Genomic DNA, 72,089 nt, shown 5'->3' on the forward strand with positions numbered 1-72,089 from the left:
GAAGGTACTTGTTGGGTTGGCGTATTTCGAGATTAGGATTTGTCACTCCGATTGTCGGAGAGGTATCTCTGGGCCCACTCGGTAATGCACATCACTTAAGCCTTGCAAGCATTGCAACTAATGAGTTAGTTGCGGGATGATGTATTACGGAACGAGTAAAGAGACTTGCCGGTAACGAGATTGAACTAGGTAATGAGATACCGATGATCGAATCTCGGGCAAGTAACATACCGATGACAAAGGGAACAACGTATGTTGTTATGCGGTCTGACCGATAAAGATCTTCGTAGAATATGTGGGAGCCAATATGAGCATCCAGGTTCCGCTATTGGTTATTGACCGGAGACGTGTCTCGGTCATGTCTACATAGTTCTCGAACCCGTAGGGTCCGCACGCTTAAAGTTTCGATGACAGTTATATTATGAGTTTATATGTTTTGATGTACCGAAGGTTGTTCGGAGTCCCAGATGTGATCACGGACATGACGAGGAGTCTCGAAATGGTCGAGACATGAAGATTGATATATTGGAAGCCTATGTTTGGATATCGGAAGTGTTCCGGGTGAAATCGGAATTTTACCGGAGTACCGGGAGGTTACCGGAACCCCCCGGGGGTTTAATGGGCCATAGTGGGCCTTAGTGGAAGAGAGGAGAGGCGGCCAGGGCAGGGCCGCGCGCCCCTCCCCCCTAGTCCGAATAGGACAAGGAGAGGGGGGCGGCGCCCCCCCCCCCCTTCCTTCCTCTCTCCCTCCTCTTTCCCCCTCCACTCCTAGTCCAACAAGGAAAAGGGAGGGAGTCCTACTCCCGGTGGGAGTAGGACTCCTCCTGGCGCGCCCCTTCTGGCCGGCCGCACCTCTCCCCCTTGCTCCTTTATATACGGGGGCAGGGGGCACCCTAGAGACACAACAATTGATTTGATCTTTTAGCTGTGTGTGGTGCCCCCCTCCACCATAGTCCACCTCGATAATACTGTAGCGGTTCTTAGGCGAAGCCCTGCGTCGGTAGAACATCATCATCGTCACCACGTCGTCATGCTGACAAAACTCTCCCTCAACACTCGGCTGGATCGGAGTTCGAGGGACGTCATCGGGCTGAACGTGTGCTGAACTCGGAGGTGCCGTGCGTTCGGTACTTGATCGGTCGGATCGTGAAGACGTACGACTACATCAACCGCGTTGTGCTAACGCTTCCGCTTTCGGTCTACGAGGGTACGTGGACAACACTCTCCCCTCTCGTTGCTATGCATCACCATGATCCTGTGTGTGCGTAGGAAATTTTTTGAATTACTACGTTCCCCAACAAGGTGTTCTAACATAGCTTTTGTTAACCACAGTTGAAACTTTAGCATGTTCCTTTATCCTAACAGGAAAAGTGGTTTCTCAATATAAGCAGAAGGGACAACTGGATCAACATTATACAGTATAGTTTCTTCTTTACCCGGTACCGGTTCTTTGATTTCATCTTTAATAGGTGGGTGATATTTAAACCACTTCTCTCTAGGGAGTTCAACATGAGTAGCAAATGATTCACAAAAGGAGGCTACTATCTCAGAGTCAAGTCCATATTTAGTGCTAAACTTATGAAAAGCATCGGTATCCATAAAAGATTTAACACAATCATATTTAAGCTTAATACCTGACTCTTTACCTTCATCGAGTTCCCAATCTTCAGAGTTGCGTTTAATTCTTTCCAAAAGATCCCACCGGAATTCAATAGTTTTCTTCATAAAAGAACCAGCACAAGAAGTATCCAGCATAGTTTGATCATTACGAGAAAGCCGAGCATAAAAGTTCTGAATAATAATTTCTTTTGAGAGCTCATGATTGGAGTATGAATATAACATTGACTTAAGCCTCCCCCAAGCTAGATCGATACTTTCTCCTTCACGAGGCCAAAAATTATATATATAATTCCGATCACGATGAACTAGATGCATAGGATAATTTTTTTGGTGGAACTCCAATTTTAAACGATTCCAATTCCATGATCCAATATCATCGCATAGCCTATACCATGCCAATGCTTTTCCCTTCAAAGATAAAGGGAAAACCTTCTTCATCACCTCATCTCCGGGTAAACCTGCAAGCTTGAACAATCCACAAATTTGTTCACATATATCAAGTGCATATCAGGATGTTCTGTTCCATCTCCTGCATAAGGATTAGCTAGCCGTTGTTCTGTCATACCCGAGAATTTCATATTCAATGTTTTCAGTAGGTGCAGTAGGTTGAGGGGCAATTAATTGTAGTTCTAGACGAGGTGAAGATACCCCGAACAAACCCCTCAAAGGATTGTTTTCCATGGTAGCAAGTAACAATAAATTTCAGCACACTATATAAATGTTTCCTTACCAAATTCCACTTACCAAAGGCGCTTCACTCCCCGGCAACAGCGCCAGAAAATAGCCTTGATGACCCACAAGTATAGGGGATCAATGTTAGCTCTTTTCGATAAGTAAGAGTGTCGAACCCAATGAGGAGCAGAAGGAAATGACGGGTAGTTTTCAGTAAGGTAATGTCAGCAAGTGCTGAAAATGTAAGTAGCGAGTAGTTTGATAGCAAGATAATTTGTAACGAGCAAATAACGATAGTAGCAATAAGTATGCAGCAAGGTAGCCCAATCCTTTTGAGGCAAAGGACAGGCCAAAACGGTCTCTTATGATAAGCAAAGCGTTCTTGAGGGTACACGGGAATTTCATCTAGTCACTTTCATCATGTTGGTTTAATTCGTGTTCGCTACTTTGATAATTTGATATGTGGGTGGACCAGTGCTTAGGTGCTATTCTTACTTGAACAAACCTCCTACTTATGATTAACCCTCCCGCAAGCATCCGCAACTATGAGAAAAGTATTAAGAATAAATTCTAACCATAGCATTAAACTCTTGGGTCCAATCGGTCCCTTACGGAATAGCGCATAAACTGGGGTTTAAGCTTCTGTCACTCTCATAACCCACCATCTATTTACTACTCCACAATGCATTCCCTTAGGCCCAAATATGGTGAAGTGCCATGTAGTCGACGTTCACATGACACCACTAAGGGAATCACAACATACATACCATCAAAATATCGAACACATATCAAATTCACATGATTACTTGCAACATGATTTATCCCGTGACCTCAAGAATGAAAGTAACTACTCACAAATAATAAACATGCTCATGATCAGAGGAGTATTAAATAGCATCATGGATCTGAACATATAATCTTCCACCAAATAAACCATATAGTAATCAACTACAAGATGTAATCAACACTACTAGTCACCCCCTAGCACCAATCTAGTTCCGGTAACAAGATTGAATACAAGAGATGAACTAGGATTTGAGATGAGATGGTGCTGGTGAAGATGTTGATGGAGATTGCCCTCCCCAAGATGGGAGAGTTGTTGCTGATGATGATGACGATGATTTCCACCTCCGGAAGGGAAGTTCCCCGGCAGAATCGCTCCGCCAGAGGGCAAAAGTGCTCCTACCCAAGTTCCGCCTCGAGACGGCGGCTCTCCGCCCCGAAAGTCTTCCCCTTATTTTTTTTAGGTAAAAATGAGTTATATACCAGAAGATGGGCACCGGAGGTGGGCCGAGGGGGCTACTACCCACCATGGCGCACCTGGGCTACCTGGCGCGCCCAGGTAGGTTGTGCCCACCTGACCCCCCTCTGGTACTTATTGGCTCCAATAATTCTTATATACTCCATAAAAAATCTCTGTAAAGTTTCAACTTGTTTGGAGTTGTGCAGAATAGGTGGCCTGACGTAGCTTTTTCAGGTCCAGATTTTCAGCTGCCGAAATTCTCCCTCTTGGTGTGTACCTTGCAAATTATGAGATAAAAGGCATTATAATTACTCCAAAAAGCATTATTATGAATAAAAACATTATAAATAACAGTAAGAAAACATGATGCAAAATGGACGTATCACTGCTTCGGAAGCAGCAAATGAAGGAGTCTGGATGAAGGAGTTCATATCCGATCTAGATGTAATACCTAGTGAATCGGTTCCAATGAAAATCTTTTGTGACAACTAATATAAACGTGCCCGTGCGTTGCAACGGGAAGAACACACGGTCATAATCCAATAATCATGACTTATAACCCCTTACTCCCACGCACACATATGTTATCTAGGACCTCCTTCTCAGTATGACAGCCCACCGGTTCTGACGCTTATCCTCTTTTCCTTGAATTCAGTATTCGATTAATTTTTGATAAATCGAATTCAATATTCTCAAGATATGCAGAAGTTTTTCAAAAATTATGAAAATAAAAAACAAATTGATTGCTTGCAAATTATAGTTTGCTCCAAAAATAGAATAACCAACTAAGTATGATTAATTAATCATGTTAAACTAACAATAGAATTAGGTAAACATTGTCGTGGGTATCTACCTAAGCAATACAAAATAAGCATTAACATACTCTAAATATTCAAAAGGTAAATGTTTGAAACACACAATCTTTTACATTGATTTTGCTGAAAATTTATGTATTTTTTGGATATGGAAGGAGAAATTATAAGACCTAAAAAACTATGGAGAGGCAAATCACTTACATGAGTTTAGATGCAAAGACTCAAGTCGAATCAAGAATAGCAATCCATTTTTCACCGTGATCAATAATGCGACCATACCGGTATTGGTAGTAGTTAAAATCATTTAAAAATTTGAGATGGTACATTCCAAATCCTATATGTGATCCACATACCAATATTATGATACACTTGCTCATATAGCTTTTCTGTGAGCTCCACGTGCATAGTACGCCTATTCAATGAGTGTCCTAGTATACTCCTTAGAGAACAGAATGAATACAAATTTGCATTTTTTTTACTAAAATAGCAACCATGGGATAAAAACATATATCACCCATTGCATCGAGAAAGAAGTATTGATGATCACCAAAAAAAGATATTGAAGTGGCCATGAGCCCAGATATAGAATTGTAAGATGCTAATAATGTATGCAGATTTATATTCCTCTATATATTTTCATTATCCCTCTCATCGGAATATAAGATGCTATACAATTTAGCATGTATAATATGTGCAAAGTTAGCAAGTAGCCAGCTATAAATATTGGTCTAAAATAAGGATAGGGTAATAAAACGCAAGACATGCTACACCTCTTAATCTTCGTTTCTTTAAGCCCTTTAGCCTAGCAATAAGCCACATCGAGTGTAGTGAGGAAGATTAGATGAACAATGCTACATCTTATAAAAATATTTTCCTCACACAAGACCGTCTGCCTGTAATGTGTTTATCCTGATTCGCAAAAAAAGTTTTATCCTGAATTTCGTCCATAAACAGCGAGCATAAACAATTATAAATCTATGGAAATTAGTATTGTAAATCTGTAATCTTATCATCTTAGTGATGCACAACCAAATATAAAGCTAGCTGAGGGTGGCCGTTCTGATGTTGCTTGGCTAGCTTTCTATATAACAAAGGTTCAGTATAGAATTTTGATATACCTCAATTAGCCCAGCATAATGGTCCCGTGAGGAATGAAATAGGCAACCGGGAGGCTGATATGCTTACACACCATCAACATAAGATAGTTTCTCATAAACTACATCTGTGTATGACCATGGGTAACATCCGAATTCCTCAAATCAGTAGGTATTCTGCAGACTTGATTCTCCATAAAAATATGACAAACATGCACACCTCTAGAGTTCTTTCTTCTCTGAAAAATCTGAAAATGTACCAAGATCTGATTATAGAATATAAAAAATTGATCCGTTGAATAAGAAATTCGTACGAATATGCATGACAAAAGCTGAGATCTCAATTGTTCATTTCTAACGAAATTTGAGTCACACCTCAAATCTTCAGGCAGAGGTAGTTTGTTGTAGGCACAATCATAAATTTGCTAGAACCCTGTCGTGCAAATTACCAACAGAAAATTTGACTTCCTTTATCTATTGGAGGCTTACTGGATTCAATATCCATCTAACATCCTCAAAAGATGAGGTTGTTGGGGAGTTCTCTATGAATCGGAGCCTGCTCCAAAGCCTGTTGTGCAGTGATCCTACGATCAAACAGAAAGGTACATTCTGTAATATGTATTATTAAAGAACTGATGGACCATTCAGTTTTCTCTAATGCGATGAATTTTTCAACCATTACCAATGCACAGACCTTTGATGATTCAACTCACATTAACCATGTAAATATTCAGAGCAGTGGGGTACCTTGTTGTCGACCATTAGAGAAACTTCTAGTTATGCCTCACCGGCCAGTCTCCACACGACACCACTGCCCTCTCCTTGTCCTTCTTCTTTGCTCTCTCCCTTTTTGAACTCTTCTCTCTCGCTGGGAAGCAACTCCCATGACGCTTTTTGCAGGCAAGTAGCTTAACAACACTAATGAGACTGAATGTGCAAACTACAGGAGCACCAAGATACAGGGATATTACTGTCGGACGCGACCGTCAACAAATTCAACTCTAGTGTTAATAATTGTTGCCCGTAGGAAATAAACCATCCTCTTTAATAGTTCGTTGCCTCATTTGTAGAAGTCAAAGTCTGTCTAAGGCTTCTTGACGTTGGTTCGGTAACCCTTCTCGAAGTCCTTGGGCAGGATAACATTACCGATTTTTGCGGATAATAGGCGTGCCAGCTTCCTGTCAAATAGCAGCAGACCGAAAACGAATGTCACAGCGAATAACATACAGGAGGAGGCAGAAAAGGTGTGCCTAATTTACACAAGCAATTACATAACATCTCATAATCAGGCGTTGCTACTGCTATTATAGGTGTCAATATATATGAAACAAATGTATGGTTAGCAGGAGGCCACCCGTCGAAAGAATTAACATGACAAAAGGGCCATCAGCTTTCCCCCAAAAATGACAGATCCGCTGCTTACTGCTCACGAAAACATCTGACCTTATGGTCAAGTCGTCCGCCTATATTTCTGATCTCATTCGTTTTCCGCATTTACTGATAAGCTTTTAAGAGTAAATGATTTAGAAATCATTATCATTTTCTAATTAAGCTGAGGCAATGAAATTTCCTATGCTGAAGTTGTACAAGTGAGAAAGGATGTTCACGATAATGAAAAGGCACTCACATCATCAGCATTGATTTTATCCTGTCTGGAGACAATCTTCCAAATCAACTCACATTAGCAGCACTGATTTTATCCTGTCTGGAGACATGATCTTCCAAATCAACCTCGTCACTCAAGTTCATCCTAGCATACAAACAAATCAACCTCGTCACTCAAGTTTATCTTAGCATACAAACCTGAAAGAAAGGAGGTCATCCTAATTATCAGATGCAAACAAAACATGATCTCAGAAAGGATCAAGAAACTAATATATTCAATAGTTAAATTGAGCAGACCGCAACCATTGCGATGCTCCTGCTTGCTGAAGTTGTGGAGGTCGGATTGAAGGCGTGGTGGTGGTGGACCATGACCAGCACGGATCGGTGGACTCCGTCCTAGGGGCAGCGCACACCCCGACCTCAACGCTCGAGCTCCTCCCGAGGAGAGACGCCGCCGCCGTGAGCCATGTCTCCTGCCCGAGCCATTCGCCTGCATCCGCGAGTGCGCGCGCCGGAGAAGATTAGGAGAGGATGGGGAGGGGAAGAAGAACAGGGCGACGGAGGGGGAGAAGACCGGGGGAGGGCGGAGAGGGCCGGCAGCGGCGGAGGCTAGAGAGGAACGGCGGCGGAGTTGGCGGATCCGCAGCGGCGAGCGGTGGTGGGGCGACGATGGGGCGAGGGCAGCGGCGGATCCACTCGTGAGAAGGAGAGGCGCTCGGGCTATTGGGGACTCCGGGTTGATTCTTAAAGAGGTCAGCGACTTTTTTGCAACAACGAAGCGTTTTTCCCAGTTCCACTTAAAAAAGGAGTGCGGGTTCAATTATCAAAAGGCACAGGGACTTTATTGCAAAAACGGCACGACGGTGAACCCAACGGACTCAACCCGTGCTTTATTATTGGCCACTGCTAGGCGTAAGCCGACTCATCCTGGGAAAGGATCAGCCGCCTCGCCAGCCATAGATTCGCCCTGATTAGGACGGTTTGATCTCCCGTGGAGTTGACCACGTCCTTGCTCCAACCCCACCTGTTCATTCTTTCCGCAACAGCTCCGGCTCCCAGCGCATGCTCGCGCGTAGCTCCGGCCAGGGCACCAGCTTGCCGTCCCGTAGCACCCGCACCGGCAAAGCTTGAATGACAGCCCAGCGAAGCGACATTGCAGCCCCGACGACCCGGCGACGCTTCAACACAGCAGCGGTGACGCCCAGTGAAGCTCCAGCTGTGCAGCTCCGGCCTCGGCGGCGCTCCATTGCAGCCCCGGCAACCCCGACGGCGCTTCAACGCAGCACCGGCGACCCTCCGTGAGGCTTCATTGCAGCCCGGCGACTCCGGCAGCGCTCCATTGCAGCTCCGGCGGCGCTCCATTGCATGGACGGCGAAGTTTAAACGACCCCGGCGACCCGTCATTGCAGCCCCGGCGACCTCGGCGGTGCTTCAATACAGCACAGGCGATGCTCCAATGCAACATCAACGGCCTGTCGATGCTCCATAGCAACTCCGGCGCCCCCCGGCGATGCTCCATAGCAACACCGGTGTGTTGCGTTGCAGCTCTGGTGCCGGCCACTATGCCCCCATTGCACTGCAGCTCTGTCACTCACCGGCGTGTTGCACTGTAGCTCCGCCGACGGCACACAACACCATGGTCGTTGCCCTGCGTCTCCGTCGCCGACGCGCAACACCATGGCCGTTGCGCTGCAGCTCCTCCGCTCACCACCCGCGTTGCAGCTCCTCCGCTCACCACCCACATTGCAGCTCCGCCGTCGCCGCGTAGCGGCACGCCCATTGGGTTGTAGCTCCACCGCCCACCGAAGGAGCAGCCCGCGCTCCCGCCTCACAGCGCCGAGCCCGCCTTGCAGAACTGCTACGGCTTATGCTGCGCCGCAACATCGACTTTGCAGCGCCGGTGGCCGGGATGGGAAGAAGTCGTGCTTCGTCCTCCTTGCATCGTCGGTGGCCGATGCGGTCTCGATGTTTCGTCACCGGGGGAGAAAGTGGGGATACAAAAGAGAGAGCGGCTGTTGGGGAGATAAGGTGGAGAGAGCTCCGAACGATGCCGACCTCTTTGTGGTGGCCGGCCTTATGGGAGAGAGAGCCGAGAGGAAGAGGTTGGGGATAACAGAGGCGACAGAGGTAGGAGACGGAGGAGACGAAAGGAAAAACGAGTGGCTGTTGGGGAGATAAGGTTGCGCGAGCGATGGGTGGGTCTGATAGAGACACGTGGAGGGCGCAGCACGCGGCTTATTTTCTGAGAAATCAGTCGGATGAAAAAAATACTTTTCCTTTATTATCAGGGAAAGATACTGGAGCAATTGCCTTGGCGAAGGAATCCAGATTTCACAAAAGAACCAAACACATCAAGAGACGCTTCAACTCCATCCGTGATCAAGTCAAGGAGGGAGACATAGAGATTTGAAAAATACATATGGATCTGAATGTGGCAGACCCGTTGACTAAGCCTCTTCCACGAGAAAAACATGATCAGCACCAAGACTTCTTGGGTGTGTTAGAATCATTACATTGTAATCTAGATTATTGACTCTAGTGCAAGTGGGGGACTGAAGGAAATATGACCTAGAGGCAATAATAAAGTTGTTATTTTATATTTCCTTATATCATGATAAATGTTTATTATTCATGCTAGAATTGTATTAACCGAAAACTTGATACATGTGTGGATACATAGACAAAACACGGTGTCCCTAGTAAGCCTCCACTAGACTAGCTCGTTAATCAAAGATGGTTAAGTTTCCTAACCATAGACATGTGTTATTATTTGATGAACGGGGTCACATCATTAGGAGAATGATGTGATGTACAAAACCCATCCGTTAGCTTAGCATAATGATCGCTAAGTTTTGTTGCTATTGCTTTCTTCATGACTTATACATATTCCTTGGACTATGAGATTATGCAACTCCCGGATACCGGAGGAATACCTTGTGTGCTATCAAACGTCACAACGTAAATGGGTGATTATAAAGATGCTCTACCGGTATCTCCGAAGGTGTTTGTTGGGTTGGCATAGATCGAGATTAGGATTTGTCACTCCGAGTATCGGAGAGGTATCTCTAGGCCCTCTTGGTAATGCACATCATGATAAGCCTTGCAAGCAATGTGACTAATGAGTTAGTTGCGGGATGATGCATTACGGAATGAGTAAAGAGACTTGCCGGTAACGAGATTGAACTAGGTATGAAGATACCGACGATCGAATCTCAAGCAAGTAACATACCGATGACAAAGGGAATAACGTATGTTGTCATTGCGGTTCGACCGATAAAGATCCTCGTAGAATACGTGGGAGCCAATATGAGCATCCAGGTTCCGCTATTGGTTATTGACCAGAGAAGTGTCTCGGTCATGTCTACATAGTTCTCGAACCCGTAGGGTCCGCACGCTTAACGTTCGATGACGATTTGTATTGTATGAGTTATGTGATTTGGTGACCGAATATTGTTCGGAGTCCCGGATGAGATCACAGACATGACGAGGAGTCTCGAAATGGTTGAGAGGTAAAGATTGATATATTGGATGATAGTATTCGGACACCAGAAATGTTCCGGAGTGTCTCGGGTTCATATCGGAGTACCGGGGGGTTACCGGAACCCCCGGGGGGAAGATATGGGCCATATGGGCCATAGGAGGGAGGCACACCAGCCCACAAAGGGGTGGCGCGCCCCCCACAGGGAAGGGGACCGAATTGGACTGGGGGAGGGGGAGGCGCCCCCCTTTCCTTCTCCCCCCCTCTCTCTCTCTTTCCCCCTTTCCCTCTCGGGTAAAAGGAAAGGGGGGGGGGGCGAATCCAACTAGGAGCCCAAGTAGGATTCCTCTTAGTTGGGCGCGCCTAGGGCCGGCCTCCTCCCCCTCCCTCCTTTATATACATGGGGGGCGCCTACAACACACATCAATTGTTTCAAGCCGTGTGTGGCGCCCCCCTTCACGGTTTACACCTCCGGTCATATTCACGAAGTGCTTAGGCGAAGCCCTGCGCGGATCATTTCACCATCACCGTCACCACGCCGTCGTGCTGACGGAACTCTCCCTCGACACTTTGCTAGATCAAGAGTTCGAGGGACGTCATCGAGCTGAACGTGTACAGAACTCGGAGGTGCCGTACGTTCATTGCTTGATCGGTCGGGTTGAGAAGAAATTCGACTACATCAACCGCGTTGTCAAATGCTTCCGCTTTCGGTGTACGAGGGTACGTGGACACACTCTCCCCCTCTCGTTGCTATGCATCTCATAGATAGATCTTGCGTGAGCGTGAGAATTTTTTTGAAATTGCATGCTACGTTCCCCTACAGTTTGACTATGTTATCTGGACAGTCATAATAATTACGCTACGACGTTCGCGGCAAAAAAAAAGGGTCTAACAGAATTGTCATACGCGCATATACTCGCCCCGGCCTCTATAATTTTTGAAGGCCGCTCCAAATAATGGGACGCAACCTCCAAATTTTGAGAATGAGGCCGCTCATATGGAGTGAGCTGCAAACCCAATCGCACGCTGGTTGGAAATTTCAGCCCGTTCTTCCTCTTTCTCTCCCTTTCTTCTGAGTCCGTACCAATCACGCGGTCGTGTTTCTTACTGAAAAACGTGTCCCTTAGTGGCCAGCAGGGAGACTAGTGACCTTTTTGTATTCGTTACTAACGCTTTTGCGTCGTATTGTAACCTCAACTATCTTTTCCCCCTTAATTAATGGGTGAGGCAAAACTTATGCCTCCATTTTGAACAAAGAAATTACACTCTGGACATGTATTCCTCGTAGCATGGTAAATAGAAGAGCGGGCTACGGAAAATACACTTTGGTTCCTGATTGTATATGCATCCTATATGGGGATTTTTTTAATATTTTAATAAAAAGTCAAAATAGGTAAGAACTATTTTGAAAAAACACTTGACTTACTTTTGCACTGATATATAAATCTCGCCAAAAAAACAAAAGTTGACCTCATAGCAAAAAAGACAAAATTTATTTGCTATTATAGGTCACTATTCACATTATTTTAGTCAAAATTTTGTCTTTTTTGAAAAGAAGTCAAAAGGATATTTTTTGTGGATTTTATTTCCCACGAGTACAATAGAAGGTCAAGTTTATTTGAAAAATATTTTCAGGAATTTTTGACTTTTTGTTGAATTACTAATTTTTTTCCCATATAGGGTGCATATGTTCCATAGACCAAAAGTTCCCCTCCAGCGGGCTACTGGCTATATACTGATGATGCCATGTCAACTTTGAGCCGTGATTATCCCCCACAATGTTCCAGACCAGTACGACTTGTAACACGTACAGCTCATATACTGGAGAGAAAGCTTTACCAGCCTCTCCGCTTGTGTCAGTATAGGCGAAAGTTTTCAATCCTTAAGAGAAAGAAAACATAAATAGGATGGAGCATCAGTTAGCGATTTTATTACGGGATGTAATCGATCTCACGGCAACGACCACATCGATCTCGGCTTGTACAAAGCAGAAACTAATCAACCTGTCTGGTCTGGCACACACCCACACACAGCTACTATCAACATGAACCGCCGCTTCGCTAGCTGCAACTGCATGCCACTACCAGTTTATTTCACGCCGGCCGCCGGCGCCATCTAGCACTTCCTGCCCAGGCGCGGGTTGTTGGCAAAGCTGCACCAGATCAACAATGGAGATGCATGCATGCATGGTCAGCGCTCACGAGCAGTGGTGGAAGCAATACATGTATAGCATCAACTTGAGTATGAGAACAAATTGTCGTATACTGTAGGCGGATGTGCTAGTAGTGTACGTACCTACTCCGAGGTATGCGCTGAAACGCTCCAGTCGTCGGAATCGGGCCGCAGAGGTTGTTGTTTGAAAAATCCCTGCAAACGAAACGTAGGGTGGACATGAAAACGGAGAACAAAGGAGTGATAGACGTGTGTGACTGAAACATAGTGCGCGCAGAAGAATTGGAATGCGGAGAATACATGAAGCTGATGAGCTCTCCACTTACGCATGTTTCAGGTTGGACAGCCCAGCCAGCTCCCTTGGGATTGGCCCTGTCAAACGGTTGTGATCGATTTCCCTGTTGATCAGTTGCCAAAAGAGCCGGTCAACACCTTTCCGAAAGCGTGCGTTAACAGAATCATTAGTAACTTGTCACAGGCAGGATAAAGTGGGTTAGAGAGGCTCACAAATATTGTAGCCGGTCCAGTTTGCCAAGCTCCGGCGCCAGAGGTCCGGACAGGTTCATTTTGTTAAGATCTCTGTTAAAGCAAAGAAATGTATATACCCTAGTAATTAGATGAGTACCGGAGGCACACACAGGGACTAAATCAGAGTCGCGCGTATGGGAATGGAGGTATCCAAGTGCACTTACATGCGGGTGACGCGGTTCTTATTGCGGTCGCAGGTGATGTGGGACCAGGTGCAGGCGTCCACCAGGTTCGGGTCTTAGTTCTTCAACTCGCCATTGGGGTCCTGTAGGCCTCTCCTCAGGGCCGAGAGCGCGTCCACGTCCTGGTTCGCCGCCACTGGCGTCAGCAGAAGGGTCGACGCGAAGGTCGCAAGGACGATCGCCACCAGGGGCAAACGTGATTCGGCCGCCGTGGGTGCCATAGGTGCAAGGCAGGGCAAGTGTTGATGTGATGTGAGGGGAGCAGGCCAGCACGGTGGCAGATTGTCTGTGATGTTTTGCTTCGATGAACGGGAGTCGGTTTGTGTGAGGGGTTTTAAAGAGGAAGTGGAGCAGCGGGAGTGGTGATGGTGTGTGTGGGAACGACGAGTAGGTGCCACCAGCCACAGTTTTTCTTGGAAATCAGTGGCACCGCCCGCCCTAAGGCTACTACAGATACACCGTATCTTAAGATTTCATCTTAAGCACTAAATATATATATAATAACTCTATCAATGCACTATATCTTAGTGTTACATGTACACTAGGCTTCATTTAATATAGATTATACTAGCATCTTAACATTGTAGTATATTTGAGATAAAGTTCTTTTTAACAATATTTGAGATATATATAGTTCATCGGTGTAGTTGTATCTAGTATAAGGTATGATGCATGCATTGGTAGAGTTATATCTACACACTCATCTAATGCGGAAGATATAATATTGGTATGATGCATGCATTGGTAGAGCTATATGAATACGCTCATTTAATACGCTTAAGATATAATCTTAAGATATGATGCACGCATTGGTAGAGTTATACATATACACTAATTTTTTGCTAAAGATATCATTTCAAGATATGATGCGTTGGGGGTGCAATAAAATAAACATCGCCAACATTTTTTCAGTCACTCACGACCAGTATTTTCTTATGTTAAAAATATTGCCCTCACTAATTTTTTTACGGAAATGCTTCCGTTCAACCGAATGATTTTCTAGCGTCGTCCACCACCTCAGCAACTGTTAGATCTGCCTTTTATCGGGCAACCCGTAGCAACTCACCATAGGATAGCTTTGCAACGTGGCCCTTGTGGCAATCTCTTCGAGCGCAACAAGAGGTCACTTGCAGACCAACGAGGGGAGAGTAGGGCGGTTGCCGGCGTGCAGCGGCGCCATGGCTAGGCACGACAACGAGCAAGCTCGGGCAGTTTCCAAGATCTGCAGAGGAGAGAGGAGGGTGATAGACTAGGAGGGAGAGGAGGGGAGGAAGGAGAAGGGCGCGGCAACATGCTGCTCCAGCGAGCTCACCGGCCGACGCAGCAGGCGGCAGAAGTTGCGGAGCTCAGGGTGGACGAGCTTGTGGTTGGCAGCGACGCAGGTCCCTCGACGGCAGCCTCCTAGTCTCAGGTCCACGAGCGCAGATGCTTTTTACAACAAATGCCTTGTTGAAATTGCAACAAGGGTCCTACTGCAATTGCAAGAAGGGTCTTGTTGCAATGACGACAGATATGGCCACGAGATGAACATGCTTTTGCAACAAGGGTCTGGTTGCAATTACAACAAGGCTCTTGATGCAATGGCGATGTTGATGACCATGAGTCGGAGATGATTCAGCAACATGGGCCATGTTGTATTTGCAAGAAGGCTCTTATTGCAATGAGGGAAACGGCGAATAGAAACGCACAATACGATCGCATAATGAGCATCACAGACCGGACGGCTCGCGACATGGCCAACCTATTCAATAGATCAGCCGACCAACACATAGCACGCCCCAATTATTTTATGCAACTTCATACATGTCAAACATTGATGTTTCATGCTCGTAGTTGTGGGTTAAAGCTATACGTGAAATCGCCACGCAGAGTAGGTCATCCTTTCTCTTTGATATTCTCGTGCCTACAATTCCGACAATTTCTCGTGCCTACGTGAAATGGCGATCTTACACATATTCTCATGTAGATAACTATTTCAGCCTACAAGTCCTCTTAAAATCTCACATAGTACTCCCTCCTATCCGGTTTATAGGGCTCAATTCAAAAATCTCACCAACCAAGGTAGATGGTGAGTGGTGGAATACTTTTTGTAGTTTGCAAAAGCATCCAATTAGTGCTCTTGTTTTCCTCAAAAATATATGTTTACCGATGCATTAATTACAATGCATGCATGCATAAAGTACATGCATTGGTCAATATTCTCTTAATACTTGCATGCGATGATTTAATGCACCTTAGAATGTGAACTTGTGATGGGGAACAACCAAATTGAGCCTTATAAAATGAAAAAAGTAAAATTTTGAGATAAGCCCTATAAACCGAAAAAGAGGGAGTAGCTCGCTAGCACTAAATGTCGTAGAATTATGTGCACGATTTGTTTCTATAAAAACCCAGTGGTTTTTACTTAGCAAAAATGTTCCATGCACAAGAAAAGCCGATGCATATTTTTTCCGTACTCACTGATGGTTGGCCACCCACTTTTGGACACTCTTTATGTTTTGTAACTGTTGGCCTAATATAGCATGGTTATCGATTGGGTGAGCTGTTTGTTATAGATATATATTCATGTCATATGCAGGTGGTTTTCTTCCTATGGGATCAAAAATTGGGGGCCATGGGTTAAAATTGTACATGTAGTTAAGCATGATAATACATATAGACCGAATTTGTTTGATGTTTGAAGTAGAATATACGATCAACCTTTTCCTCACAAAAGATATGAGAACGAAAGAAAGTATTTGAGCATGTTTCAACAAATGAAAGTGTTCACTCGCAAAAAAAAAAACAAATGAAAGTGTTGTGCACATATTTGTTTTACATAATAAAACTCCCTCAACCATCCCCCTACTAAAATCTCACGTTAGTATTGGACCATGCTGTATGTAAGATGGGTTTGGACTTTGTAAATGGAACAGTGTAATATTTTGAGGTTGGTAGGCGATGGGGCATGAATTTTTCACCATTCGCCCATAACCTCAAACCCGCCATAGAGATATGAATTTTCCATAGACCACCATTCATTTTCTTTTCTCTACTTTTTTTTGCAAGGTTATACCGCCGTTACTAAAGTCACCTCATTCCCTGTCCCACATATCAAAGAAACATGGCTTTGAGCTGCAATCACCATATCCCTCAATCCAAACATTGCCTTAAAAATTATGTCCAAAATAGTTGCCTAGAAGAGAATGTTCTGGCAAATGCTTTGATGCTAACAGTTTCTGTTCTTCCAGAAACGCATAGCTGTGAGTTATTACCTGGCATGAACGGCAAAATGCATGTACCAAAGCATCCACCTCCACGAAATGTTAAAAAAAATAGCTCGAGTAAACAAAAGGAGTACCCATTAATTCATAGCTATCTGATCTTTTACTAGCTATGGTCCTTTTTTTCTCAACCAAAGGCTTTCTCAACCAAAGTGGTATGTGATTCTGAGCACCACTAGCATTGAAAGCCTTTGCTCTGCCGAACTTGTGAATCTTCTCAAAGTAACAAAATATACTACCGTATGTATTATTACTCCTTGAAAGGAACATTGCTCAGTGCTCTATTCATAGCACAGGACTATCCCCCAATATGGCAAACAGTACAACCAACCTCGTAAATGCAGAGTCATCCAGTAGTCAGGTTGATTTGTCAATAAAAATGTTGCTGCCAACATCCCAGATCTATGGCAGAGGAGTCAATATAAGATAAGCAGATTCAATGACTGAACTGAACAGAAATGTACAACTACCAGATAGCTTCATGTAGCTTTAGGGCCTTGGTATTGCGTGTAAGCATGCTCTGTTTCTTGCTACATGTTTCAGCTGAGGATTATCCTTCGAAAGAAGGGGATTGCTAACTGGGGACTTTAGAAACACCCTCATAATTACAAAGATCTGTATAGCGAAATACGACAACGACAACAACACTTAGTCGTGACTGAAGGGGTTGGGGCAGATCCGAAGGTCCAAACAGTGCTCAATCTGTTGTTAAGACGATATATATTCACATGCGATCGGCCATCCATGGAGGTTAATAACTCACAAGTGTTCCCTTTGTAAGGAAGGCTTTGCTTTATGACTTGCTCAAACCAGGGTTTGCCTTAAACTCATCCACTTGGAATGCGGGATCGCATATGTTGGTCTTTGGACAGAGTTCTTGATCCCATGGGCCGACAAGATGGGATTCAAACCCTGGCTGTGCAACACCCCGGACCGCGTCTGTTGACAGATCATCCAACCGTGGTTTCTTCGGAGAAGGCTGTATGCTGTCAGGGTAGTCATCTAAGGTAGGTGGTGAATGTGAAAGCTTCCTCTCCTCAGAACCTTCAAGTGAGCCACCAAGCTTTTGCTGCTCCTCTATGATCATCTGCAAGTACTTCCCTTGTGCTTCGATTCTCAGCTGCAACTGCTTTTGAACCTGACAAGGTAACATGTGATGATTTAGTCTAGTCTTGAAGGCTTGGAACGAAAATTTAGGTTGGCTCCCAAGAATACATCTCAGAGATGGCAGATTTAAAAATAAATAGTGCAAGCAAAATAAAAGAACCATTAATAAGACGCAATCAAGGACAAAGTCATTTACAAGGAACCCACCCAAGTATAACTTTGGTAAATAATGGTTTAGTAGAATGGGGCAAGAAATCAGATTGTTGGAGTAAATCGCCAGCTAACAGCTCGAAAAAAGTACAGCATGGATATGGCAAAATCCATTATATAGGAAAAAACAAATAATATGATTCAAAGAAGTTCACATGTTTTCATCACAAACCTCGAGTTGTTCATGGAGCCGCTTCTGAACTTCCATTTGCATCTTCAATGCTTCATTGATTTGTGAACCCCTGAAAGATAAATGAAGAATATCTCTGTAACTATGTGATGTATTTTAGCATGATATCAACCAGCTTAAAAAGCCTATGTTAGCAGAGGATACAATCATGTGCACAGACAATTGAGTAAAGATCACTTACGGTGCAGAATCTGCATTAGAGAATGAATCACTAGAATCCTTCTTTTCGTCCTTGGAACCTACACAAGCTGCCAATTTTAAAAACCAAAGCTTTCTCGGTATGAAGGAAGGCAAGAAGGGGAGTGTGCTAGGAAGGCAATGAAGCATAGAAGGGCATTTTACCTTCAGCAGGCGATTCTGGTATGTACTTTGCAAGGCGATACTTCTACACAAGCAACAAGAGAAACAGAGTATTAGTGACCAGGCGAATATTTATTAGCTGTCTCCTCAAAAGAGACACTCTTTACCTGCAAATGGCTCTTCACGTGATAAATTGTAATCCCCGGTACACCCATTACAGTCAGTACTCCTTTAGGTGTTGCTCCTGAAGATGTGATGATACCAATACATTAACAAATGCCAGATGCATTATACCTTGTGTACTTCAAATAAATAAACAACTATTATAGAAGGTTGTTTAGGGTTATCGATACATCAACAGTTTCCAATGCGATTGGGTAAGGTAACATGGCAGACACAGTTCCAAAGGATCATATTAACAACTTCTAGCAGACTAGCATGAATCATTGAAACATGAGGAACTTGAGTTTTGTGGGGAAGAGAAACTTGTGTGTTAACAGTTCATGACCTGAGATATGCAGCAATCTCATGGTAAAAAAATGCATAAATCTGCTTCATAAACATTTGGAATATCAAAATTAGTTTAAACTTGAGTTAATATGCATGATACACAATGGATTCGACATACAACCACCAAAGTGCAGGTTCTAGATACGCATTGTCCCACACCATCTAAAAATGTTTTCACTCAGAAATTGTGCTGCTGACAAGGTTCATGAGAAACCAAGCACAATGAACCAACAAAATAAACGAAATTTATACATCATATCAAGTAACAAGCAGAATGAACCAACAAAAAAAAAAACGAAACTTATACATCATATCAAGTAAAACCACGAAAATTAATACTTAAGAGAGAATACCCACTATCTGGTCCACCAAGTTGGGCGATTGCATCCACAAAACGACTATGAAGATCAGAGGTCCATCTTAGACGTTGTTTCCCACTCCCTACAGGATTGGCAGGGTTGCTTATGTTGGATCCACCGAAAGCTCCAATATTACTCACATGCTCACTATTCTGAGCCCTCTGTGGTGCAAAGGGCACAGAAAACTTCTTAGCATGGTACATCATGAGAGTACTGCAACAATTGCAAGAACTTGTCATACACATGAGCAAGACTAAGAAATGTTATAATTTAGGATGAAACAGGCCTACATTTCTGATGCCATCCTGTATATCTAAACAAAACATATCAAGTTGACGGCAAAAGGTAAATACAGCACACTGAGCATTTTCTGCTACGATGAAATTTCATCATTTCTGAGACAGTTCATGAAATCCCGATCAGCATATTTATCTTGAGATGTCGAGAAGTTGGTAAGTCTCCTGGTTTATACTTAAAAGGACTTGTGCTACAAGTAAAAAAGCAAAGAGGGCGAAATTGAACATGAAAGACAATATTGACACAACAGAGCACCATAACCAAAAAATAAATAAAAAATCTTTTATACCTAGTGGTAGTATTAAAATATCCAAATAACCAACACCTAATTTTTTTAAGGTTACAGATGTATAGATGAATTTAAACCTCTCCAAATCAAATGAAGAAGACAAATTCACCCCAGGCTGCTAACTGAACAACACACATGGTAGGACGACAAAAAAAAATTTGCAAGCAACAGAGGAAGACCAGTTGAGCTAGCTTCCTCCATTGTCCTGCATCTTGCCATAGAACTGCAGCCCTAGAGGAGTCATCCTCGAATGCCAATCGAAGTCACTAGACGACCATGGCAAATGATCCACAACAAATGAATCTGGATGAGCAAAATTCACGCTACAGGTCGAATCGATCGAGATCACAGGCCATGTCCAAATACCAGGGCCAGCACAAGATTCCAACCGGGCCTTTCCGGCCTCAGAATCGCACAAGTCAGCACAGCTCATAACCGAAACAGGTTTATGAGCAAGGAAATCCCCCAAAACGTCAGAAGCGCCGCCGCCACCCAAACGTGATCTCCCTGCCTATCAATACCGTTCTTCTCACATCCATCCACAGGCGACAGACAATGGAATCTCAGGAGAAGCTCCAGAAAATCCACTCCGAGGTCGGTAAAATTCACACTAACTAGGCTCACCGCTGGCAAGGCAAGAGAGGAGCGCCACTCACTCACTCACCGGCCTCTGACACGCAATTCCACCGCAATACGCCTCACAGAGCCGCGATCTCGACCTGACGGACGACAAAACCTCTGGGCAAAACACCCGCCCATTCCTCCCACAATAACAGACACGCTCAGCCGCCAAAGGCGAGTCCAAGAAATTCAGTAAAGAGGCCGGCAGGGGGGGCGCAAGAGCTGGGAGCTGAGCCGGCGCTTACTTACCGGCACGGAAGAGCGCCGCCGCGAGCGGGACCCGGCGTCGTCTCCTCGCAGGTGCGCCGCGCTCGTCGGGGAGAGAGGGAGGGAATCAAATGCTGCGTGCGTGCAAGCGTGCGAGGCTGCGAGCTGGTGGCCGGGGCCAATCAGGCGGAGGCGGATGGATGGCCCAATCGGGGCGGGGTCCGGGCGGGGCGAGGATGGGAGCGGTGGTGGTGGGAATGGGAGGGGAAAGCGGCAGGTGGTGGTGTCCGGCGAAAGCGACGCCGCGAGAGCGGAGCGCTTGGGAATCGAGACACGCACAGATCTTTTACACTCGTCGTCGGAGGGACGAGCGCACCGTGGGCCTGGCCCTGGGGGCTGGGCCTGGGGCAAAGAAAACCGCCGGGTCCCTTGGGCCCTGTCAGCGAGGTACCGCCACCAGTGATGTGGCAGTGGAGTGGCGCTGTACCAGATCTTTGTTTGTTTGTCAGACTCAGAGCGTCGGAGCGGCGAGCACGGCTTTCTCTTCCCTTCGCTCGCCGGGGACACTACACTGTTCAACGGCGGGACCGTGGTTTGTTTTGTCCGTTAACACCGGAGAATCTTCGGGGCCGCGTCGCATTGATGGCAGATTCCCTCCGCCTGCGCTGCCATTCCGTCCCATCCCGTCTAATCCATCCGTGGCCCATCACGTGGCGCACAGTGGCATGCCCTTGCCATGATCGGACCGGGTGCACGTGCATTCGTTTCCGCTCTTTGCGTCAATGTACGTAAGTTATTACCGCGGACAAAAATGCCAGTTACTGGATACTAGAAATGACCAAGGAGCACGACGGATAAAAAAGAGGAGGAATAAAGCCGTGCCCGCAAAATACAGCTGCAAAGCGATGGGAGGATCCTAGGAACAAGTGTGGGCGACGCAAGCGATCCCGTTACAATCATGGCCCGGGAAGGATTCAAGGGGAAGAAAGGAGGAGGAGCCATGATGCCCCTATCTAACGGCAAAGGAGGGCTAGGGAGGGAGGGAGGAAGGAGGAGGACGGAAAATCAACGAGGGTTTGGACAGAACGAAACGCGGCATGGATGCGAGCGCGCAGACTCGACGGGGAAAAGTACCTCAAAAGCAACGAGGGTTTGGACAGAACGAAACGCGGCATGGATGCGCAGCGCAGCAGAGGACAGGTGAGCCCACCAGCTGCGGTGCGCCCGTAAACAACTCACGAGGAAGCAGAAAGCTCCGGCCGGCGACAGGTCATCTCGTGTCATCTCAACCTCCGTCGCTGCATGCGCATGCGCGCGCGCGCGAATTGTTAAAGGAAGCCGTGGACTTCCGTTTTACGGTTTCCTTCTTGTTCAACTTCAACGCAGCGCTCTCGGGTCCGGTCGGTCGGTCGGTCGGTCACCCGCTCTGCCCAGCCCGTTTCCTTCAGATGTTGGATACTACTCCTCTCCTTGGACTGTGGTAGGGGCCGGCCAGGGAGGAGGGCCCGGGCAGCGGCTAGGAGCGGATCGATTCGACCGGACGGCGACGCCATCGGCTGCAAAAGCGTCGTCGAGAAAAGCGTCGGAAGGATTCGGGGTCAAGGCAGCGGATTCTCCTCGCTCAGCGTTGCCACCTCCCCCGCTTGCATTTTCTCTCCTTGCGCCGGCTGCCACTTGAGAGACGACTAAAATTAGGTTCGTGTGCGGATCGAATTCTTCTTTCTTTCTTTTTTTGCGGGAATGTAGCAGATCGAATTCGTGTCTACTACGTAATTCATATTGCATCCAAAAACAAAAACTTCATTCTTTCGCGGGTGCGCAAAGCTTGCGTAGCTTTTAATTGATAGAAAAGGTTGAAGTGAGAATAAAGGGGTGCATCGCATGGCACAACTACAATTTGGCGTAAACATGACGTTCGAACAGAAAGACTTGGGATGCTCAATCCAAACAGAGCGCCAAACTACCCTGGTCAAGAGAAACAACTCAAACCACCTCCTTGCCCTTGTTGCCCGTGTCGATCTGCATTGCGAAGAGAGCGCATTATGAAGAGCACAACAAAGTTCCAAGGTTGATCGCAATTAAAACCTATCGTCCATAACCGCTTTATTACCCATCCTCACGGTCACTACTTACCGACCATATCACTCAGTCATCTATCCGTGTCTCACTATTCCTCCTATCTACAGCCATGAACTCCAACAGCAACTCCAAGCCCATTCCCAGCCCCTTGCCTTAGGGCATTGGATGAAGGGCTTTCTTCCTCGGGTGCTCGCTTAGTGAGCGCACCAAGTTCGAGAACACCATGAAAGTCTACTCCAACTTCACTAGCATGGCACACATGTAAAAAGAGTCGGACGCGGTGGTGAAGAAGGCGACACCGAAGGAGCTGAAGACGCTGATTGGGCACTATGTCAGTCGACATCCTTCGCTGGGCCATGAATCAGGCCGACTATGGCGACGCTCGACAGGGGTCAAGGTGGGCCAAGTATAGAGAGTACAAGCGTCTGACCATCGTGACGCAGCGTACTTCACAACAAGGACTATGGTGGCGGTGGAGGAGGAACAAGAAGCGGTGCCCATGGAGGTGGAAGAAGAAGTTGTGGTAGCGATGGTTGTAAGGGCGCCGGAGCGAGGACATCAAAGCATGTCAAATCGATCTAGACTCTGACGAGGAAGAAGAGACGGTGGTGCAGCTCGAGGAGAAAAACAAGGGCAAGAGCAGATGCCGCTCCAAGCGCCTCGAGGGTCGCCGAGACTAAGATCTATGAACTGTGTCAGATTTACCCCCAATACTGCCTCACCCTTGTACTCAATCCCGATCGGTAACCTCAAATCTATCGGTACTACGAACTCATGACGATGTTTATGATTACTCCTATGGTAATTTACACCGATTCCCCATTCCCCCAACGCGGATCAAATCTAAACGCGGATCGAATGCGAATGAGTATGTGAGGAGGTGAAAACAGTGCTTACCGCCATTGTCGTGCCGGAGGTGATGATGCAGATGTCGGTGTAGGGGCCGGATGTCGCCTTGCTGTTCTCTGATCTGCTTCACGCCGCCGTCGCCGTCGGTTAGAGTGTGGATAGGTGAGAGGGGAGAGGGAGTGGTAAGGGTAATAATTGTCGGCGCTTCGGGAAGTAACACGGCTTCAGGAGCGTGGCTCATGAAGGAAATATGCCCTAAAGGCAATAATAAAGTTGTTATTTATATTTCCTTATATCATGATAAATGTTTATTATTCATGCTAGAATTGTATTAACCGGAAACTTAGTACATGTGTGAATGTATAGACAAACAGAGCGTCACTAGTATGCCTCTACTTGAGTAGCTCGTTGAATCAAAGATGGTTAAGTTTCCTGGCCATAGACATGAGTTGTCATTTGATTAACGGGATCACATCATTAGAGAATGATGTGATTGACTTGACCCATTCCGTTAGCTTAGCATATGATCGTTTAGTATATTGCTATTGCTTTCTTCATGACTTATACATGTTCCTATGACTATGAGGTTATGCAACTCCCGAATAACGTAACTGGGTGATTATAAAGGTGCTCTACAGGTGTCTCCAATGGTACTTGTTGAGTTGGCATAGATCGAGATTAGGATTTGTCACTCCGATTGTCGGAGAGGTATCTCTGGGCCCTCTCGGTAATGCACATCACTATAAGCCTTGCAAGCAATGCATCTAATGAGTTAGTTGCGGGATGATGTATTACGGAACGAGTAAAGAGACTTGCCGGTAACGAGATTGAACTAGGTATTGAGATACCGACGATCGAATCTCGGGCAAGTAACATACCGATGACAAAGGGAACAACGTATGTTGTTATGCGGTTTGATCGATAAAGATCTTCGTAGAATATGTAGGAACCAATATGAGTATCCAGGTTCCGCTATTGGTTATTGACCGGAGACGTGTCTCGGTCATGTCTACATAGATCTCGAACCCGTAGGGTCCTCACGCTTAACGTTTGGTGACGATCGGTATTATGAGTTTATGAGATTTGATGTACCGAAGGTTGTTCGGAGTCCCAGATGAGATCACAGACATAACGAGGAGTCTCGAAATGGTCGAGACGTAAAGATCAATATATTGGAAGGCTATATTCGGACATCAGAAAGGTTTTGAGTGGTTCGGGCATTTTTCCGGAGTACCGGGAGGTTACCGGAACCCCCCGGGAGAAGTTATGGGCCTTATGGGCCATAAGAAGGAAGCACACCAGCCCACAAGGGGCTGGTGCGCCCCCCTTGGGCAGGAGACCGAATTGGAATAGGTTTAGGGGGCGGCGGCCCCCCTTTCCTTCTCTCCTACGCCTCCTTCCCTTCCTCTCCTACTCCAACTAGAGAAGGGGGGGGGGAATCCTACTCCCGGTGGGAGTAGGACTCCCCTAGGGCGTGCCATAGAGAGGGCCGGCCCCTCCCCTCCTCCACTCCTTTATATACGGGGGAGGGAGGCACCCCATAGATACACAAGTTGATCAGTTGATCTTTTAGCCGTGTGCGGTGCCCCCTCCACCATAATCCACCTCGGTCATATCGTAGCGGTGCTTAGGCGAAGCCCTGCGTCGGTAGCATCATCATCATCGTCATCACGCCGTCGTGCTAACGGAACTCTCCCTCGAAGCTCTGCTGGATCGGAGTTCGTGGGACGTCACCGAGCTGAACGTGTGCTGAACTCGGAGGCGCCGTGCGTTCGGTACTTGGATCGGTCGGATCATGAAGACGTACAACTACGTCAACCGCGTTCACATAACGCTTCCGCTTATGGTCTACGAGGGTACGTGGACGATACTCTCCCCTCTCGTTGCTATGCATCACCATGATCTTGTCTGTGCGTAGGAATTTTTTTGAAATTACTACGTTCCCCAACAGTGGCATCCGAGCTAGGTTTATGCGTAGATGTTATATGCACGAGTAGAACACAAGTGAGTTGTGGGCGATACAAGTCATACTGCTTACCAGCATGTCACACTTTGATTCGGCGGTATTGTTGGATGAAGCGGTCCGGACCGACATTACGCGTACGCTTACGCGAGACTGGTTCTACCGACATGCTTAGCACACAGGTGGCTGGCGGGTGTCAGTTTCTCCAACTTTAGTTGAATCGAGTGTGGCTACGCCCGGTCCTTGTGAAGGTTAAAACATCACATAGTTGATGAAATATCGTTGTGGTTTTGATGCGTAGGTAAGGACGGTTCTTGCTCAGCCCATAGCAGCCACGTAAAACTTGCAACAACAAAGTAGAGGATGTCTAACTTGTTTTTGCAGGGCATGCTGTGATGTGATATGGTCAAGACATGATGCTAAATTTTATTGTATGAGATGATCATGTTTTGTGATAACCCACAAGTATAGGGGATCAACTGTAGCCTCTTTCGATGAGTAAGAGTGTCGAACCCAACGAGGAGCTAAAGGTAGAACAAATATTCCCTCAAGTTCTATCGACCACCGATACAACTCTACGCGCACTTGACGTTCGCTTTACCGGAAACAAGTATGAAACTAGAAGTACTTTGTAGGTGTTTTTGGATAGGTTTGCAAGAATATAAAGAGCACGTAAATAAAAGCTAGGGGCTGTTTAGATGAAGACACAACTAAATTAGTTTTAGTAGAGAGCTTTTTGTCACGAGAAAGTTATTTGTCCCTAGGCAATCGATAACTGGACCGGTAATCATTATTGCAATTTTATTTGAGGGAGAGGCATAAGCTAACATACTTTCTCTACTTGGATCATATGCACTTATGATTGGAACTCTAGCAAGCATCCGCAACTACTAAAGATCATTAAGGTAAAACCCAACCATAGCATTAAAGCATCAAGTCCCCTTTATCCCATACGCAAACAACCTACTTACTCGGGTCTGTGCTTCTGTCACTCACGCCACCCACCATAAGCAAATCATGAACATATTGCAAACCCTACAGCGGGGATCCCTCACGCTTGCGCGACACGGAGAGCACCATGTTGGAAATATGCCCTAGAGGCAATAATAAATGGTTATTATTATATTTCCATGTTCATGATAATTGTCTATTGTTCATGCTATAATTGTGTTATCCGGAAATTGTAATACATGTGTGAATAGATAGACCACAACGTGTCCCTAGTAAGCCTCTAGTTGACTAGCTCGTTGATCAACAGATAGTCATGGTTTCCTGACTATGGACATTGGATGTCATTGATAACGGGATCACATCATTAGGAGAATGATGTGATGGACAAGACCCAATCCTAAGCATAGCACAAAAGATCGTGTAGTTCGTTTGCTAGAGCTTTTCCAATGTCAAGTATCATTTCCTTAGACCATGAGATCGTGCAACTCCCGGATGCCGTAGGAGTGCTTTGGGTGTGCCAAACGTCACAACGTAACTGGGTGACTATAAAGGTACACTACGGGTATCTCCGAAAGTGTCTGTTGAGTTGGCACGGATCGAGACTGGGATTTGTCACTCCGTATGACGGAGAGGTATCTCTGGGCCCACTCGGTAATGCATCATCATAATGAGCTCAATGTGACTAAGGAGTTAGCCACGGGATCATGCATTACGGTACGAGTAAAGTGACTTGCCGGTAACGAGATTGAACAAGGTATTGGGATACCGACGATCGAATCTCGGGCAAGTAACGTACCGATTGACAAAGGGAATTGTATACGGGATTGATTGAATCCTCGACATCGTGGTTCATCCGATGAGATCATCGTGGAACATGTGGGAGCCAACATGGGTATCCAGATCCCGCTGTTGGTTATTGACCGGAGAGGCGTCTCGGTCATGTCTGCATGTCTCCCGAACCCGTAGGGTCTACACACTTAAGGTTCGGTGACGCTAGGGTTGTAGAGATATTAGTATGCGGAAACCCGAAAGTTGTTCGGAGTCCCGGATGAGATCCCGGACGTCACGAGGAGTTCCGGAATGGTCCGGAGGTGAAGAATTATATATAGGAAGTCCAGTTTCGGCCACCGGGAAAGTTTCGGGGGTTATCGGTGTTGTACCGGGACCACCGGAAGGGTCCCGGGGGTCCACCGGGTGGGGCCACCTGTCCCGGAGGGCCCCATGGGCTGAAGTGGGAGGGGAACCAGCCCTAGTGGGCTGGGGCGCCCCCCTTGGGCCTCCCCCTGCGCCTAGGGTTGGAAACCCTAGGGGTGGGGGGCGCCCCACTTGGCTTGGGGGGCAAGCCACCCCCTTGGCCGCCGCCCCCCTCAGATGGGATCTCCAGGGGGCCGGCGCCCCCCCAGGGCCCCTATAAATAGTGGGGGGGAGGGAGGGCAGCAGCACCACAGCCCCTGGCGCCTCCCTCTCCCCCTGCAACACCTCTCCCTCCCGCTTGTGCTTGGCGAAGCCCTGCCGGGATCCCCGCTACTTCCACCACCACGCCGTCGTGCTGCTGGATCTCCATCAACCTCTCCTTCCCCCTTGCTGGATCAAGAAGGAGGAGACGTCGCTGCTCCGTACGTGTGTTGAACGCGGAGGTGCCGTCCGTTCGGCACTCGGTCATCGGTGATTTGGATCACGGCGAGTACGACTCCATCAACCCCGTTCACTTGAACGCTTCCGCTCGCGATCTACAAGGGTATGTAGATGCACTCCTTTCCCCTCGTTGCCTTGGTGATGCGTAGAAAATTTTAAAATTCTGCTACGATCCCCAACAGTGGCATCATGAGCCAGGCCTATGCGTAGTTACTATGCACGAGTAGAACACAAAGCAGTTGTGGGCGTAGATGTTGTCAATTTTTCTTGCCACTACTAGTCTTATCTTGTTTCGGCGGTATTGTGGGATGAAGCGGCCCGGACCGACCTTACACGTACGCTTACGTGAGACAGGTTCCACCGACTGACATGCACTAGTTGCATAAGGTGGCTAGCGGGTGTCTGTCTCTCCCACTTTAGTCGGAACGGATTCGATGAAAAGGGTCCTTATGAAGGGTAAATAGAAATTGGCATATCACGTTGTGGTTTTACGTAGGTAAGAAACGTTCTTGCTAGAAACCTATAGAAGCCACGTAAAAACTTGCAACAACAATTAGAGGACGTCTAACTTGTTTTTGCAGCATGTGCCTTGTGATGTGATATGGCCAGAAGATGTGATGAATGATATATGTGATGTATGAGATTGATCATATTCTTGTAATAGGAATCACGACTTGCATGTCGATGAGTATGACAACCGGCAGGAGCCATAGGAGTTGTCTTTATTTTTTGTATGACCTGCGTGTCATTGAATAACGCCATGTAAATTACTTTACTTTATTGCTAAACGCGTTAGCCATAGAAGTAGAAGTAATCGTTGGCGTGACAACTTCATGAAGACACAATGATGGAGATCATGATGATGGAGATCATGGTGTCATGCCGGTGACGAAGATGATCATGGCGCCCCGAAGATGGAGATCAAAGGAGCAAAATGATATTGGCCATATCATGTCACTATTTGATTGCATGTGATGTTTATCATGTTTTGCATCTTATTTGCTTAGAACGACGGTAGTAAGTAAGATGATCCCTTATAATAATTTCAAGAAAGTGTTCCCCCTAACTGTGCACCGTTGCGAAGGTTCGTTGTTTCGAAGCACCACGTGATGATCGGGTGTGATAGATTCTAACGTTCGCATACAACGGGTGTTGACGAGCCTAGCATGTACAGACATGGCCTCGGAACACACGCAATACACTTAGGTTGACTTGACGAGCCTAGCATGTACAGACATGGCCTCGGAACACGGAAGACCGAAAGGTCGAGCATGAGTCGTATAGAAGATACGATCAACATGGAGATGTTCACCGATCTTGACTAGTCCGTCTCACGTGATGATCGGACACGGCCTAGTTAACTCGGATCATGTTTCACTTAGATGACTAGAGGGATGTCTATCTGAGTGGGAGTTCATTGAATAATTTGATTAGATGAACTTAATTATCATGAACTTAGTCTAAAATCTTTACAATATGTCTTGTAGATCAAATGGCCCACGTTGTCCTCAACTTCAACGCGTTCCTAGAGAAAACCAAGCTGAAAGATGATGGCAGCAACTATACGGACTGGGTCCGGAACCTGAGGATCATCCTCATAGCTGCCAAGAAAGATTATGTCCTAGAAGCACCGCTAGGTGAAGCACCCATCCCAGAGAACCAAGACGTTATGAACGCTTGGCAATCACGTGCTGATGATTACTCCCTCGTTCAGTGCGGCATGCTTTACAGCTTAGAACCGGGGCTCCAAAAGCGTTTTGAGAAACATGGAGCATATGAGATGTTCGAAGAGCTGAAAATGGTTTTCCAAGCTCATGCCCGGGTCGAGAGATATGAAGTCTCCGACAAGTTCTTCAGCTGTAAAATGGAGGAAAATAGTTCTGTCAGTGAGCACATACTCAGAATGTCTGGGTTACACAACCGCTTGTCTCAGCTGGGAGTTAATCTCCCGGATGACGCGGTCATTGACAGAATCCTTCAGTCGCTTCCACCAAGCTACAAGAGCTTTGTGATGAACTTCAATATGCAGGGGATGGAAAAGACCATTCCTGAGGTATATTCAATGCTGAAATCAGCGGAGGTGGAGATCAAAAAGGAACATCAAGTGTTGATGGTGAATAAAACCACTAAGTTCAAGAAAGGCAAGGGTAAGAAGAACTTCAAGAAGGACGGCAAGGGAGTTGCCGCGCCCGGTAAGCCAGTTGCCGGGAAGAAGTCAAAGAATGGACCCAAGCCTGAGACTGAGTGCTTTTATTGCAAGGGAAGTGGTCACTGGAAGCGGAACTGCCCCAAATACTTAGCGGACAAGAAGGCCGGCAACACCAAAGGTATATGTGATATACATGTAATTGATGTGTACCTTACCAGTACTCGTAGTAGCTCCTGGGTATTTGATACCGGTGCGGTTGCTCATATTTGTAACTCAAAACAGGAGCTGCGGAATAAGCGGAGACTGGCGAAGGACGAGGTGACGATGCGCGTCGGGAATGGTTCCAAGGTCGATGTGATCGCCGTCGGCACGCTACCTCTGCATTTACCTACGGGATTAGTTTTAAACCTCAATAATTGTTATTTAGTGCCAGCTTTGAGCATGAACATTGTATCTGGATCTCGTTTAATTCGAGATGGCTACTCATTTAAATCCGAGAATAATGGTTGTTCTATTTATATGAGAGATATGTTTTATGGTCATGCCCCGCTGGTCAATGGTTTATTCTTGATGAATCTCGAACGTGATGTTACACATATTCATAGTGTGAATACCAAAAGATGTAAAGTTGATAACGATAGTCCCACATACTTGTGGCACTGCCGCCTTGGTCACATTGGTGTCAAACGCATGAAGAAGCTCCATGCAGATGGACTTTTGGAGTCTCTTGATTACGAATCATTTGACACGTGCGAACCATGCCTCATGGGTAAGATGACCAAGACTCCGTTCTCCGGAACAATGGAGCGAGCAACCAACTTATTGGAAATCATACATACCGATGTGTGCGGTCCAATGAGTGTTGAGGCTCGCGGAGGATATCGTTATGTTCTCACTCTCACTGATGACTTAAGTAGATATGGGTATGTCTACCTAATGAAACACAAGTCTGAAACCTTTGAAAAGTTCAAGGAATTTCAGAGTGAGGTTGAGAATCAACGTGACAGGAAAATAAAGTTCTTACGATCAGATCGTGGTGGAGAATATTTAAGTCACGAATTTGGTACGCACTTAAGGAAATGTGGAATCGTTTCACAACTCACGCCGCCTGGAACACCTCAGCGAAACGGTGTGTCCGAACGTCGTAATCGCACTCTATTGGATATGGTGCGATCTATGATGTCTCTTACCGATCTACCGCTCTCATTTTGGGGCTATGCTTTAGAGACTGCCGCATTCACTTTAAATAGGGCTCCGTCGAAATCCGTTGAGACGACACCGTATGAATTATGGTTTGGGAAGAAACCTAAGCTGTCGTTTCTAAAAGTTTGGGGATGCGATGCTTATGTCAAGAAACTTCAACCTGAAAAGCTCGAACCCAAGTCGGAAAAATGCGTCTTCATAGGATACCCTAAGGAAACCATTGGGTATACCTTCTACCTCAGATCCGAAGGCAAGATCTTTGTTGCCAAGAACGGGTCCTTTCTGGAGAAAGAGTTTCTCTCGAAAGAATTGAGTGGGAGGAAAGTGGAACTTGATGAGGTGATAGTCACCCCTTCCGAACCGGAAAGTAGCGCAGCGCGGGAAGATGTTCCTGTGGTGCCTACACCGACTGGGGAGGAAGTTAATGATGATGATCATGAAGCTTCGGATCAAGTTACTGCTGAACTTCGTAGGTCCACAAGGACACGTTCCGCACCAGAGTGGTACGGCAACCCTGTCCTGGAAATCATGTTGTTAGACAACGGTGAACCTTCGAACTATGAAGAAGCGATGGCGGGCCCGGATTCCGACAAATGGCTAGAAGCCATGAAATCCGAGATAGGATCCATGTATGAAAACGAAGTATGGACTTTGACTGACTTGCCCGATGATCGGCGAGCCATAGAAAATAAATGGATCTTTAAGAAGAAGACAGACGCGGATGGTAATGTGACCATCTATAAGGCTCGACTTGTCGCTAAGGGTTATCGACAAGTTCAAGGGGTTGACTACGATGAGACTTTCTCACCCGTAGCGAAGCTGAAGTCCGTCCGAATCATGTTAGCAATTGCCGCATTCTATGATTATGAGATATGGCAAATGGACGTCAAAACGGCATTCCTTAACGGCTTTCTTAAGGAAGAATTGTATATGATGCAGCCGGAAGGTTTTGTCGATCCTAAGAATGCTAACAAGGTATGCAAGCTCCAGCGCTCCATCTATGGGCTGGTGCAAGCATCTCGGAGTTGGAACATTCGTTTTGATGAGATGATCAAAGCGTTTGGGTTTACACAGACTTATGGAGAAGCCTGTGTTTACAAGAAAGTGAGTGGGAGCTCTGTAGCATTTCTCATATTATATGTGGATGACATACTATTGATGGGAAATGATATAGAATTCTTGGAAAGTATAAAGGCCTACTTGAATAAGTGTTTTTCAATGAAGGACCTTGGAGAAGCTGCTTATATATTAGGCATCAAGATCTATAGAGATAGATCAAGACGCCTCATTGGTCTTTCACAGAGTACGTACCTTGACAAGATATTGAAGAAGTTCAATATGGATCAGTCCAAGAAGGGGTTCTTGCCTGTATTGCAAGGTGTGCAATTGAGCACGGCTCAATGCCCGACCACGGCAGAAGATAGAGAAAAGATGAGTGTCATCCCCTATGCCTCGGCCATAGGGTCTATTATGTATGCCATGCTGTGTACCAGACCTGATGTAAACCTTGCCGTAAGTTTGGTAGGAAGGTACCAAAGTAATCCCGGCATGGAACACTGGACAGCGGTCAAGAATATCCTGAAGTACCTGAAGAGGACTAAGGATATGTTTCTCGTTTATGGAGGTGACGAAGAGCTCGTCGTAAAGGGTTACGTCGACGCTAGCTTCGACACAGATCTGGATGACTCGAAGTCACAAACCGGATACGTGTATATTTTGAATGGAGGGGCAGTAAGCTGGTGCAGTTGCAAGCAAAGCGTCGTGGCGGGATCTACATGTGAAGCGGAGTACATGGCGGCCTCAGAGGCAGCACAGGAAGCAGTCTGGATAAAGGAGTTCATTACCGACCTAGGGGTGATTCCCAATGCGTCGGGCCCGATGACTCTCTTCTGTGACAACACTGGAGCTATTGCCCTTGCCAAGGAGCCCAGGTTTCACAGGAAGACCAGGCATATCAAGCGTCGCTTCAACTCCATTCGTGAAAGTGTTCAAAATGGAGACATAGATATTTGTAAAGTACATACGGACCTGAATGTAGCAGATCCGTTGACTAAACCTCTCCCTAGAGCAAAACATGATCAACACCAGAACTCTATGGGTGTTCGATTCATCACAATGTAACTAGATTATTGACTCTAGTGCAAGTGGGAGACTGTTGGAAATATGCCCTAGAGGCAATAATAAATGGTTATTATTATATTTCCTTGTTCATGATAATTGTCTATTGTTCATGCTATAATTGTGTTATCCGGAAATCGTAATACATGTGTGAATACATAGACCACAACGTGTCCCTAGTAAGCCTCTAGTTGACTAGCTCGTTGATCAACAGATAGTCATGGTTTCCTGACTATGGACATTGGATGTCATTGATAACGGGATCACATCATTAGGAGAATGATGTGATGGACAAGACCCAATCCTAAGCATAGCACAAAAGATCGTGTAGTTCGTTTGCTAGAGCTTTTCCAATGTCAAGTATCATTTCCTTAGACCATGAGATCGTGCAACTCCCGGATGCCGTAGGAGTGCTTTGGGTGTGCCAAACGTCACAACGTAACTGGGTGACTATAAAGGTACACTACGGGTATCTCCGAAAGTGTCTGTTGAGTTGGCACGGATCGAGACTGGGATTTGTCACTCCGTATGACGGAGAGGTATCTCTGGGCCCACTCGGTAATGCATCATCATAATGAGCTCAATGTGACTAAGGAGTTAGCCACGGGATCATGCATTACGGTACGAGTAAAGTGACTTGCCGGTAACGAGATTGAACAAGGTATTGGGATACCGACGATCGAATCTCGGGCAAGTAACGTACCGATTGACAAAGGGAATTGTATACGGGATTGATTGAATCCTCGACATCGTGGTTCATCCGATGAGATCATCGGGGAACATGTGGGAGCCAACATGGGTATCCAGATCCCGCTGTTGGTTATTGACCGGAGAGGCGTCTCGGTCATGTCTGCATGTCTCCCGAACCCGTAGGGTCTACACACTTAAGGTTCGGTGACGCTAGGGTTGTAGAGATATTAGTATGCGGAAACCCGAAAGTTGTTCAGAGTCCCAGATGAGATCCCGGACGTCACGAGGAGTTCCGGAATGGTCCGGAGGTGAAGAATTATATATAGGAAGTCCAGTTTCGGCCACCGGGAAAGTTTCGGGGGTTATCGGTATTGTACCGGGACCACCGGAAGGGTCCCGGGGGTCCACCGGGTGGGGCCACCTGTCCCGGAGGGCCCCAAGGGCTGAAGTGGGAGGGGAACCAGCCCCTAGTGGGCTGGGGCGCCCCCCTTGGGCCTCCCCCTGCGCCTAGGGTTGGAAACCCTAGGGGTGGGGGGCGCCCCACTTGGCTTGGGGGGCAAGCCACCCCCCTGGCCGCCGCCCCCCCCCTCAGATGGGATCTGCAGGGGCCCAGCGCCCCCCCAGGGCCCCTATAAATGGTGGGGGGAGGGAGGGCAGCAGCACCACAGCCCCTGGCGCCTCCCTCTCCCCCTGCAACACCTCTCCCTCCCGCTTGTGCTTGGCGAAGCCCTGCCGGGATCCCCGCTACTTCCACCACCACGCCGTCGTGCTGTTGGATCTCCATCAACCTCTCCTTCCCCCTTGCTGGATCAAGAAGGAGGAGGCGTCGCTGCTCCGTACGTGTGTTGAACGCGGAGGTGCCGTCCGTTCGGCGCTCGGTCATCGGTGATTTGGATCACGACGAGTACGACTCCATCAACCCCGTTCACTTGAACGCTTCCGCTCGCGATCTACAAGGGTATGTAGATGCACTCCTTTCCCCTCGTTGCTAGTATACTCCATAGATGGATCTTGGTGATGCGTAGAAAATTTTAAAATTCTGCTACGATCCCCAACACACCATATGACAGCACAAATAATAAAACATGCAACTCAAACCAATCTTGATCATCAAATAGCCCATAGGACAAAACGGATCTACTCAAACATCATAGGATAGCCATACATCATTGGGAAATAATATATAGCGTTGAGCACCATGTTTAAGTAGAGATTACAGCGGGTAAGAGAGAGGTTACACCGCTGCATAGAGGGGGGAAGAGTTGGTGATGATGGCGGTGAAGTTGTTGGTGAAGATTGCGGTGATGATGATGGCTCCGGCGGTGTTCCGGCGCCACCGGAAGAGAGGGGGAGAGAGGCCCCCTTCTTCTTCTTCTTCCTTGACCTCCTCCCTAGATGGGAGAAGGGTTTCCCCTCTGTTCCTTGGTCTCCATGGCGTGGGAGGGGCGTGAGCCCCTCCGAGATTGGATCTGTCTCTCTGTCTCTCTCTGTTTCTGCGTTCTGTTCTGCTGCCCTTTCACCATTTCGTATATATATGGTGATCTGTAACTCCGATTGGACTGAAACCTTCGCCGTGCTTTTTTTACCAAAAAATAGCTTTCTTGCGGCCGAAGAAGGGCATCAACCGCCTTACGGGTGGCCCATGAGGGCCAGGGGCGCGCCCAGGGGGGCAGGGGCGCCCCCTGCCTCGTGGCCACCTCAGGCACCGTCTCGCGTGGATTTTTCTTTCGGAATTTTCCAAATATTCCAAAAATAAGCTCCGTCCATTTTTATCCCATTTGGATTCCGTTTGATATGGATATTCTGCGAAACCAAAAACATGCAACAAGCAGGAACTGGCACTGGGCACTGGATCAATATGTTAGTCCCAAAAATAGTATAAAAAGTTGCCAAAAAGTATATGAAAGTTGTATAATATTGGCATGGAACATCAAAAATTATAGATACGACGGAGACGTATCAGCATCCCCAAGCTTAATTCCTGCTCGTCCTCGAGTAGGTAAATGATAAAAAAGATAATTTTTGATGTGGAATGCTACCTAGCATAATCTTGATCATGTATCTAATCATGGCATGAATATTAAGACACGAGTGATTCAAAGCAATAGTCTATCATTTGACATAAAAACAATAATACTTCAAGCATACCAACCAAGCAATTATGTCTTATTGAAATAACATAGCCAAAGAAAGCTCATCCCTACAAAATCATATAGTCTGGCTATGCTCCATCTTCACCACACAAAATATTCACATCATGCACAACCCCGATGACAAGCCAAGCAATTGTTTCATACTTTTGACGTTTCTCAAACCTTTTCAACTTTCACGCAATACATGAGCGTGAGCCATGGACATAGCACTATAGGTGGAATAGAATATGATGATGGGGGTTATGTGGAGAAGACAAAAAAGGAGAAAGTCTCACATCGACACGGCTAATCAATGGGCTATGGAGATGCCCATCAATTGATGTCAATGTGAGGAGTAGGGATTGCCATGCAACGGATGCACTAGAGCTATAAGTGTATGAAAGCTCAAACTGAAACTAAGTGGGTGTGCATCCAACTTGCTTGCTCATGAAGACCTAGGGCATTTGAGGAAGCCCATCGTTGGAATATACAAGCCAAGTTCTATAATGAAAATTCCCACTAGTATATGAAAGTGATAACTCAAGAGACTCTCTATATGAAGAACATGGTGCTACTTTGAAGCACAAGTGTGGTAAAAAGGATAGTAACATTGTCCCTTCTCTCTTTTTCTCTCTTTTTTGTTTTTTTCTCTCTTTTTTTGTAGGCTTCTTTGGCCTCTCTCTCTTTTTTGGGGGGCTTCTTTGGCCACTTTTATTTTGATAACCTCACATGGGACAATGTTCTAATAATGATGATCATCACACTTTTATTTACTTACAACTCAATATTACAACTCGATATCTAGAACAAAGATATGACTCTATATGAATGCCTCCGGCGGTGTACCGGGATGTGCAATGATCTAGCGTAGCAATGACATCAAAAAACGGACAAGCCATGAAAACATCATGCTAGCTATCTTACGATCATGCAAAGCAATATGACAATAAATGCTCAAGTCATGTATATGATGATGATGGAAGTTGCATGGCAATATATCTCGGAATGGCTATGGAAATGCCATGATAGGTAGGTATGGTGGCTGTTTTGAGGAAGATATAAGGAGGTTTATGTGTGATAGAGTGTATCGTATCACGGGGTTTGGATGCACCGACGAAGTTTGCACCAACTCTCGAGGTGAGAAAGGGCAATGCACGGTACCGAAGAGGCTAGCAATGATGGAAGGGTGAGAGTGCGTATAATCCATGGACTCAGCATTAGTCATAAAGAACTCACATACTTATTGCAAAAGTCTATTAGCTATTGAAACAAAGTACTACGCGCCTGCTCCTAGGGGGATAGATTGGTAGGAAAAGACCATCGCTCGTCCCCGACCGCCACTCATAAGGAAGACAATCAATAAACACCTCATGCTCCAACTTCGTTACATAACGGTTCACCATACGTGCATCCTACGGGACTTGCAAACCTCAACACAAGTATTTCTCAATTTCACAATTACTCAACTAGCACGACTCTAATATCACCACCTTTATATCGCAAAACTATTGCAAGGAATCAAACATATCGTATTCGGTGATCTACAAGTTTTATGTAGGGTTTTATGACTAACCATGTGAATGACCAGTTCCTGTCATCTGTCTAAATAGATATAAGTGAAGCACGAGAGTTTAATTCTTTCTACAAAAGATATGCCCATGCTCTAACAAATATAAGTGAAGCAAAACAGCATTCTACAAATGGCGGTTGTCTAAGTGAAGAGAAACAGGCAATCCAAACTTCAAATGATATAAGTGAAGCACATGAAGCATTCTATAAAGCCATACTCAAAAGATATACATGAAGTGCAAAGAGCATTCTATAAATCAACCAAGGACCATCTCATACCAGCATGGTGCATAAAAGAAAAATGAAAACTAAATGCAAAAGACGCTCCAAGATTGCACATATCGCATGAACGAAACGAATCCGAAAACATACCGATACTTGTTGAAGAAAGAGGGGATGCCTTCCGGGGCATCCCCAAGCTTAGACGCTTGAGTCTCCTTGAATATTTACTTGGGGTGCCTTGGGCATCCCCAAGCTTGAGCTCCTGCCTCTCTTCCTTCTTCTCACATCGAGACCTTCTCGATCATCGAACACTTCATCCACACAAGACTTCAACAGAAAACTCGATAAGATCCGTTAGTATAATAAAGCAAATCACTACTCTAAGTACTGTTGCAAACCAATTCATATTTTTTTTAATTGTGTCTACTGTAATATAACTTTTTCATGGCTTAATCCCCTGATATAAATTGATAGTTTCATCAAAACAAGCAAACTATGCATCAAAAACAGAATCTGTCAAAAACAGAACAGTCTGTAATAATCTGAACATTCACCATACTTCTGATACTTGAAATATTCTAACAAAATTAGTAAAAATAAAAAAAATTTATATAAAGACAGTGCAAAAAGAATCAGAACCATTTGACGTTCCAGTAAAAAATTTAAAATCGAGCACTACAGCCAAAGTTTCTGTCCTGCACCGTACAGACCAACAAGCATTGTAAACATCCTAAAGGCAAACCTTGGCACATTATTTTTATAATACAATGGAATTGTAAAAGGGGATAATTATTTTTGTTGAAAAGTTTCTATAATCAAGATTCACAAAGTTTCCGTGAGCATGAACAAAGTTCAAGGCTAGCTCCCACTTCAACAATAATGCTCGTCTTTTCTCACTTTCACCTTTCTTTTTGAAAAGTTTAGGGTTCCCCTCTTTATTTTTTTGCTTTTTAAACTATATAAAAGCACTCAATAGAAATAAATGACTCTCTAAAACTTCCGGATTGTCTCCCTGGCAGCGCTTTCTTTAAAGCCATTAAGCTAGGCATATAGTGCTCAAGTAGTGAATCCACCCGGATCCCAAGGTATATCAAAGCCAGTTTTAATTAGCAATGATTTGGCATTTAGTAGTGAGCACAAGGCAACATATATCATGCAACAACGAAGTCTAACTCTCTTCCTATGCATCTGCATGTCATAAAAGAACAATTCATGCACACAAAGTAAAGGCAAATGCATAGTATAAACAATTACTTGCATTTTATCATGTTGGAAACATAAAGAGGTGGAGATATAGTTCCTCTCTCATAATAATTGCAAGTAGGAGCAGCAAGCACATGCATATTATATGTATCAAAATCATCATGTGTAAAAGTAAGACGCAACCCATCAATATAATCCTTAATAAGTGCAAACTTCTCCGATATAGTATAATCGGGAGAATTCAAAAAGATAATAGGACTATTATGCGTGGGTGCAATAGCAACAATTTCATGTTTAATATAAGGAACTATAGCAAGTTCATCTCCATAAGCATCATTCATATTGGCATCTTGGCCACAAGCATAGCAAGCATAATCAAAAAGGGATATTTCAAGAGAATCAACGGGATCATAACAATCATCATAGCAATCATCCTTCGGTAAGCACGAAGGGAAATTAAACAATGTATGAGTTGAAGAGTTACTCTCATTAGAAGGTGGGCACGGGTAGCTAATCCGCTCTTCCTCCTTTTGTTCTTCGCTCTCCTCATCATCTTTTTCATCCAATGAGCTCACAGTTTCATCAATTTCTTCTTCCATAGACTCCTGCAAAATATTAGTCTCTTCTTGGACAGCGGAGACTTTCTCAATAAGCGCAGCAATATAGGAATTATATTCATAATTATCATAGCAATATTTCAATATAGCAAAATTTTCAGGCCTATAAACATCATCATCAAAAGCTTCATACTTTTCAAACAAAGATTCAATTTCATAAGCACCCTTAAAAGCAACAAATTCTTCTATTTGTTCCACATCATAGTAATCATATATACCATTAGTATAAGAAGCCAAGGTTTTATCATCATTAAATTTGCATGAAAAGGGAAGGTGTGGAGCCTTCATCCTAGAGCAACAAGTATAATCATAACTCAAGCATACTTGCCGAGCATACCACTTCAACATATAAATTTGATCCCATAATAGTTTCCCTTTTTGTGTCAAGCGATAATCCCTAAAGTATTCACGTTGATCCAACGTTACTCCCATTACCAAATTGAATGGGGTTTTCTCTGGATTATCAAAGTAGTACATAACATCTGTCACATAACGAGCATCGAGGGTTTTAGGAGGTTCCTCATCTCCATGAGTAGCAAGTACACCTAATTTTTTTGGTATTTCGTGTTCCATATCCATAACTAAAGATAGAGAACAACTAAGAACAGCAAATAAAAATTACTTAGTGATAAAGCAAACAAGCACACACGAGAATATTCACCCCACGCTATTGCTCCCCGGCAACGGCGCCAGAAAAAGGTCTTGATAACCCACAAGTATAGGGGATCAATTGTAGCCTCTTTCGATAAGTAAGAGTGTCGAACCCAACGAGGAGCTAAAGGTAGAACAAATATTCCCTCAAGTTCTATCGACCACCGATACAACTCTACGCGCACTTGACGTTCGCTTTACCGGAAACAAGTATGAAACTAGAAGTACTTTGTAGGTGTTTTTGGATAGGTTTGCAAGAATATAAAGAGCACGTAAATAAAAGCTAGGGGCTGTTTAGATGAAGACACAACTAAATTAGTTTTAGTAGAGAGCTTTTTGTCACGAGAAAGTTATTTGTCCCTAGGCAATCGATAACTAGACCGGTAATCATTATTGCAATTTTATTTGAGGGAGAGGCATAAGCTAACATACTTTCTCTACTTGGATCATATGCACTTATGATTAGAACTCTAGCAAGCATCCGCAACTACTAAAGATCATTAAGCTAAAACCCAACCATAGCATTAAAGCATCAAGTCCCCTTTATCCCATACGCAAACAACCTACTTACTCGGGTCTGTGCTTCTGTCACTCACGCCACCCACCATAAGCAAATCATGAACATATTGCAAACCCTACAGCGGGGATCCCTCACGCTTGCGCGACACGGAGAGCACCATAGGACAGCACCAATAATAAAACATGCAACTCAAACCAGTCTTGATCATCAAATAGCCCATAGGACAACACGGATCTACTCAAACATCATAGGATAGCCATACATCATTGGGAAATAATATATAGCGTTGAGCACCATGTTTAAGTAGAGATTACAGCGAGTAAGAGAGAGGTTACACCGCTACATGGAGGGGGGAAGAGTTGGTGATGATGGTGCTGAAGTTGTTGGTGAAGATTGCGGTGATGATGATGGCTCCAGCGGTGTTCCGGCGCCACCGGAAGAGAGGGGGAGAGAGGCCCCCTTCTTCTTCTTCTTCCTTGACCTCCTCCCTAGATGGGAGAAGGGTTTCCCCTCTGGTCCTTGGTCTCCATGGCGTGGGAGGGGCGAGAGCCCCTCCGAGATTGGATCTGTCTCTCTGTCTCTCTCTGTTTCTGCATTCTGTTCTGCTGCCCTTTCACCGTTTCGTATATATATGGAGATCCGTAACTCCGATTGGACTGAAACCTTCGCCGTGATTTTTTACCAAAAAATAGCTTTCTTGTGGCCGAAGAAGGGCATCAACCGACTTACGGGTGGCCCACGAGGGTCAGGGGCGCCCCCCTGCCACGTGGCCACCTCGGGCACCGTCTCGCGTGGATTTTTCTTCCAGAATTTTCCAAATATTCCAAAAATAAGCTCCGTCCATTTTTATCCCGTTTGGATTCCGTTTGATATGGATATTCTGCGAAACCAAAAACATGCAACAAACAGGAACTGGCACTGGGCACTGGATCAATATGTTAGTCCCAAAAATAGTATAAAAAGTTGCCAAAAAGTATATGAAAGTTGTATAATATTGGCATGGAACAATCAAAAATTATAGATACGACGGAGACGTATCATCATCCCCAAGCTTAATTCCTGCTCGTCCTTGAGTAGGTAAATGATAAAAAAGATAATTTTTGATGTGGAATGCTACCTAGCATAATCTTGATCATGTATCTAATCATGGCATGAATATTAAGACACGAGTGATTCAAAGCAATAATCTATCATTTGACATAAAAACAATAATACTTCAAGCATACCAACCAAGCAATTATGTCTTATTGAAATAACATAGCCAAAGAAAGCTCATCCCTACAAAATCATATAGTCTGGCTATGCTCCATCTTCACCACACAAAATATTCACATCATGCACAACCCCGATGACAAGCCAAGAAATTGTTTCATACTTTTGACGTTTCTCAAACCTTTTCAACTTTCACACAATACATGAGCGTGAGCCATGGACATAACACTATAGGTGGAATAGAATATGATGATGGGGGTTATGTGGAGAAGACAAAAAAGGAGAAAGTCTCACATCGACGCGGCTAATCAATGGGCTATGGAGATGCCCATCAATTGATGTCAATGTGAGGAGTAGGGATTGCCATGCAACGGATGCACTAGAGCTATAAGTTTATGAAAGCTCAAACTGAAACTAAGTGGGTGTGCATCCAACTTGCTTGCTCATGAAGACCTAGGGCATTTGAGGAAGCCCATCGTTGGAATATACAAGCCAAGTTCTATAATGAAAATTCCCACTAGTATATGAAAGTGATAACTCAAGAGACTCTCTATATGAAGAACATGGTGCTACTTTGAAGCACAAGTGTGGTAAAAGGATAGTAACCATGATCTTGTGTGTGCGTAGGAATTTTTTTGAAATTACTACGTTCCCCAACAGTGGCATCTGAGCCAGGTTTATGCGTAGATGTTATATGCACGAGTAGAACACAAGTGAGTTGTGGGCGATACAAGTCATACTGCATACCAGCATGTCACACTTTGATTCGGCGGTATTGTTGGATGAAGCGGTCCGGACCGACATTACGCGTACGCTTATGCGAGACTGGTTCTACCGATATGCTTAGCACACAGGTGGCTGGCGGGTGTCAGTTTCTCCAACTTTAGTTGAATCGAGTGTGGCTACGCCCGGTCCTTGTGAAGGTTAAAATAGCACATAGTTGACGAAATATCGTTGTGGTTTTGATGCGTAGGTAAGGACGGTTCTTGCTCAGCCCATAGCAGCCACGTAAAACTTGCAACAACAAAGTAGAGGACGTCTAACTTGTTTTTGCAGGGCATGCTGTGATGTGATATGGTCAAGACATGATGCTAAATTTTATTGTATGAGATGATCATGTTTTGTAACACAGTTATCGGCAACTGGCAAGAGCCATATGGTTGTCGCTTTATTATATGAAATGCAATCGCCACGTAATAGCTTTACTTTATCACTAAGCGGTAGCGATAGTCGTAGAAGCAATAGTTGGCGAGACGACAATGATGCTATGATGGAGATCAAGGTGTCGCGCCGGTGACGATGGTGATCATGACGCTGCTTTGGAGATGGAGATCAAAGGCACAAGATGATGATGGCCATATCATATCACTTATATTGATTGCATGTGATGTTTATCTTTTATGCATCTTATTTTGCTTAGATCGACGGTAGCATTATAAGATGATCTCTCACTAAATTTCAAGGTATAAGTGTTCTCCCTGAGTATGCACCGTTGCGACAGTTCTTCGTGTTGAGACACCACGTGATGATCAGGTGTGACAAGCTCTACGTTCACATACAACAGGTGCAAGCCAGTTTTGCACACGCAGAATACTCGGGTTAAACTTGACGAGCCTAGCATATGCAGATATGGCCTCGGAACACTGGAGACCGAAAGGTCGAGCGTGAATCATATAGAAGATATGATCAACATAGTGATGTTCACCATTGAAAACTACTCCATCTCACGTGATGATCGGACATGGTTTAGTTGATATGGATCACGTGATCACTTAGATGATTAGAGGGATGTCTATCTAAGTGGGAGTTCTTAAGTAATATGATTAATTGAACTTTAATTTATCATGAACTTAGTCCTGGTAGTATTAGCATATCTATGTTGTAGATCAATAGCTCGCGTTTAGCTCCCCTGTTTTATTTTTGATATGTTCCTAGAGAAAACTAAGTTGAAAGATGTTAGTAGCAATGATGCGGATTGGATCCGTGATCTGAGGATTATCCTCATTGCCGCATAGAAGAATTATGTCCTCGATGCACCGCTAGGTGACAGACCGATTGCAGGAGCAGATGAGACGTTATGAACGTTTGGCAAGCTCGATATGATGACTATTTGATAGTTTAGTGCACCATACTTTACGGCTTAGAATCGGGGCTTCAAAGACATTTTGAACGCCATGGAGCATATGAGATGTTCCAAGAGTTGAAATTAGTATTTCAGACTCATTCCCATGTCGAAAGGTATGAGACCTTTGACAAGCACTTTGCCTACAAGATGGAGGAGAATAGCTCAGCTAGTGAGCATGTGCTCAGAATGTCTGAGTACTACAATCACTTGAATCAAGTGGGAGTTAATCTTCCAGATAAGAGTGATTGACAGATTTCTCTAGTCACTATCACCAAGTTACTAGAACTTCGTGATGAACTATAATATGCAAGGGATAACGAAAATGATTCCCAAGCTCTTCGTGATGCTGAAATCGATGAAGGTAGAAATCAAGAAAAGCATCAGGTGTTGATGGTTGACAAGATCACTAGTTTCAAGAAAAGGGCAAAGGGAAGAAGGGGAACTTCAAGAAGAACGGCAAGCAAGTTGCTGCTCAAGTGAAGAAGCCAAGTCTGGACCTAAGCCTGAGACTAAGTGCTTCTACTGCAAAGGGACTGGTCACTGGAAGCAGAACTGCCCCAAGTATTTGGCGGATAAGAAGGATGGCAAAGTGAACAAAGGTATATTTGATATACATGTTATTGATGTGTACTTTACTAGTGTTTATAGCAACCCCTCAGTATTTGATACTAGTTCAATTGCTAAGATTAGTAACTCGAAACGGGAGTTGTAGAATGAACAGAGACTAGTTAAGGGTGAAGTGACGATGTGTGTTGGAAGTGGTTCCAAGATTGATATGATCATCATCGCACACTCCCTATACTTTCGGGATTAGTGTTGAACCTAAATAAATGTCATTTGGTGTTTGCGTTAAGCATGAATTTGATTTGATCATGTTTATTGCAATACGGTTATTCATTTTAGTTAGAGAATAATTGTTGTTCTGTTTACATGAAGAAAACCTTCTATGGTCATACACCCAACGAAAATGGTTTGTTGGATCTCGATTGTAGTAATACACATATTCATAATATTGAAGCCAAAAGATGCAAAGTTAATAATGATAGTGCAACTTATTTGTGGCACTGCCGTTTAGGTCATATTGGTGTAAAGCGCATGAAGAAACTCTATGCTGATGGGATTTTGGAATCACTTGATGCTTGCGAACCATGCATCATTGGCAAGATGACTAAGACTCCGTTATCCGGAACAATGGAGCGAGCAACTGGCTTATTAGAAATAATACATACTGATGTATGCAATCCGATGAGTGTTGAGGCTCGCGGCGGGTATCATTATTTTCTAACCTTCACGGATGATTTGAGCAGATATGGCTATATCTACTTGATGAAACATAAGTCTGAAACATTTGAAAAGTTCATATAATTTCAGAGTGAAGTGGAAAATCATCGTAACAAGAAAATAAAAGTTTCTATGATCTGATCGTGGAGGAGAATATTTGAGTTACGAGTTTGGTCTTCATTTGAAACAATACGGAATAGTTTCGCAACTCACGCCACCTGGAACACCACAACGTAATGGTGTGTCCGAACATCGTAACCGTACTTTATTAGATATGGTGCAATCTATGATGTCTCTTACCGATTTACCACTATCGTTTTGGGGTTATGCATTAGAGACAACTGCATTCACGTTAAATAGGGCACCATCTAAATCCGTTGAGACAACGCCTTATGAACTATGGTTTGGCAAGAAACCAAAGTTGTCGTTTCTTAAAGTTTGGGGTTGCGATGCTTATGTGAAAAAGCTTCAACCTGATAAGCTTGAACCCAAATCGGAGAAATGTGTCTTCATAGGATACCCAAAGGAGACTGTTGGGTACACCTTCTATCACAGATCCGAAGGCAATACATTCGTTGCTAAGAATGGATTCTTTCTAGAGAAGGAGTTTCTCTCGAAAGAAGTGAGTGAGAGGAAAGTAGAACTTGATGAGGTAACTGTACCTGCTCCCTTATTGGAAAGTAGTTCATCACAGAAATCTGTTCCTGCGACTCCTACACCAATTAGTGAGGAAGCTAATGATGATGATCATGTAACTTCAGATCAAGTTATTACCGAACCTCGTAGGTCAACCAGAGTAAGATCCGCACCAGAGTGGTACGGTAATCCTGTTCTGGAGGTCATGTTACTTGACCATGACGAACCTACGAACTATGAGGAAGTGATGATGAGCCCAAATTCCGCGAAATGGCTTGAGGCCATGAAATCTGAGATGGGATCCATGTATGAGAACAAAGTGTGTACTTTGGTTGACTTGCCCGATGATTGGCAAGCCATAGAAAATAAATGGATCTTCAAGAGGAAGACGGACGCTGATAGTAGTGTTACTATCTACAAAGCTAGACTTGTCAAAAAAGGTTTGACTAAGTTCAAGGTGTTGACTACGATGAGATTTTCTCACTCGTAGCGATGCTTAAATCTGTCTGAATCATGTTAGCAAATTGCCACATTTTATGAAATCTGGCAAATGGATGTCAAAACTACATTCCTTAATGGATTTCTTAAAGAAGAGTTGTATATGATGCAACCAGAAGGTTTTGTTGATCCTAAAGGTGCTAACAAAATGTGCAAGATCCAGTGATCCATCTATGGACTGGTGCAAGCATCTCGGAGTTGGAATATACGCTTTGATGAGTTGATCAAAGCATATAGTTTTATACAGACTTGCGGTGAAGCCTGTATTTACAAGAAAGTGAGTGGGAGCACCACAGCCTTTCTGATAAGTATATGTAAATGACATATTGTCAATCGGAAATGATGTAGAATTTTCTGGAAAGCATTAAGGAGTGTTTGAAAGGAGTTTTTCAAAGAAAGACCTCGATGAAGCTGCTTACATATTGAGCATCAAGATCTATAGAGATAGATCAAGACGCTTGATAAGTTTTTTCAATGAGTACATACCTTGACAAGTTTTTGAAGTAGTTCAAAATGGAACAGTCAAAGAAAGAGTTCTTGCCTGTGTTGCAAGGCGTGAAGTTGAGTAAGACTCAAAGCCCGACCACGGCAGAAAATAGAAAGAGAATGAAAGTCATTCCCTATGCCTCAACCATAGGTTCTATAAAGTATCCCATGCTGTGTGATGACCCACAAGTATAGGGGATCTATCGTAGTCCTTTCGTTAAGTAAGAGTGTTGAACCCAACGAGGAGCAGAAGGAAATGATAAGCGGTTTTCAACAAGGTATTCTTTGCAAGCACTGAAATTATAGGTAACAGATAGTTTTGTGATAAGATAATTTGTAACGAGCAACAAGTAACAAAAGTAAATAAAGTGCAGCAAGGTGGCCCAATCCTTTTTGTAGCAAAGGACAAGCCTGGACAAACTCTTATATAGAGAAAAGCGCTCCCGAGGACACATGGGAATTATCGTCAAGCTAGTTTTCATCACGCTCATATGATTCGCGTTCGGTACTTTGATAATTTGATATGTGGGTGGACCGGTGCTTGGGTGCTGCCCTTACTTGGACAAGCATCCCACTGATGATTAACTCCTATTGCAAGCATCCACAACTACAAAAGAAGTATTAAGGTAAACCTAACCATAGCATGAAACATATGGATCCAAATCAGCCCCTTACGAAGCAACACATAAACTAGGGTTTAAGCTTCTGTCACTCTAGCAACCCATCATCTACTTATTACTTCCCAATGCCTTCCTCTAGGCCCAAATAATGGTGAAGTGTCATGTAGTCGATGTTCACATGACACCACTAGAGGAGAGACAACATACATCTCATCAAAATATCGAACGAATACCAAATTCACATGACTACTAATGTTAAGGCATATCTCTCTAGATGTAGTTTTGGTGACTGATGACAACATGTTTGTGAACTAATCTTGTGCTTTGAGCATTTCAGAGATTCATCCTTTGGCACGAGACGATTTCTTTCCCTTCGGAGTGTTATTCAAGACGGTGTAGCTCTTTCGTTTCTATTTTGGTGAACTAGTTCCGTAGGAGTCACCCTACTATCAAGAGGGGGTCCGCTTTGGTAAGGCTAGGGTGGAATCAACATGTACACATCCTTTTCACACCCTCTGAGCCTTTCCGCTTCAATGGAGAGCTCATTCCCCTTCCTATGTGCATCGTTTGGTCCCAGCGGTAGTACCGCGGTGCCCGGCGATAGTACCGCATAGGAGTCACAGGCGGCAGAACCGCTCGGCAGCGGTAGTACCGCCGGTGGGTCCTCAACCATAGTACCGCTGCGGTACCAGGCTCCTACCGCGTCGACTCGAGGGGGTCGTTTCTCGTGTCGGATTGTGCGGCACTAAGCAGCGGCAGTAGAGCGGTAGTGCCGCTCATGAGCGGTAGTACCGCCCTACCACCGTGGCAGTACCGCATTGGGTCCAACTCCTGCTCTCTCGCCAGCCCTCCCAGACTGCACGACATTACCGCGAGGGGGAGCGGTAGTACCGCTGGCCACAGCGGTAGTACCGCCCACACCTGTGGTAGTACCGCCATCTGCGGGGCTGTTTGGGGGGGTAACGGTTGGATTGTTCCCTCCTCTATAAAAGGGGTCTTCTTCTCTAAAGTTGACTTACCTCGTCCCCCAAAAGCTCCATTGTTGCTCCAAGCTCCATTTTTGCCCGATCTCTCTTGCTAGCCAATCAAACTTGTTGATTTCTCGGGATTGGTTGAGAAGGCCCCGATCTACACTTCCACCAAGAGAAATTTGATCCCCCCCACTAATCCCTAGCGGATCTTGTTACTCTTGGGTGTTTGAACACCCTAGACGGTTGAGGTCACCGAGGAGCCATAGTCCATTGTGGTGAAGCTTCGTGGTGTCGTTGGGAGCCTCCAATTAAGTTGTGGAGATTGCCCCAACCTTGTTTGTAAAGGTTCGGTCGCCGCCTCCAAGGGCACCAATAGTGGAATCACGGCATCTCGCATTGTGTGAGGGCGTGAGGAGAATACGGTGGCCCTAGTGGCTTCTTGGGGAGCATTGTGCATCCACACCGCTCCAACGGAGACGTACTTCCCCTCAAAGGGAAGGAACTTCGGTAACACATCCTCGTCTTCACCGGCTTCACTCTTGGTTATTTCGTGCCTTTACTTATGCAAGCTTATTTGTGATATATCCCTTGCTTGCTCGTGTGCTTGTTGTTGTTGCATCATATAGGTTGCTCACCTAGTTGCATATCTAGACAACCTACTTTGATGCAAAGTTTAAATTGGTAAAGAAAAGCTAAAAATTGTTAGTTGCCTATTCACCCCCCCTCCAGTCAACTATATCGATCCTTTCAATTGGTATCAGAGCCTCGTCTCTTGATTAAGGACTTTACCGTCTGAAGAGTATGGTTGACGTCGTAGACGGTGTGGAGGAGCACTCCGGTGCGAATCCGGTCTCGTCTATGGGAGATGGGGGAACCTCGGTCTCTCATGAGGAATTCAATGTGGCATTGGACACATTGAAAACCTCCATGACGACCGAGGTCGAAAGCATGTTTAATAAATTCATAGAAGGTCTTAAACTTTCCACCGCACCATTGAAAGTGGGTGATCCCGCTAACAAGGTGACGGATGCTACCTCCGACAAGGGGGAAGCTACTAGCGAGAAAGCTCCTTCTTCTAGTGGTAAAAATGGCACCGGCATCTTTGTCCATGTGGAACCTCCACTTGTCTATGGTGGACCACTTCCTTCCACTCATTCGAATCATGTCGGCCCGGCCCCTAAGATTGAGAAGAATGTGGAATTTGATTCTTGGGTCTATCGCTTTAAGCGTCATTTAAATCATGTGAACACTAACCTTTGGAGAATCATTGAAGAAGGTTTCTATCCGCATGACCGAAGCAACTTCACTCCTAGAGAAGCCGTGGATAATCAATTCAATGAGAATGCTCTCTTCATCATCCAAGAAGCAATCCCACCTGAAGATGTTCCTCATCTCCGACCCTACTCCATGGCCAAAGATGCTTGGCACCAAGTTGTTTCCCTCTACCGGGGAAGCGCAAGCATTCAACGCTCCAACTATGAAGTGGTGCAAGATGAAGCCGATGAGTTTGCAATGAAAGAAGATGAAGAACCTCGTGAGCTTTATCGAAGGGTAACCCAGCTCGCGGTCTCACTCCAAGATCATGGAAGTAAGGACACGGATGACAATTGGATCAAGCGCAAATTCCTCAAGGCAATGATGCCCTACCACAAAGCCATGTCCTCCGTCATTCGTCAAAGACCGGACTTCCACACCTTGTCCTCAAGTGAAGTGTTGGATGAGTTCGTTGCTATGAGCATCTTGGACAAGACCGCCGATAATGCGGTACTACGCTCTCAAAGAGTAAAGAAGCCCAACCTTGCACTAAAGGCCAAGGTTAGTATGGAGGAAGAGGATGAAGAGGAAGAAGAGGATAGCAACCTCGAAGATACGAAGTATGCCTATCATGAACACATGGCTCTTGCTTCAAGGCAATTTTGGAGCAAGAAGAACTCAAGGCCCAACTTCAACAAGAACAATTCAAGTGGCGCAAAGGGCAAGCAACGAGTGAGGACTTGCTTTAATTGTGGCAATGTGAGCCACTTTGTTGCGGAGTGCCCTTATGAGAAGAGGGAAGACAATGGTGGCAAGCTCATCCGAAAGGACAAGGCCAAGTCTTTCCCCAACAAGAACAACTTCACCAAGAAGACTCCTCCCAAGGCATTGGTGGTACAAGAAGAGTACAATGAGGATGAGGATGATGATGAAGATGGTGAGTCGATTGCCATGGCCTCCGTTGCCATTGCGACGACTCCACGGGTGTCTCTCTTCGACTCACCCAATGAGAGCATCACCGCCAAGTGCCTCATGGCTAAAGCCACCAACAAGGTAACCCCCAACATCAAAACTACCATCATTAATCATCCTTCTTTGACGGATGGCATTGATGAACATGAGGGAACAAATGTGGAGGAGAATGAGTTTGAGACCTTTATGGGTAAACTCAAGGGTAAATCCAAGAAGCACTTCGTTGCCCTCTTGGAACAACTTGGTGAAGCCAATGACATGATCAAGGCTCACGAAGATACCATCTCTAAGATGAAGGGGCATAGTCATGACTATGCCAACGAGATCTCGGATCTTTCCAATGCTCTTGAGGAAGAGCGTGGTCTTCGTTTGGCTCTTGAGGAGTCACACAACGATGATCGCGCTAAGTTAAATAAAGATCTTGATCATGCTCTTGTTGTTTCTCGTGTGCTCAATTCTGAGAAAGCCAAACATGGGGTTGATCTTGCTAGACTCAAGGAGGAGTTTGATATACTTGACAAGGCTCACAAGGCCTTGAAAGGTATTCATGCTAGCCTCAAGGAGTCTCATGATCAACTCCAAGTGAAGCTAACCAAGGAGAAAGCCACCTTTCCTCATATGGTGTTAATTGATAATGCAAATGCTACTAACCCTTGTTGTGATCATGTGCATCTTGTTGAGGAGAATGCTAAGTTGAAGGAGCAACTTGAGAAAGTCCTTGTGTCGTGCATTCAAGGTGAGAAGAACCTCAACGACCTTTTGAGCAATCAAAAGGAAGTTGTGCGCAAGGAAGGGATTGGGTTCGCACCCATGCCCAAGAACAAGAAGAAGAATGACAATACCAAACGACCTCCCCCTCTCAAGCAAACCTTTGTGAAGGAGGGAAAGGGTGCTTCCAAGGAGAAGAAGAACAATGTGAAGGGTGGTGGTGTCAAGAACGGCAATGCCACCCCTTCCAACAAAGCCGGCGACTTTAACCCTTCTTATGTTTTGTGTCGTGCTAGTGATGGCCATGTTTATGCCAAATTTGTTGGTTCTCCTCATGAGTATATTGAATGGTCTATTTGGGTTCCTAAGACCCTTGTTACTAACATCAAAGGACCCATTACAAAATGGCTACCTAAAACCAAGGATTGATCTCTTGTAGGTGTTTGCTTCCGGTGGGGGATCATGGTTGCTCGATAGTGGAGCTACAAATCATATGACCGGAAGCAAGGACTTGGTGGTGGACGTGCACAAGATTCCATCTATGCCCACCAATGTCGAGTGGGGTGATGCCTCGTCTTCTAAGGTATTGGGACTCGGTAAGGTTGTCATTTCTCATGATCTCACGATCGAGAAGGTCATGCTTGTTGAGTCCCTTGCATACAATTTACTTTCCGTTCGTCAACTTGCAATCATGGGCTTTGCCACTTTCTTTGATATTGATACCGTGGCCCTCTTGTGGAGCAAGACTCTTAAAGTAGCCTTTGTTGGGCATGTCGAGAACGGTCTATATGTGATTAACTTTTCGGAGCGACCCACTAAGACCGCGACATGCCTAATGGCTAAAGTTGACGTGGGATGGCTTTGGCATCACCGTTTAGCCCATGTCAATATGAGATCTTTGCAAAGTCTTCTCAAGGGGGACCATGTCCGTGGACTAACAAATGTTAGTTTTGCTAAAGATCGTGCTTGCAGTGCTTGTATCGAAGGAAAGCTACATGAGCAGGCTCACCCTCCCACGACTATCATTTACTCGAAGAGGCCTTTGGAGCTCCTTCATTTGGATCTCTTTGGGCCTCCATCCTTTGATAGTCTTGGGGGTAGGAAGTATTGCTTGGTGATTGTGGATGACTATTCAAGATACACTTGGGTGTATTTCTTCAAGAGGAAGAGCAAGACCCAACAAACCGTCATTGACTTTGCAAATGAAGCCCAACATCAACACAATGCAAATATCTTGACTATAAGAAGTGACAACGGCACCGAGTTCAAGAACTACACCTTGGATGAGTTTCTTAGTGATGAGGGGATCAAGCATCAATATTCCGCACCATACACCCCTCAACAAAATGATGTAGCGGAGAGGAAGAACCGGGCGTTGATGGATGCGGCAAGGACCATGATGGCGGAGTTCAAGTCTCCCTACAACTTTTGGGCCCAAGCCATCAACACCGCGTGTCATGCATCTAATCGGCTCTACCTCCGCAAAGTCTTGAACAAGACTCCATATGAGATACTCATCGGCAACAAGCCCAACCTCAAGTACTTCCGGGTGTTCGGGTGTAAGTGTTTCATTCTCAAGAAAGGTGCCCGTTTGTCTAAACTTGAGGCTAGAGCTTATGAGGGCATATTTGTTGGTTATGCTACAAACTCTCATGCTTACCGTGTTCTCAATAAGTCCACGGGACTTATTGAGGAAACGTGTAACGTGGAGTTTGATGAGAATAACGGCTCCCAAGTGGAGCAAAGTGGTACTTGTGATGTAGGTGATGAAATTCCTCCCCAAGCCATAAGAAGAATGGGTGTTGGTCATATCCTACCCATTTAGGAACCCCTTGTGGCCGAAGGAGAAGGACAATGTTCCACTCAAGTGGAACCATCACCAACCCAAGACCCACACGCTTCCGAAGAACATAGTGAAGGCCCTCAACCAAATGAACAAGATCAAGGGCAAGATCACCCTCGAGATGGTGGTGAACCACCACATGATGCCCAAGGTCAAGTTCTCACCACCGAGCAAGTTCAAGATCAAGAGCAAGCTCAAGATCAAGAACAAGCTCAAGACAGTGCTCAAGATGATCAAGTTTCCCCTCCTCATCTCACTTCCGAGGAGGAATTGGAGCGTCGTGCCGCCAAGATTGCTTCCAAGCTCACCACCAAAGGGAACATCATGGAGAATGTGCTTGGAAGCTTAACTAAGGGGGTAAGCACTCGTAGACAATTAGCAAACTATTGTGAACATCATGCGTTTGTCTCTTGTGTGGAACCCCAAAAGGTTTATGAAGCGCTCGAGGATCCGGATTGGCTTAATGCAATGCATGAAGAACTCAACAACTTCGAGCACAACAAGGTGGGAGATTGGTGCCAAGGCCAACGGGGAACCATAATGTCATTGGGGCCAAGTGGATATTCAAAAACAAGCAAGATGCTCATGGAACTATCACTCGCAACAAGGCTCGTTTGGTGGCACAAGGCTACTCCCAAGTCGAGGGTATCGACTACGGTGAAACCTTTGCTCCCGTTGCTCGCCTTGAGTCCATTCGCATGTTAATTGCCTATGCTTCTCATCATAACTTTAAGTTGCAACAAATGGATGTGAAGAGTGCTTTTCTTAATGGTCCCATTAATGAGTTGGTCTATGTCAAACAATCCGCCGGGTTCGAGGATCCCTACTTTCCCGATCATGTGTATCAACTCGATAAGGCACTCTATGGCCTTAAACAAGCCCCACGTGCATGGTATGACCACCTTACCGAGTTGTTACAAGATCATGGATTTGAAGTTGGGCTAATCGACCCCACTCTTTTTACTAAGAAGGTCAAAGGGGAGTTGTTTTTGTGCCAATTGTATGTTGATGATATTATCTTTGGTTCCCCTAACAAAGCTTTCAATGAGGAATTTTCCGCTCTCATGACCTCAAAGTTCAAGATGTCTTCCATGGGAGAGTTGAAGTTCTTCCTCGGGTTTGAAGTGAAGCAAAGAAGAGAAGGAACCTTCATCAACCAAGCCAAATACACTCAAGACATGCTTAAGAGATTCAAGCTAAGTGATGTCAAGCCGGCTTCCACTCCAATGCCCACCAAGTGCCAACTTGACATTGATCCCAATGGTAAAGCCGTGGATCAAAAGGTATATCGCTCCATGATTTGCTCCTTGCTTTACCTTTGTGCATCTAGACCGGATATCATGTTGAGTGTGGGAACTTGTGTACGGTTTCAAGCCGCACCTAAGGAAAGCCACTTTGTGGCGGTCAAGCGAATCTTTCGATATTTGGCTCATACCCCAAACTTTGGCTTATGGTACCCAAGAGGATCAAACTTCAAGCTTGTAGGATATTCGGACTCCGATTGGGCGGGAGACAAAGTGGATAGGAAGTCCACTTCCGGAGGGTGCCAATTCCCTGGTTGCTCTTTGGTGAGTTGGTCTTCCAAGAAGCAAAGTTGTGTGTCTCTCTTGTCCACCGAAGCGGAGTATGTGGCGGCCGGTAGTTGTTGTGCACAACTCTTATGGATGAGGCAAACTTTAAAGGATTACGGTGTCATTTGTGACAAAGTGCCTCTTTGGTGTGACAATGAAAGTGCCATCAAGATTTATCTCAACCCGGTGCAACACTTCAAGACGGAGCATATTGAGATTCGGTATCACTTCATCCGGGATCATATTAGGCAAGGGGAGATTGAGCTCAACTATGTCAACACTCATGATAACCTTGCAGATATTTTCACGAAGCCTTTGGATGAAGCAAGATTTCGCGAGTTAAGGCATGAGCTAAATATCATTGATTGGAGCAATGTTGCTTGAACCCTTGCACACCCCACCATACCAACTTGTTGTCTTGTTTAGGTGTAGGCATGGACACAGGGGGAGTGTTGTTCTCTCAATGAACTCTCCCTCCCCATTATGCATAAATTGATCAAGTCTTTCACATTAGCCATTTTTTATGGTACTTGTGCTTCAAAGATGAGTTTTGGTCATGGGCCCAAGGTTAAAATCTTCGCGGCGCCATACCTCCGGACTCAAACATAGGTGGCCTCGGCCACCGCCCTCTCTTGGAGAGGCGTGTGCTTCCCTTGTGCTGGTCTTGTGTGTGTGTTTGCCCTCGTTTTATTTTTGTCGGTTTCTTTTCTTGAGCTTAGCCGTGTTGGCCAGTCCTTTTGCGGTTGAGCAGTACTATCGCTGGGTGTGTGGTACTACCGCTTATGATCGTCTAGCGGTACTACCGCCCACCCCAGTGGTACTACCGCTACGGGGCGGGCGATGGGGGGTTATGTCGGGGCAGGGGGAGTTGTTTTTCTCCCCCATACCCATTCGCTCCACTCGCCCGTCCTCTTCATCGCTCCAGCGACGTTTCGCCGCGTGAGGGCTTCGGCCGGCCGCCGTCCTCGTGCCGTCCCTCTCCATTTCTTCCGGTGGAGTCGATCCCCACCGCGTCCTCTTGCCATGGATGCCGGTATTGCCCCCTTTCCCGTTCTCCCTTTGCCTAGATCTCACATCTAGTTGTTAGGGGCAATAGGCATTGTTCTTCTCGTTTTTGGCTAAGTCGAGGCTTGAGTAGGATGGAGAGGGCTTCTAGGCCGTTTGGATTAAGGTTTGGTAGGTTTATTTTTGAATTTGGCATCCCCGGTAGTGCCGGATCTGTTCACGGCAGTAGGGAAACGCCGTTCCTCGTCTAGAGCAGTACTACCGCTCACCTCGCGCGGTACCGCCGCGGTTAGGTCACAGTACTACCGCTGCATGCCCAATTCCATCTTTTTCCTACCACTTTTTGATCCATGTTGTTCTGTTTGGAGGCTTATGCTCTTTCTTTCGTGTTGTTTCTTCTGCTCGTGTGTTTGGCTCCAGGTGATGAACATCCTGAGCAGCAAGTCCGTCGTGTCAACCCCGGACGTGCAACGTCAAAGCGCTACCGCACCTCTGAGTCAGCGGGTGCTTCCTCAAGTGCGCCACCTCCGCCTCAACTCCAGAAGAAATCTGCCAACAGGCCGAAGCCAAGGGGCAAGACTGTGACTGAGTTGACTGCCAAGGAGTTCTGGGAAAGGCGTCGCCGCAACCCCTATGCGGAAGACCAAGAACCCAATTTGGTCAACCGCCCATTGTGGAACCGCTTTCAGTTTGCCATCTACTTTGATGTGATCAAGGCTAAGAAGAATCTCTATGTTGATGTACGCTCCATCGACACGGATGCTATGGAGAAGGACCCTGAGTACTTTGGCGAAGCCCTTCAGATGTGTTCTCAGCTGAACATTCTCAGAATCATGCAGTTCAACAAGGATTTTGATGCAGATTTGGTGGCTCATTCTATGCTACTGTCCATCTTGGAACTGATGCAGAAAGGACTCTAACTTGGATGACAAATGGCAAGTTGCTTTCTGTCAAGTGGAAGGCCTTCATGGAGTTACTTGGGGTGGAAGATCTCGGGCTTGAGACTCCAGTCGGCTTCCGCCCTCACCGCAATGCTTCCTCCACTCACAAGCAAGCCCTCTGGCCCTACTGTTCTGTGAAGGTTCACCCTGTGACTAAGAAGGAAACCTATGAGCTGTCTACCTTTCTGGACATCCTTCATCGTGTCTTCCGAGAGACTCTCTTCCCTCGCATCGGGAATCTGGATATGGTCCACTCCTATCTCGTGGACATGCTTCTCTTCTGCCAGCATGAGAAGGAAGCAAACACTGGCGAGTCCCTGGACATTTCTCATGTTATGTGGTTCTGAACTTCTTTCTGCCATTTCTGAGCGCAAGTGCCCGATCTATGGTCCGTTCATCATGCTGCTCATTGAGAAGGCTTGGGCACGTGTCTATCCCAAGGTTATGCTGGAAACTAGAGAATTGGTTTCTCATGAGATCAAGCGTCCGAGGAAGAAGGACAATTGGGGCACCCCAGCTCCTAAATCCGGGGGTCCATCTACTGCTGCTGACATGGAGACCGAGGGCGGGGCTAAGGCCGATGATGACGATGAGAACTATGAGCCTTCTGGAGCAGAGCCCTCTTGGGTAAAGAAGCTCAAGCGCAAGATGAAGAAGCTTTTCTGCATGGAGTCTCATAGTCAGTACATGACCCATGTGGCTGAGAAGCAGGCCAGGGGGCGTCACAAGGAGCTTATGCGTCAGCCGGGTGCAACCGTTGCCAGCTGTTCTGAGGGCCAGATCACTGAGGAGGAGGAGTGGATTCAGCAGCACTGTCCGTGGACCAATTCAGACACCGAGCAGTTTCCGACTGAGGATGGTAGTGCGGATGGCCCTGCCAGGATGTGATGAGAGAGCTCCTCAGTTTGCTATCACCTGGAGCCATAGCGACGCTCTTTGCCCTTTTGGTGTCTCGATGCCAAAGGGGGAGAAAGTTTAGGGATTTGTGCTTTGTGGTGTCGTCGTTTCTCGTCGTTTCTTTGTGGTGTCGTTGTGTTTTCTCGCCATTTGCTTTGTTTGGTTTTGTGCCAGTGAGACCTAAGTTCCAGACATATGGTGTGAGACATATGCTACCTTATCTTTATCTATGTCTATCTAGTACTTTGGTATCTTATGAGTTGCTTGCTTATCCTGTTATATACCCTGCTCTCATGTATCCTATGCTTAGGTTGTTGGACTATAAAATATAGGGGGAGTGTTGATCCTAATGTGTGTGTCTTGCATTCCAAAGGCACTACTAACTAGGTGCACACATTCAGGGGGAGCCGTCTGTATTTTGTAGTTCTAAGTATCTTTACTTTCATGTCGTATCCTTGTGCAAATCCCTGGTTGTCATCAATCCACCAAAAAGGGGGAGATTGTTAAGGCATATCTCTCTAGATGTAGTTTTGGTGATTGATGACAACATGTTTGCGAACTAATCGTGTGCTTTGAGCATTTCAGAGATTCATCCTTTGGCACGAGACGATTTCTTTCCCTTCGGAGTGTTATTCAAGACGGTGTAGCTCTTTCGTTTCTATTTTGGTGAACTAGTTCCGTAGGAGTCACCGTACTATCAAGAGGTGGTCCGCTTTGGTAAGGCTAGGGTGGAATCAACACGTACACATCCTTTTCACACCCTCTGAGCCTTTCCTCTTCAATGGAGAGCTCATTCCCCTTCCTATGTGCATCGTTTGGTCCCAGCGGTAGTACCGCGGTGCCCAGCGGTAGTACCGCTTAGGAGTCACAGGCGGAAGTACCGCTCGGCAGCGGTAGTACCGCCGGTGAGTCCTCAGCCGTAGTACCGTTGCGGTACCACGCTCCTACCGTGTCGACTCGAGGGGATCACTTCTCATGTCGGATTGTGCGACACTAAGCAGCAGCAGTAGAGCGGTGGTGCCGCTCATGAGCGATAGTACCGCCCTACCACCGCGGCAGTACCGCATTGGGTCCAACTCCTGGTCTCTCGCCAGCCCTCCTAGACTGCACGGCAGTACCGCGAGGGGGAGCGGTAGTACCGCTGGCCACATCGGTAGTACCGCCCACACCTGTGGTAGTACCGCCCTCTGCGGGGCTGTTTGGGGGGGGGGGGTAACGGTTGGATTGTTCCCCCCTCTATAAAAGGGGTCTTCTTCTCTAAAGTTGACTTACCTCTTCCCCCAAAAGCTCCATTGTGACTCCAAGCTCCATTTTCACCCGATCTCTCTCCCTAGCCAATCAAACTTGTTGATTTGCTCGGGATTGGTTGAGAAGGCCCCGATCTACACTTCCACCAAGAGGAACTTGATTCCCCCCACTAATCCCTAGCGGATCTTGTTACTCTTGGGTGTTTGAGCACCCTAGACGGTTGAGGTCGCCGCGGAGCCATAGTCCATTGTGGTGAAGCTTCGTGGTGTCGTTGAGAGCCTCCAATTAAGTTGTGGAGATTGCCCCAACCTTGTTTGTAAAGGTTCGGTCGCCGCCTCCAAGGGCACCAATAGTGGAATCACGGCATCTCGCATTGTGTGAGGGCGTGAGGAGAATACGGTGGCCCTAGTGGCTTCTTGGGGAGCATTGTGCCTCCACACCGCTCCAACGGAGACGTACTTCCCCTCAAAGGGAAGGAACTTCGGTAACACATCCTCGTCTTCACCGGCTTCACTCTTGGTTATTTCGTGCCTTTACTTGTGCAAGCTTATTTGTGATATATCCCTTGCTTGCTCGTGTGCTTGTTGTTGTTGCATCATATAGGTTGCTCACCTAGTTGCATATCTAGACAACCTACTTTGATGCAAAGTTTAAATTGATAAAGAAAAGCTAAAAATTGTTAGTTGCCTCCCCTCTAGTCAACTATACCGATCCTTTCAACTAATAGCAAGACTTCTCCCATGTCCTCAGGAACAAACGTAACTACTCACAAAGCATATTCATGTTCATAATCAGAGGAGTATTAATATGCATATAGGATCTGAACATATGATCTTCCACCAAATAAACCAACTAGCATCAACTACAAGGAGTAATCAACACTACTAGCAACCTACAGGTACCAATCCCAGACTTAGAGACAAGAATTGGATACAAGAGAGGAACTAGGGTTTGAGAGGAGATGGTGCTGGTGAAGATGTTGATGGAGATTGGCCCCCTCCCGATGAGATGAGCGTTGGTGATGACGATGGCGATGATTTCTCCCTCCCGGAGGGAAGTGTCCCCGGTAGAACAGCTCCGCCGGAGCCCTAGATTGGTTCCGCCAAGGTTCCGCCTCGTGGCGGCGGAGTCTCGTCCCGAAAGCTTGCTTCTGATTTTTCTTCGGACGAAAGACTTCATATAGCAGAAGATGGGCACCGGAGGGCGACCAGGAGGCCCACGAGGCAGGGGGCGCGCCCAGGGGGGGTAGGGCGCGCCCCCCACCCTCGTGCCCAGGGTGTGGGTCCCCTCTGGTATATTCTTCACTCAGTATTTTTTATTATTTCCAAAAATAACTTCCGTGGAGTTTCAGGACTTTTGGAGTTGTGCAGAATAGGTCTCTAATATTTGCTCCTTTTCCAGCCCAGAATTCCAACTGCCACGACATTCTCCCTCTTTATGTAAACCTTGTAAAATAAGAGAGAATAGGCATAAGTATTGTGACATAATGTGTAATAACAGCCCATAATGCAATAAATATCGATATAAAAGCATGATGCAAAATGGACGTATCAACTCCCCCAAGCTTAGACCTCGCTTGTCCTCAAGCGGAAGCCGATAACGATAAATATGTCCACATGTTTAGAGGTAGAGGTGTCGATAAAATAAAATACGGACATGAGGGCATCATGATCATTCTTATAACAGCAACATTTATGGATATTGTCATATGATTTCTTATGCTCAAGTAATAATCTATTCACAATGTCAAGTATGAATCAGAAACTTCATTGAGAACCAACAAAATATAATCTCAGTCATTGAAGCAATTGCAATTTATCATAACATCAGAAAGAGTCTATGTCAGAGCTTTTCAGCAAGTCCACATACTCAACTATCATTTAGTCTTTCACAATTGCTAACACTCACACAATACTTGTGGTTACGGAGTTTTAATCGGACACAGAGAAAGATAGGGGCTTATTGTTCCTCCTCCCAACCTTTTACCTCAAGGGTAATGTCAACAATAATAGTTCATGCTAACTCACATCCAATTGGATATATATATCAGGATCTTTCCAACACACTGTGCTTGCCAAAGGATAAAATGTAAAAAGGAAAGGTGAAGATCACCATGACTCTTGCATAAGGTAGAAGATAAAAGTAAAAGATAGGTCCTTCGCAGAGGGAAGCAGAGGTTGCCATGCGCTTTTATGGTTGGATGCACAAAATCTTAATGCGAAAGAACGTCACTTTTTATTGCCACTTGTGATATGGACCTTTATTATGCAGTCCGTCGCTTTTATTTCTTCCACATCACAAGATCGTATAAAGCTTATTTCCTCCACACTAATAAGTCATACATATTTAGAGAGCAATTTTTATTGCTTGCACCGATGACAACTTACTTGAAGGATCTTACTCAATCCATAGGTAGATATGGTGGACTCTCATGGCAAAACTGGGTTTAAGGGTATTTGGAAGCACAAGTAATATCTCTACTTGGTGCTAAGAATTGGCTAGCATGAGGGAGAAAGGCAAGCTCAACATGTTGGATGATCCATGACAATATACTTTATCTCAGATATAAGAAAACATAACCCATTACGTTGTCTTCCTTGTCCAACATCAACTATTTAGCATGTCATATTTTAATGAGTGCTCACAATCATAAAAGATGTCCAATATAGTATATTTATATGTGAAACCTCTCTTTCTTTATTACTTCCTATTAATTGCAACGATGACCAAGGCTATGTTTGTCAACTCTCAATAACTTTTAAGCATCATACTCTTCCTATGTGAAGTCATTACTCTCCATAAGATCAGTATGATCTCTTTGTTTCTTTTTATTCTTTCTCTTTTCTTTTATTCCCCAAGATCATGGCAAAATAATCAAGCCCTTGACTCAACACTAATCTTTATTATATAGCTCGCGGACTCGATTACATAAAGGGATCATAAAGCAAAACTTAAAACTAAATCATACTAAAAACTTTATTCTACTAGATCAAGATATTACTAAAAAGGATCGAACTAAGAAAAACGGTAAAGATAGGAGTGTGATGGTGATACGATACCAGGGCACCTCCCCCAAGCTTGGCAGTTGCCAAGGGGAGTGCCCATACTCATGTACTTAGTTTTCCTTTTTCAGAGGAGGTGATGATGGAGTTGTTGATGATGACAGTTGTGTCTTTAGCTTCTTCATACTGTAATTGAGAAGGGCAATTTCCTCCTTTAAATCATCGACCTCCGATTCCAGCTTCAAGATCTTGTCACATAAATCTCCTTTGCTTTTGTGCATATCCCCAGGTTGAGGTAGAGGGACATCCTCCTCCTTCGAACTTGAATCATTGATCCTCATCAAATGAGCATCCTCCTCCTCATCCGTTGCTGGCCCAAAGTGGTCAGTATCGCTGTTTGTCCTTGATCTCGATGCCGGATGAGACACCCGGCTCTCCCCGACTGACTCTTGAGTAGACATCTTGTTCTAATCTGCAGCAGCAACAGCTCGAAACAAAAGCAGAGGATAATTGCGTGATACGGTGGTCAAAACCTTCGGGAGAATATATAATGAATTTTTACCGACCAAAATACGTAACGTGCAAGAAAACGGAGTCCGGAGAGCGCACGAGGTGCCCACGAGGCAGGGGGGTAGGGTGCGCCCTCCACCCTCGTGGAGCCCTCGTGTCCTTCCCGGACTGCTTCTTATTTTTCTATTTTTCTAAATATTCCAAAACGGAGAAAATTGCCATTAGAACTGTTTTGGAGTCGGTTTACTTACCATACCACATACCTATTCCTTTTCGGAGTCTGGAACGTTCGGGAAGGTGTCCTTTATGTATTCTTCCGGGGTTACGATTTCAATAACATTGGTTTCAACATTTATAGGATTACCTGAGATATAATGTTTGATTCTTTGACCGTTCACCACCTTCGGATTTGTGCCTTCGAAGTTGTTGATTTTTATGGCACCGGAACGATAGACCTCCTCGATAACGTAAGGGCCTTCCCATTTGGAGAGAAATTTTCCTGCAAAAAAATCTTAAATGAGAGTTGTATAATAATACATAATCACCTACATTAAACTCACGCTTTTGTATTCTTTCGTCATGCCAACTCTCAACAACTTTTAGTCATCATACTCTTTCTATGTGAAGTCATTACTCTTCATAAGATCAATATGATCTCTTTTTATTTCTTTTTATTCTTTCTTTTTATTTTATTCCCTCAAGATCATAGCAAGACAATCAAGCCCTTGACTCAACACTAATCTTTATTATATAGCTCACGGACTTGATTACATAGAGGGATCATAAAGCAAAACTCAAAACTAGATCATACCAAAACTTTATTCTACTAGATCAAGATATTATTAAAAGGATCGAACTAAGAAAAATGGTAAAGATAGGAGTGTGATGGTGATACGATACCGGGGCACCTCCCCCAAGCTTGGCAGTTGCCAAGGGGAGTGCCCTTACCCTTGTGATTAGATCTCCTTTGCCGGTGAAGAAGATGGTGGAGTTGTTGATGATGTGGGCTTGTCGTCCATCTTCCAAGGCATAGGCTCACCATCATAGAAGGATGATCGAGTCTCCGGGATCCTCAAATCTGCAGCCAAACTCATCCTCTTGAATCTATATTCATACTCACATTTTTTGTTTTGTAGGTCATAGATTTGGGCTTGGAGGTGCTCGATTTCTCGTGAAGCTTGAAGATGGTCTCCCCAATGTTCTTGGCATCCAGCTTGTGGTTGTTGGTGAACTCCGCGATCATCATGTGGTTGGCGTTGAGCCCGCGTTCCACCATCCCCTGGCACTTGAAAACTTGTTGCTCCATTGCTTCTAGCCTCGTCTCCACGCTTCCTGTCCTCCTTGGTTCCTCAACATCGCGGATGTGCAACAACCCATCACGCATCTCAATGGTTTGAGGGTGTTGCAGCACTTCCACGAGGTAGGGGTTGATGACCTTCTCGAAGAACTTGTCCTTGGGGGCGCTCGGAGACGTCATGGTGATCTAGATCTGTCAGAAAAACAGCTCGAAACGAAAACAGAGGAGATTTGCGTGATACAGGAGTCAAAACCTTCGGGAGATTATATAATGAACTTTTACTGAACGAAAGAAGTATCGTGCAAGAAAACGGAGTCCGGAGAGCGAGGTGCCCACGAGGCAGGGGGCGCGCCCTCCACCCTCATGGAGGCCTCGTGTCCTTCCCGGACTGCTTCTTATTTTTCTATTTTTCTAAATATTCTAAAACAGAGAGAAATTACCATTAGAACTGTTTTGGAGTCGGTTTACTTACCGTACCACGTACCTATTCCTTTTCGGAGTCTGAAACGTTCTGGAAAGTGTCCCTTATGTATTCCTCCGGTGTTACGGTTTCAATAACATTAGTTTCAACATTTATAGGATTACCTAAGATATAATGTTTGATTCTTTGACCATTCACCACCTTCGGATTTGTGCCTTCGAAGTTGTTGATTTTTATGGCACTGGAACGATAGACCTCCTCGATAACGTAAGGACCTTCCCATTTAGAGAGAAGTTTTCCTGCAAAAAATCTTAAACGAGAGTTGTATAATAATACATAATCACCTACATTAAACTCACGCTTTTGTATCCTTTTGTCATGCCATCTTTTAACTTTTTCTTTAAACAATTTGGCATTCTCATAGGCTTGGGTTCTCCATTCATCAAGTGAGCTAATGTCAAATAGCCTCTTCTCACTGGCAAGTTTGAAATCATAATTGAGCTCTTTAATAGCCCAATATGCCTTATGTTCTAATTCGAGAGGTAAGTGACATGCTTTTCCATAAACCATTTTATACGGAGACATACCCATAGGATTTTTATATGCAGTTCTATAGGCCCATAATGCATCATCAAGTTTCTTGAACCAATTCTTTCTAGATCTATTAACAGTCTTTTGCAAAATTAATTTGAGTTCTCTATTACTCAATTCTACTTGACCACTAGACTGTGGGTGATAAGGAGATGCAATTCTATGATTAACATCATACTTAGCAAGCATTTTACGGAAAGCACCATGAATAAAATGTGAACCACCATCAGTTATTAAATATTAGGGACTCCAAACCTTGGAAAAACAACTTCTTTAAGCATCTTAATAGAGGTGTTATGATCAGCACTACTAGTTGGAATAGCTTCTACCCACTTAGTAACGTAATCAACAGCAACTAATATAAAATATGAGTATACCCATTAGAGGCAGGAAACGGTCCCATATAATCAAAGCCCCAAACATCAAATGGTTCAATAACAAGTGAATAATTCATAGGCATTTCTTAACGTCTACTAATATTACCAATTCTTTGACATTCATCACAAGATAAGACAAACTTACGAGCATCCTTGAGGAGAGTAGGCCAATAAAAACCGGATTGCAATACCTTATGTGCAGTTCTATCTCCAGCGTGGTGTCCTCCATAAGCCTCGGAGTGGCACTTGCGTAGGATCTGTTCCCGTTCATGCTCAGGTACACAACGTCTAATGACACCATCTACTCCTTCTTTATAAAGATGTGGGTCATCCCAAAAGTAATGTCTCAAATCATAGAAAAACTTTTTCTTTTGCTGGTATGCGAAACTAGGTGGTATAAATTTAGCAACAATGTAATTAGCATAATCAGCATACCATGGAGCAGTACGAGAAGCATTTATGACATTTAATTGTTCATCGGGAAAGCTATCATCAATAGGTAGTGGGTCATCAAGAACATTTTCTAACCTAGACAAGTTGTCTGCAACGGGGTTCTCAGCTCCCTTTCTATCAATAATATGCAAATCAAATTCTTGTAGTAAGAGAACCCATCTAATAAGTCTAGGTTTAGCATCTTTCTTTTCCATAAGATATTTAATAGCAGCATAATCCGTGTGAATAGTTACTTTAGAATCAACAATATAAGGTCTGAACTTATCACAAGCAAATACAACTGCTAAAAATTCTTTTCAGTAGTAGCATAATTTCTCTGAGCAATGTCTAGAGTTTTACTAGCATATTGAATAACATTTAATTTCTTATCAACTCTTTGCCCTAGAACAGCACCTACAGCATAATCGCTAGCATTACACATAATTTCAAAGGGTAAATTCCAATCAGGTGGCTGAACGATAGGTGCAGAAATCAATGCTTTCTTAAGTATTTCAAATGCTTCTACACAATCATCATCAAAGACAAATGGTATATCTTTTTTGTAAGAGATTAGTCAGAGGCCGAGAAATTTTTGAGAAGTCCTTAATGAACCTCCTATAAAAACCGGCATGACCAAGAAAACTTCTTATACCTTTGATGTCCTTGGGACATGGCATCTTTTCAATAGCATCAACTTTAGCTTTATCAACTTCAATACCTCTTTCAGAAATTTTATGCCCCAAAACAATGCCTTCATTAACCATAAAGTGGCACTTCTCCCAATTCAAGACAAGGTTAGTTTCTTCACATCTCTGCAAAACTCGATCAAGGTTGCTCAAGCAATCATCAAAAGAGGATCCATAAACGGAGAAATCGTCCATGAAAACCTCACAAATCTTTTCACAAAAGTCAGAGAATATAGCCATCATGCATCTTTGAAAGGTAGCAGGTGCATTACATAAACCAAAAGGCATGCGTCTATAAGCAAAGGTACCGAAAGGGCAAGTAAATGTGGTCTTTGCTTGATCATCAGCTGACACAGGTATTTGAGAGAAACCAGAGTAACCATCTAGAAAGCAAAAATGTGTATGTTTGGATAGCCTTTCTAGCATTTGATCAATAAAAGGTAAGGGGTAATGATCTTTTTTAGTAGCTTTAATTTGCGGAAATCAATTACCATCCTATAACCTGTAATAATTCTTTGCGGAATCAATTCATATTTATCATTAGGAACGACAGTAATACCTCCCTTCTTAGGGACACAATGGACAGGACTTACCCACTGACTATCAGCAACGGGATAAATTATACCTGCCTCAAGGAGCTTTAGTATTTCCTTTCTTACCACTTCTTTCATCTTAGGATTCAGCCGTCGTTGATGATGAATAACTGGTTTGGCATCTTTCTCCAAATTTATTTTGTGTTGGCATAGAGTGGGACTAATGCCCATAAGATCATCAAGAGTATATCCAATAGCAGCACGGTGCTTCTTCAGAGTCTTCAATAATTTTTCTTCCTCCTTCTCTGAAAGGTTAGCACTAATAATAACATAATATATCTTCTTTTCATCAAGATAAGCATATTTAAGAGTATCAGGCAATGGTTTAAGCTCAAACACGGGATCACCCTTGGGTGGAGGAGGACCCCCTAGGATTTCAACAGGCAAGTTGTGTTTCAGAATAGGTCCCTGTTTAAAGAACACTTCATCTATTTCCCTTCTTTCATTCATAAACATATCATTTTCATGGTCTAACAGATATTGTTCTAAAGTATCACTAGGAGGCACAACAATAGAAGCAAGACCAATAATTTCATCCTTACTAGGCAATTCCTCTTCACGATGTTGTCTGCAAAATTTAGAAAAATTAAATTCATGAGTCATATCACCTAGACCAATAGTAACAACATCCTTTTCGCAGTCTATCTTAGCATTAACAGTGTTCAAGAAGGGTCTACCAAATATAATGGGACAAAAGCTATCTTGTGGGGAACCAAGAACAAGAAAATCAGCAGGATATTTAGTTTTCCCACACAAGACTTCAACATCTCTAACAATTCTAATTGGTGAAATAGTGTCTCTATTGGCAAGCTTAATGGTGACATCAATTTCTTCTACCTCAGCGGGTGCAATGTCATGCATAATTTCTTTGTAAAAGTCAATAGGTATTGCACTAGCACTAGCACCCATGTCACATAAGCCATGATAACAATGATCTCCTATTTTAACAGAAATAACAGGCATGCCTACCACAGGTCTAAGTTTATCTTTAGCACAAGGTTTAGCAATTCTAGCAGTTTCATCACAGAAATAAATAACATGCCCATCAATATTATCAGCCAAGAGATCTTTAACAATAGCAATATTAGGTTCAACTTTAACTTGCTCAGGAGGTGTATAGGTTCTAATATTGCTTTTATGAACCACAGTTGAAGCTTTAGCATGATCCTTTATTCTAACATGGAAAGGTGGTTTCTCAACATAAGCAGTAGGAACAATAGGATCATTATAAGTGATAGTCTTTTCTTCAACTTTAATAGGTGCAACTACTTTTACTTCTATGGGAGCATGATATTTAAACCACTTCTCCTTAGGGAGATCAACGTGAGCAGCAAAAGATTCACAAAAAGAAGCTACTATCTCAGAGTCAAGTCCATATTTAGTGCTAAATTTACGGAAAACATCGGTATCATAAAAGATTTAACACAATCAAACTTAGGTGTTATACCTGGCTCCTTACCTTCGTCGAGGTCCCAATCTTCAGAGTTGCGTTTAATTCTTTCCAATAAATCCCATTTGAATTCAATAGTCTTCATCATAAAAGAACCAGTACAAGAAGTATCGAGCATGGTGCGATTGTTGTCAGAAAGCCGAGCATAAAAATTTTGAATAATCATTTCTCTTGAGAGCTCATGATTGGGGCATGAATATAACATTGACTTAAGCCTCCCCCAAGCTTGAGCGATGCTTTCTCCTTCGCGAGGCCAAAAATTATATATATAATTACGATCACGATGAACAAGATGCATAGGATAAAACTTCTGATGAAATTCCAATTTCAATCGCTTGTAGTTCCATGATCCCATATCATCACATAGCCTATACCATGTCAATGCATATCCCTTCAAAGATAAAGGGAAGACCTTCTTCTTGATAACATCATCAGGCATACCTGCAAGCTTAAATAATCCACAAACTTCATCCACATAGATTAGGTGCTCATCAAGATGTAATGTTCCGTCTCCTGCAAAAGGATTAGCTAGCAGTTTTTCTATCATACCCGAAGGAATTTCAAAGTAGACATTTTCATTTTCAATAGGTTCAGTAGGTTGAGGAGCAACTCTTTGCTCTACTGGTCGGGGTGAAGATACCCCGAACAAGCCCCTCAGAGGATTACTTTCCATAGTAACAAGTGACAGTAAATTTCAGCACACTATGTAAAATTTTCCTTACCAAATTCCACCTACCAAAGGCGCTTCACTCCCCGGCAACGGCGCCAGAAAAGAGTCTTGATGACGCAAAAGTATAGGGGATCTATCGTAGTCCTTTCGATAAGTAAGAGTGTCGAACCCAACAAGGAGCAGAAGGAAATGATAAGCGGTTTTCAGCAAGGTATTCTCTGGAAGCACTGAAATTATAGGTAACAGATAGTTTTGTGATTAGATAATTTGTAACGAGCAACAAGTAACAAAAGTAAATAAAGTGCAGCAAGGTGGCCCAATCCTTTTTGTAGCAAAGGACGAGCCTGGACAAACTCTTATATAGAGAAAAGCGCTCCCGAGGACACATGGGAATTATCGTCAAGCTAGTTTTCATCATGCTCATATGATTCGCGTTCGGTACTTTGATAATTTGATATGTGGGTGGACCGGTGCTTGGGTGCTCATCCCACTTATGATTAACTCCTATTGCAAGCATCCGCAACTACAAAAGAAGTATTAAGGTAAACCTAACCATAGCATGAAACATATGGATCCAAATCAGCCCCTTACGAAGCAACGCATAAACTAGGGTTGAAGCTTCTGTCACTCTAGCAACCCATCATCTACTTATTACTTCCCAATGCCTTCCTCTAGGCCCAAATAATGGTCAAGTGTCATGTAGTCAACGTTCACATGACACCACTAGAGGAGAGACAACATACATCTCATCAAAATATCGAACGAATACCAAATTCACATGACTACTAATAGCAAGACTTCTCCCATGTCCTCAGGAACAAACGTAACTACTCACAAAGCATATTCATGTTCATAATCAGAGGAGTATTAATATGCATATAGGATCTGAACATATGATCTTCCACCAAATAAACCAACTAGCATCAACTACAAGGAGTAATCAACACTACTAGCAACCTACAGGTACCAATCCCAGACTTAGAGACAAGAATTGGATACAAGAGAGGAACTAGGGTTTGAGAGGAGATGGTGCTGGTGAAGATGTTGATGGAGATTGGCCCCCTCCCGATGAGATGAGCGTTGGTGATGACGATGGCGATGATTTCTCCCTCCCGGAGGGAAGTGTCCCCGGTAGAACAGCTCCGCCGGAGCCCTAGATTGGTTCCGCCAAGGTTCCGCCTCGTGGCGGCGGAGTCTCGTCCCGAAAGCTTGCTTCTGATTTTTCTTCGGACGAAAGACTTCATATAGCAGAAGATGGGCACCAGAGGGCCACCAGAGGGCCCACGAGGCAGGGGGTACGCCCAGGGGGGTAGGGCGCGCCCCCACCCTCGTGCCCAGGGTGTGGGTCCCCTCTGGTATTTTCTTCGCTCAGTATTTTTTATTATTTCCAAAAATAACTTCCGTGGAGTTTCAGGACTTTTGGAGTTGAGCAGAATAGGTCTCTAATATTTGCTCCTTTTCCGGCCCAGAATTCCAGCTGCTGGCATTCTCCCTCTTTATGTAAACCTTGTAAAATAAGAGAGAATAGGCATAAGTATTGTGACATAATGTGTAATAACAGCCCATAATGCAATAAATATCGATATAAAAGCATGATGCAAAATGGACGTATCACTGTGTACCAGACCTATTGTATACCCTGCCCTGAGTTTAGCAAGGAAGTACAATTTTGATCTAGGAGTAGATCACTGGACAGCAGTAAAAAATTATCCTTAGAGGACTAAGGAAATATTTCTCGGTTATGGAGGTGATAAGGAGTTCTTCGTAAAGAGTTACGTCGATGCAAGCTTTAACACCGATCTGGATGACTCTAAGTCACAATCCAGATACATATTGAAAGTGAGAGCAGTTAGCTAAAGTAGCTCCGTGCAGAGCATTGTAGACATAGAAATTTGCAAAATACATACGGATCTGAATTTGACAGACCCGTTGACTAAACTTCTCTCACAAGCAAAACATGATCACACCTTAGTACTCTTTGGGTGTTAATCACATGGCGATGTGAACTAGATTACTGACTCTAGTAAACCTTTGAGTGTTGGTCACATGGCGATGTGAACTATGGATATTAATCACATGGTGTTGTGAACTATTGGTGTTAAATAACATGGCGATGTGAACTAGATTATTGACTCTAGTGCAAGTGGGAGACTAAAGGAAATATGCCCTAGAGGCAATAATAAAGTTATTATTTATATTTCCTTATATCATGATAAATGTTTATTATTCATGCTAGAATTGTATTAACCGGAAACTTAGTACATGTGTGAATGTATAGACAAATAGAGCGTCACTAGTATGCCTCTACTTGACTAGCTCGTTGAATCAAGGATGCTTAAGTTTCCTAGCCATAGACATGAGTTGTCATTTGATTAACGGGATCACATCATTAGAGAATGATGTGATTGACTTGACCCATTCCGTTAGCTTAGCATACGATCGTTTAGTATATTGCTATTGCTTTCTTCATGACTTATAC

General features: G+C 44.7%; 1 protein-coding gene, 1 long non-coding RNA gene and 1 pseudogene across 8 annotated transcripts; all 3 read right to left on the reverse strand.

The window, feature by feature from the left end:
- Nucleotides 1-3,770: 3,770 nt before the first annotated feature.
- LOC123182439 (uncharacterized) lies at nucleotides 3,771-9,187 on the reverse strand. Of its 5 annotated transcripts, XR_006492142.1 has the most exons (7): nucleotides 7,624-9,187; nucleotides 7,353-7,539; nucleotides 7,072-7,194; nucleotides 6,192-6,622; nucleotides 5,820-6,028; nucleotides 5,469-5,692; nucleotides 3,771-3,812 (listed from the first exon to the last, which is right to left on the reverse strand). It is a non-coding gene; the product is annotated as an uncharacterized lncRNA (long non-coding RNA). The 5 variants fall into 5 exon arrangements; XR_006492143.1 differs by lacking the exon at nucleotides 7,353-7,539 and having other exon boundaries at nucleotides 8,074-9,186; XR_006492140.1 differs by having other exon boundaries at nucleotides 7,072-7,247; nucleotides 7,353-9,186.
- Nucleotides 9,188-12,642: 3,455 nt separating this feature from the next.
- Nucleotides 12,643-13,694, reverse strand: LOC123171444 (leucine-rich repeat protein 1-like; annotated as a pseudogene).
- A 3,400-nt stretch (nucleotides 13,695-17,094) lies between these two features.
- Nucleotides 17,095-21,108, reverse strand: LOC123182440 (myb family transcription factor PHL7). 3 transcript variants are annotated; one of them, XM_044595002.1, is made up of 7 exons: nucleotides 20,805-21,108; nucleotides 19,347-19,561; nucleotides 18,647-18,723; nucleotides 18,522-18,564; nucleotides 18,361-18,427; nucleotides 18,162-18,231; nucleotides 17,095-17,810 (listed from the first exon to the last, which is right to left on the reverse strand). In XM_044595002.1, exons 2-7 carry the CDS (start codon nucleotides 19,552-19,554, stop codon nucleotides 17,466-17,468), a joined length of 810 nt encoding a protein of 269 aa, XP_044450937.1. In that variant the 5' UTR covers nucleotides 19,555-19,561; nucleotides 20,805-21,108; the 3' UTR covers nucleotides 17,095-17,465. The 3 variants fall into 3 exon arrangements, with proteins under 3 accessions (XP_044450937.1, XP_044450939.1, XP_044450938.1); XM_044595004.1 differs by having other exon boundaries at nucleotides 18,361-18,418; nucleotides 20,805-21,107; XM_044595003.1 differs by having other exon boundaries at nucleotides 20,801-21,085.
- Nucleotides 21,109-72,089: the final 50,981 nt, after the last annotated feature.

Source organism: Triticum aestivum, chromosome 1D, assembly GCF_018294505.1.
Source record: "Triticum aestivum cultivar Chinese Spring chromosome 1D, IWGSC CS RefSeq v2.1, whole genome shotgun sequence".
Taxonomy (NCBI): domain Eukaryota; kingdom Viridiplantae; phylum Streptophyta; class Magnoliopsida; order Poales; family Poaceae; genus Triticum; species Triticum aestivum.

Coding starts and splice junctions, on each gene's coding strand:
- LOC123182440 (XM_044595002.1), bottom strand. CDS start 19,554: ATGATGTACCATGCTAAGAAGTTTTCTGTGCCCTTTGCACCACAGAGG. Junction 18,565..18,646: donor ACGTGAAGAGCCATTTGCAG/GTAAAGAGTGTC, acceptor TTGCTTGTGTAG/AAGTATCGCCTTGCAAAGTA. Junction 18,232..18,360: donor TCTAATGCAGATTCTGCACC/GTAAGTGATCTT, acceptor TTTATCTTTCAG/GGGTTCACAAATCAATGAAG.